The sequence below is a fragment of the Pelophylax lessonae genome (genome assembly GCF_965119305.1).
Source record: "Pelophylax lessonae genome assembly, chromosome: 2".
Taxonomy (NCBI): domain Eukaryota; kingdom Metazoa; phylum Chordata; class Amphibia; order Anura; family Ranidae; genus Pelophylax; species Pelophylax lessonae.
Genome location: NC_138769.1, coordinates 645,205,019 through 645,277,107, shown reverse-complemented (window position 1 = coordinate 645,277,107; position 72,089 = coordinate 645,205,019).

Genomic DNA, 72,089 nt, shown 5'->3' with positions numbered 1-72,089 from the left:
ACTTTTTTTGACTAATTATTAAGCATAAACACAGTCATGTTTGGACCATAGCCTGAACCCACCTTATCTATAAGAACAGGAAGCTTTACAGCACCCCACCAATCAAAACTGGAGCAGAATGGGCGAGATGTCAGTGTTTTGACATACACCACGGACTTGTGGTGGCTCTATGGGTAACCTGATGTAGATAGACTTGTGTCCATTTACATCAGGCTACCTCTGATCTGTCACATTTAGGTCTGGAAAAATAGAAAAGGATGTCCTTTTCCATTTTTTTTTTTTCTTGGACCTGAATGGCCACAGAGGTAGGCTGATCTAAATGGACACAAGTCAATTCATACCTGGATCCCTGTAGACCTACATGGAGCTTTCAATCAGGTCCGCATGAAAAACTGACAGGCGGACCTTATTGCAAAGCCTAGGTGAAAGGTTCTCAAAGGGAAGTGGTTTGGGGGGTGGTAAAAGTGCAGCTTGGCTGTGTGTTTTTACTGTCTCTCTCCTCCCCCCAAGACACGTGTAAAGTAGCATCTCACTGTCTGCTCATGGTTATCATCATTATGGGGATCTCAGCACAGCAGGTGCTCTATGGCTCTGTCAGTATCACATGGCTGCTGGGTGCTGACTTTGTTATGGCTGTACTGTGTTATAGTCTGTAACTGTCATGGTCTTACCTTCTTGCTGTTCTCCTTCGTTTGACATGTGCTGGTGGCCATCTTGGTTTCTGGGTTTCTTGTAGCCTCCCACCCTGCGGCTCCTCCTTCCCACTGGGAGGAGCTGGATGCCTAGCTCATATATATAGGAGGTCTGTGGCTTCAGTTCCTTGCTTGGTCCTCCTGTGTTCACATGCTTCTAAGACTGCTGCTGCTTCTGGTTCCTGATCCTGGCTTCGTCTGACTACCCTGCTGGTTCCTGATCCTGGCTTTGTCTGACTACCCTGCTGGTTCCTGATCCTAGCTTCGTCTGACTACCCTCCTGGTTCCTGACCTCTGGCTTCGCAAGGACTCTGCCTCGGTTTCGCCATCCGTTTGGACTTTTGCTTTACAACTTGATTTTCAATAAAGCCTTCTTATTTTCACTTATCTGTTGTTGTACATCTGGTTCATGGTTCCGTGACATTAGGACCAAGCCATGAATTCTGACGGTACAGGGCCATCCTCGCTACCCACGCTGGTTGCCAGACTTGATCAGCAGGATCACCTGTTGGGTCGGTTCGCCGTGGCGTTGCAAACCCTGCTTGAACGCACGGCTCATTTCGCTCCCGTTGCCGATGGGTCGGTTGTCGCTCCTGGGCCCGCTCCTACTGCCGCTCCGGTTGTTGCGCCAGAGTCTACCCCGACACCTGTTGTTGCGCCTGCGGTGTTTCGGGGTATGACCGGTTCTGCCCCCCTTCCACAGCGCTTTGGGGGAGAGCCAACTCAGTGCCGAGGTTTCCTTAACCAGGTGGGCATTTATTTCGAGTTGCTGCCACATGCCTTTCCTACTGAGAGATCAAAGGTGGGCTTCTTAATTTCGCTGCTCTCAGACAAGGCCTTGGCCTGGGCCAGCCCTTTATGGGAGAACAACAATCCGGTGGTTGCCGAGTTTTCCGGTTTTGTTGCTTCTCTTCGGAGGGTATTCGATGTGCCGGCTCGTGCTGCCTCTGCTGCGAAGCTCCTTATGTCCATCAGACAGGGTTCACGATCCGTAGCTGAATACGCCATTGAGTTTCGTACCCTGGCAGCAGAGGTGGGCTGAAATAATGAGGCTCTGGTCGCTGCTTTCTCTCATGGTCTCTCGGATGCCTTGAAGGATGAGGTTGCAGCTAAGGACCTACCAGTGGAGCTCGAGTCTCTTATTTCTTTCTTGATTTTGATTGACACCAGACTCAGGGAGAGACCTTCCTTTAAGGAGAGTCTGCGGAGGCCTCCTAACAGATTGGCGCCTACCTTTGCTGTCCCACCCGTGCCTCCCTCTCCTCCCACGCCTCCTGGGGATGACTTGGCTGGGGGTGAACCCATGCAGCTGGGCTTTGCTCGCCTGTCCGAGGGGGAGAGGGTACTCCGAAGACGCGAGGGTCGATGCATGTACTGTGGTCTCGGTGGGCATTTTCGGTTGGCATGTCCGAACCGTCCGGGAAACGCTCGCACCTGAGATCCTGTCGGGGGCAGATCTTGGGTGGAGTCTCCTCGTCCCCGGTTTCCCGTGTTGACAAACCACTGATCACTGTTGTCCTCTCCTGGGTCGGGGGCTCAGTGACGACCCAGGCGTTGGTGGACTCTGGTGCTGGTGGTTTGTTCATTGATAGTGTGTTCGCTGCCGCCAATTCCATTCCTCTGCAGGCCCGAGGTTCTCCACTGGCTCTTGAGGCGATAGACGGCAGACCCCTTCTGCCGCCACACGTGACTCATGAGACCCTTCCAGTGGGGATAGCCATTGGTGCCGTTCACAGAGAGTCGGTCTGCTTCCAGGTTATTTCGTCTCCACACTACTCGGTGGTCTTGGGATACCCCTGGCTCCAGAAGCATAATCCGACTTTCGATTGGAGATCGGCCGAGATCCTCTCGTGGTCACCGCAGTGTGGGGCTAGTTGCATCCATGGGCCTGTCAAGTTGCTGTGTACTTCCTCGGACTCTCTGTTGCCTCCTGAATACGAGGAGTACCGGGATGTATTCGATAAGGTGCGTGCGGTTGCCCTACCTCCGCACCGCCCATACGATTGTGCCATCGAGTTACAACCTGGTGCCGTTCCTCCTCGTGGCAAGGTCTATCCACTGTCGGTAGCGGAGAATGAGGCCATGGAGGAGTACGTGAAGGAGGCGCTTTCACGCGGACACATTCGCAAATCCTCGTCCCCAGCAGGGGCTGGATTTTTCTTTGTGAAAAAGAAGGGCGGTGAGTTGAGGCCTTGCATCGATTACAGGGGTCTCAATCGCATCACGATCAAGAACGCTTACCCGATACCCTTGATTTCCGAGCTGTTTGATCGCCTTAAAGGGGCCACGGTCTTTACCAAACTCGACCTGAGGGCGGCATATAACCTCGTAAGGATCAAGGCGGGCGATGAGTGGAAGACCGCGTTTAACACCAGGACCGGTCATTATGAATCCTTGGTTATGCCCTTTGGGTTGTGCAATGCGCCCGCAGTCTTTCAGGAATTCATTAACGATGTTTTCCGTGACCTGTTGCAGCAGTGTGTGGTGGTCTATTTGGATGACATCTTGGTATATTCTGAATCCATGGAGACCCACATTCTGGATGTCAGACGAGTGTTGCAACGGTTACGAGAGAACAAGCTGTTCGGTAAGCTTGAGAAATGCGAATTTCACCGATCCCAGGTAGCCTTCTTAGGTTACATCATTTCCGCTGAGGGGTTCTCCATGGATCCTGAGAAGGTTTCGGCTGTCTTACAGTGGCCCCAGCCCAGTGGTCTTCGCTCCCTGCAGCGCTTTTTGGGCTTCGCCAATTATTATCGGAAGTTCATCAGGGACTTTTCCATGCTAGCCAAGCCTCTCACGGATCTGACCAGGAAGGGCAGTAATTCCCAGGTCTGGCCGCTCGAGGCCATCCGAGCTTTTGAGGCTCTAAAGTCCGCCTTTGTGTCGGCTCCGATTCTGTCGCATTCCCAACCCTGGGTTGCCCTTTGTCCTCGAGGTGGACGCGTCTGAGACGGGAGTAGGCGCCCTTCTGTCTCAGCGTAGAACACCAGAGGGTCCTCTGCTTCCTTGTGGGTTTTACTCCCGGAAACTGTCTTCCGCGGAGTGCAACTATCAGATTGGTGACAGGGAGTTATTGGCCATCGTGCAGGCCCTTAAAGAATGGAGGCACTTGCTCGAGGGTTCGGTGGTTCCGGTCCTCATCCTGACGGACCACAAGAATCTGACCTACCTTTCTGAGGCCAAGAGATTGACACCACGTCAGGCCAGATGGGCTCTGTTCTTGTCACGTTTTAATTACGTGGTCTCCTACCTACCCGGTTCCAAGAACATCAGGGCGGATGCCTTATCACGGCAGTACTCCGACCTGTCCAGGGAGGAGTCGATTCCGACTTCGGTCATACCTCCGAATCAGATCCTGGCCGCCATTCGCACCAGCCTGACCTCTCCCCTGGGTGAGCAGATTTTGGCGGCTCAATCTGGTGCTCCCTCTGGGAGACCCAACGGCAGATGTTTTGTGCCTGAGGAGTTGCGCACTCGGTTGTTGCGAACCTACCATAACTCCAAGACCACGGGGCATCCTGGAAAGAATCAGCTGTCCTGGGCTGTTTCACGTCTGTTCTGGTGGCCTTCCCTACGTTCCGACATCGCCGCATATGTAGCGGCATGCTCCGTTTGTGCCCAGAGTAAGTCCCCTCGGCACCTTCTGTTGGGCCTTCTGCAACCCATAGCCACCGGGGAGCGCCCATGGTCACACCTGGGGATGGATTTCATTGTGGACCTCCCTGCATCCCGAGGCCATACGGTCATTCTCATGATTGTGGATCGATTTTCCAAAATGTGCCACTGTGTTCCTCTCAAGAAGTTACCCTCTGCACAGGAGTTGGCCACGATTTTTGCCAGGGAGGTCTTCCGGTTGCACGGTTTGCCCAAGGAGATTGTGTCGGATCGGGGGAGTCAGTTTGTGTCCAGGTTCTGGCGCGCCTTTTGCTCCCAGTTGGGGATTCATCTCTCCTTCTCCTCGGCCTACCACCCTCAGTCCAATGGGGCCGCAGAACGATCCAATCAGGCCTTGGAGCAATTCCTTCGTTGCTATGTCTCCGATCACCAAGACAATTGGGTTGACCTCCTGCCTTGGGCTGAGTTTGCCAGGAACACGGCGGTGAACTCTTCCTCTGGGACGTCTCCCTTCATGGCCAATTATGGGTTCCAACCTGCCGTGTTACCGGAGGTATTCTCTTCCCAGGATATTCCGGCTGTGGAGGATCACCTTTCCGTCCTACGTGCTTCTTGGGTACAGATCCAGAAGTCCCTTGAGGTCTCTGCGCAGCGCCAGAGACTCCAGGCTGATCGCAGACGAGCGCCTGCTCCTTCCTACCAGGCCGGAGACCGTGTATGGTTGTCCACCCGCAACCTCAACCTTCGAGTGCCCACTCCCAAGCTGGCGCCTCGCTTTGTTGGTCCCTTCCGAGTGCTTCGCAGGGTAAACCCGGTAGCCTATGCCCTTGCGCTTCCTCCTGGCATGCGGATCTCCAACGTGTTTCATGTCTCCCTGTTGAAGCCACTGGTGTGTAATCGTTTCACTTCCTCAGTTCCTCGGCCTCGTCCGGTCCAAGTGGGCAATCGTGAGGAGTATGAGGTGAGCAATATCCTGGACTCACGCCTGGTCCGCGGTCGGGTGCAGTTTTTGGTTCATTGGCGTGGTTATGGTCCAGAGGAGCGTTCCTGGGTTCCCTCCGCAGATGTCCATGCTCCTGCCTTGCTCCGAGCCTTCCACGCACGCTTCCCTCAGAAACCGTTCTTTACTCCGCGGAGGAGGGGCCCTTGAGGGGGAGGTACTGTCATGGTCTTACCTTCTTGCTGTTCTCCTTTGTTTGACATGTGCTGGCGGCCATCTTGGTTTCTGGGTTTCTTGTAGCCTCCCACCCTGCGGCTCCTCCTTCCCACTGGGAGGAGCTGGATGCCTAGCTCATATATATAGGAGGTCTGTGGCTTCAGTTCCTTGCTTGGTCCTCCTGTGTTCACATGCTTCTAAGACTGCTGCTGCTTCTGGTTCCTGATCCTGGCTTCGTCTGACTACCCTGCTGGTTCCTGATCCTGGCTTCGTCTGACTACCCTTCTGGTTCCTGATCCTGGCTTCGTCTGACTACCCTCCTGGTTCCTGACCTCTGGCTTCGCAAGGACTCTGCCTCGGTTTCGCCATCCGTTTGGACTTTTGCTTTACAACTTGATTTTCAATAAAGCCTTCTTATTTTCACTTATCTGTTGTTGTACGTCTGGTTCATGGTTCCGTGACAGTAACACACAGTACAGCCAAAAATTAAGACACCCAACAGCCATGTGACACTGACAGAGCCATAGAGCACCTGCTGTGCTGAGATCCACATAATGATGATAACCATGAGCAGACAAGGGGGAGTCTGGGGACTGCACCTTCAAGAATAGCCTGTGTGATACGTCAGTGCGTGACTGTGTGTGTGCAGATGATTGCTTGCCTGTGCACCGCCGCCGGGATTACTCCTGCTGTGCTGTCTCAGCCATCTCAGCAATCAGTGTCTCTCTCAGGCTGCAGCTGCCGGTTTACTTACTGAAGAGCGGGAGCTGCATTACAATGGAATCCATACGCCAGGGAAGACACATTATGAGCGGCCGGAACTTTAGTTTGAGCAGGTACACTGGCGCAGAGCAGCAGGCAGCATGCACCCGAAAATGGATAAAAAGTCCCTCTTCTTCTGTCACCTCCAGGGCCCCTCTGTTACTCTGATGGGGCCCTGGAATTTTATTATACACCCTCATATTCAAATGTATGCAAGTTGGTGAAGGTATATATTTTTTTTAACAGAAATGTATTACAAAGCTGCTTGGGCCCCCCTGCTGAGCTGATTGAGGCCAGGCCCGGTACAACAGGGCTGGCTGTACTGCCTTATCAGTGGCCCTGTGCAAGGCAGAAGTGCTAACACCACTGTGTTGCTTCATGCATGGAGCCTCCACCTCTGTGGTGTTAACCAGCCCGAAGTCCCTGAGGTGCAAAAAGTTAATCAATGCACATGTACCCTGGAAATCCTGAGTGCCATTGACCAACCTGTTTCTGTGATATGCCATCCGGGTTCAAGGCTGGGTATGTCTGATTACTGTCAGCATGCTCCTATAGGACCATCTCTAATTTGAATACTTTTTTGTTGGTAAAAGGCTGCAATTGGAGCTGGTGTGCAATTCACAAGGTTTCTTCTTGTCCTTCCCAGTGGAACACATATGGCAATTTTTGCAATGATGATTGAACCCTCCTACACCAAAAAAGTAAATTTCTTGGGTCATTTACCTATAGGTGTTGGAATTACATCAGTCAGGAATTCTGTTTCTTGATTTATTCTGTGACCTTTTTTGATTTTTTAGTGTGAGTGTAGAATAGTTGTGTTATCCTCTGAATTTTGGTAATGACATTTGGATTTGGATTAATGATGTTGGTACGCATATTACATTTTTGTTGTAAAAAAGCTTATCATTTGAAAATACTAAACAACACAAAAGATTGCTACTCATTTTAAATTTGCATCAGAAATGGTATTGTGTGTGGTTTGTGAAGACAGCTGTGCAAATTTCAATTAAGATTTATGTGAGATGGAGAGCAACAAGTGCATTATCTACCATTTACTTATCAGATGTCAAACAACAAAGTGTTTATATATGTTTATATACAGTATATGTAGAGAGCGAGAGAGAATAATATCTGTTGCAAAAAACATGAAAACATTACAGATTAGAGCCCGTTCACACTGGGACGACCTGTCAGGTGACCTGGTCGCCTGACAGGTCGCTGTAGGTCGCCTTCCATAGAGAAGCTGTGGACCCATTCTAATAGGAGCGACACAAGTCGCTCCGACTTAGAAAAAGGGTCCGGAGCTTCTTTGAGGCGACCCGGAGCGACCTGCATAGACTTCACAGGTCGCCCCGAGAAGTAGCGTCGCCCCAGTGTGAACGGGGGCTTACTCGCATTATTTAAAATAAAAAGAAATAAAAAGCAAAATAAAAATGCCAGGAAGGCCAATTGTCTTTAGGAATTCAACAATTCATACCAAAATTAAAATTTATGATTTTGTGTAAATAACAGTTGTACAATTTGAATCAATGGATAACACTTGCTTTTATATACCTTACGCCCATTTTTACAGCCGCGTACACATTTTTAACACTCCTGAATTCCCAAATTCACTATAACGGCTGCTTTAGACTCCCAAGGCGTAGGATTGTAACTATTTTTATGGTCTGGGCATGCGCACATGTGCTGCTTCATAGTCGTAGGCTGTGGGAGAATTTATCTCTTCTGGGACTTTCCTTGAAATTTCTTTTTAGACATCACTTTTTGAAAAAGTTTCAAAACAGATCATGTCTGCAGCACTGGCACCCGTAAGGACTGCCAGATTTCACTTTACAGGTCCCAATGAGTTACCAGCATACAATAATGACAGTTTCAAGTTCTTACCTTCTCGTTCCTTGGCTTGCTCCAATAATCAGCCCATGAGGTATTTGGTTATTGTTTTTGTTTTATTTTAAATGGGGATAGGAGAAGGCACTAGTGGGATACTCCAATATGAACTATAAACAATGCTTGAGGACTCCTATCTTACGATACAGCCAGGCTGTTGATTCATCCTGTCACTATGGATGAACTTGGATTAAGTCTCTTTCCTTAAGACGACTTGGTGAATTGACAATTATGTTCAGGACACTCAACCTAGCATCCTCTTTCTTCTCCACTGATGACACCCGTCCACTGACTGTCCAACACTTAGGGGTGGCCCCCCTCAGGTCAGGCCCATTGACACGAGTCCCTGTACTCACAATACTGTGGTCCCAGGGTCTCCAGTGTCTCCCCTCTAAGTCAGCTCTCCTGAACCTCTGGGTTCAGGTCCTTGTATCTATTCCTCAGGCCCTCAGGACGATCTCCTGTGACCGCATGGCACCTCTTCAGAGGAGGAGGCTCCGGGACTCTGCTCTCCAGCCAAAAACCCCGCAGCACATGTGCTCCTGGCTTTTATACAGTATCCCAGAATGCACAGAGGTGACCTGCCCTCTGCCAATCACCAGGACTGTATCAAAAGCCTATGCACCCCTTCGTCGGGTTTCCTCTCACTGTCCAACATGCCACCCTATTGGACCAGTGTGAAACACTCTCTAGACTTAATGAATCGCATACTGAGCGAAACGAGCAGACCTCACTAACAGATCCTGCTCTCTGTTAAGCATAAAGCAATATAGATTTACCTGCAGCTCCTCTGATAAGCAGACAGAGCTTAAAATCATACTCTCTCACTAGCACCTACCAAGGAGGATGCTACATGTCCAAACAATATACTACATCTTTAAGAACCATTTCAGCTATGCTATCATGCTCAAAACATTATTTCTATGTGCAATAGTGGTACTTTTAGCACGATTACTTATTGACTCACTCGCTGCCGCATATACCGATAGTGAACTCGCATTTGCGCGCTATACTGAATTCGGTTTAAGAATAAATCTACGGCGCTTCCGCCATAGAAACTAAAAGTACACATGAACGCCAGAGTGACGTTATAGTGAATTAGGCCCTTAGGCTCCTTTCACACACAAATAGTAGTCACTACCGCCTTGTGAAAAGCGCTCTGCAGTGAACAAAATGATCTTGGCGACCTTTTACCTATCATATGTGCCACATCCCTATAATGATACAGACAAAAATGTTCCCCTAGGGGTTGGGAATATATAGGCACTTAATAACACAATACTGGAATATTAAAAATATTAAAGAATATTTATACAAAAAAGAGGGAATTTTGTGATAATAAAAGGTTTTCACCAAATAAATATGCTGGAAAAACATTTGCATGGAAAATGCATGAATTTTGTCATAACAATACATACAGGTACAGATAATGCACATGAGCAACAGGATTACCCGACACGTTTCAAAGCCTGTATCACTTCTTTTTCAGGGGTATACTGTTGATACAATCTCTATGAATACAAATATAGCAGTAAGTAAAGATATAAAGACAACATGCCATAATTTCTAGTATCCTATTTCTAAAATACTTACATACTTTGTATTGGTAATGCATTCCACATTCACATATTTGGTAAAAACAAAGTCTCAGAACATTCGCCCATCGAGTCTGAATATTACACCGAAGATGTATCTGTGGTTATATTCAACTGTAGTTGTCTGAGAAAGAGAGATATATTTTGTGGCCAGATCCGGCATCAAGAGGCAACTGAGGCCACAAAGGTTGGACTCTGCAATAAGAGTAAGTATTCCTTTGTAGTTACCCTTCTATAATTATATATTTTCTATGTATTCAATCCAAAAATCCAAAAAAGAAAACTGTAGGACAGTGTCACAAGGACACTAGCTTCCCAGACTGGTACAGCACCAGTCGGCACTGTGTGGACTAGAAGCTCCTCCTAGGAGGTTTCCCAGCACTCAGCCAAGACATTGGGAAGCGTCAGTAGAACACAGTATACCACTGATAAAAAAAGGTACTTTTATTTTATAAAAAAAACTACTGACATGCTTAAAATACATCAATAGAACGGATAAAGTAAATTAAGTGGTCTGTGTTGACTTTGAGTATCACTTTAACTAAATTTAAAATGCACTTCGTGCTGGATTGTACTGGCAGTTCAGCTTTAGTGCCGGTTCACACTATGCAGTGCGGGCACCGCATCCGATTTTGAACAGGAATCGCACCGCATTCCTGTTCAAGTCACATGCGATTCTTCAGCAGTGCAATTTGAGCCATTGTTTTGTATGGCTCAAATCGCACCCAATCCGCACCAAAATAGTGCAGGACCCTTTTTTTTTTTTTGGCCAAACCATGATCGGATCTGTAAATTGAACTGTGCTTTTTGAACCGATTTTGGGGTGTCGTTAACTGAACATACGCAGCTACAGTGGTTCGTATGAACGGGGTGAGATTTGGATGCGGTTCAGAATTTGCACAGAATTCGCAGTGCACAAGTGTGTACCAGGTATATAGGGTGCAATGGCCTTTAAATGGCTTCAGGGTCAATGAAGCTTCTTTAATTTAAAAAATTACCCCATCCATTAGCCTCATTATTTTATGTTTTTTTTTATTAAACATTTAATTAAAATTGAAATTAAAAAACAAAAAAAAGTCAGTGAAAAAAGTAAAATTTGTAAACTAACAATTGTAAAGGTAAAATACAGAAACAAAGGAAAGAAACAAGAATACAAAGAACATGAAAAAAAAAACGGTACAAAGCAGCAGAACACACTGGCACCATATACATAAATATTATTAAAGAGGAAGTAAAGTCGAAAAAAAAAAACGAGAAAAAAAAAGCCCTGTAAAGAGAAAGGCATAATGAGCTACTTACCTTAAAACGAAGCCCCCGCCGTGCCGCCACCTCAGCGACAGGACGGCGACATGTCCGGCCGTCCTGCTTCCAGGTTCGCGTCCTCCGGCACTGAGCTCTGAAGGAACGGCACGGGTGGCTGTTCCCTCAGAGCGCCTGCGCCGATGACGTCATCGGCAGTTTGCACTGTAAATATCTCCTAAAAGGTGCAAGTTTGGGAGATATTTATAGCACCTATAGGTAAGCCTTAATATAGGCTTACCTATAGGTAAAAGTTATACAAGTGGGTTTACAACCTCTTTAAAGCTGGAGTTTAGGTACAGCAATTTTTCCAGCTTGGACCAGTGTAAGTATGTATATGCCATAGCTGTAGGATCCCTATGGAAGCTGGAAATCACTGTAATAGGCACCGCTACCACATGCATCTCCACTTGCTTCTGGGGTCATGCACCAAAATCAGCTGGCCTGCTGCTTACTAAACATAGGAGATTGGCCAATCAGGTGCCTTTCAGAGAACACTTTGCATTTTCTCAAGGTGAACATAGCGGAGAGGCAGAGTGGTGAAATCGAAATCTGCACTTGTCCAATCAGAGAACACTTTGCATTTTTTTCAATGTGAACAAGGTGGATAGGCAGAGCGATGAAATCTCAATCTGCCTTTGGCCAATCAGAAAACACTTTGCATTTTTTTCAATGTGAACAAGGTGGATAGGCAGAGCGATGAAATCTCAATCTGCCTTTGGCCAATCATAAAACACTTTGCATTCATTGAGAAAAATGCAAAATGTTCTCTGAATTGTGCCAATGCAGAGCAGTCAACCTCCTGTGTTCAGTAAACATCAGCACAGCTGCTCGACATAGGACCCGGAATTCAGCATTAGCCACTTGCCGACCATCCGCCGTAGTTTTACTGCGGCAGGTCGGCTCTATGATACAAAACGACATACCTGTACTTCGCTTCCTGTACTAGAAAGTGGGGGCATGTGCGCATGCCGCCAGAGGCGTGCACACGCACTGATTGGCCAGAGGGCACCTGCGATCACACCCCATAGAGACAGAACGGCGGTCTGCCTATGTAAACAAGGCAGACCACTGTTCATACAGAGAGGGATCCTGGGTCCTCCTATTTAGGAACACAGGTCTCTGTGTTCATCCAGTGTGTCCATCCCCCACACAGTTAGAAAGGTGTTAACCCCTTCCCTGCCAGTGTCATTATTACAGTAACAGTGCATATTTTTAGCCCTGATTACTGTAGTAATGTCACTGATCCCCTCAAAAGTGTCAGTTAGGTGTCAGATCTGTCCGCCACAATGTCGCAGTCCCCCTAAAAATCGCTGAATCTTTTCCCTAGTTTGTAGACGCGATAACTTTTGTGCAAACCAATCAAAATACACTTATTGGGGGGGGGGGGGGTTTACCAAAAACATGTGGCAGAATACATATTGGCCTAATTGATGAAAAAAATAGATTTTTAATTTTTTTTTATTGGGTGTGTTTTATAGCAGAAAGTAAAAAATATTGTTTTTTTTTTCAGAATTTTCGCTCTGTTTTTGTTTATAGCGCAAAAAATAAAAACTGCAGAGGTCATCAAACACCACTAAAAGAAAGCTCTATTTGTGGGTTAAAAGGACATCAATTTTATGTGGGTACAGCATTGCACGACCATGCAATTTTTGGGTAAACTAACGCAGTGCTGTATCGCAAGAAATGGCCTGGTCATTAACCACTTTACCCCCGGAACGATTTGCCCCTTTTCTGACCAGGCCCTATTTTGAGATTTGGCACTGCGTTAATTTAACGGACAATTGCGCAGTCATGCAAGCTGTACCAAAACAAAATTTACTTCCTTTTTTTCCCACAAAAAGAGCTTTCTTTTGGTGGTATTTAACCACTTCAATACAGGGCACTTCCCTCCCTTCCTTCCCAGGCCAATTTTCCCCTTTTAGCGCTGTTGCATTTTGAATGACAATTGCGTGGTCATGCAACACTGTACCTACACCAAATTTATGTCATTTCCCCCCCACAAATAGAGCTTTCTTTTGGTGGTATTTGATCATCTGTGGGTTTTTTCCTTTTTGCTAAACAAATAAAAAAATTCCGAAAAGTTTTTTTGTTTATGTTATACAATTTTGTAAATAAATAAGTTTTTTCCTGCACTGATGAGCACTGATGAGACTGCACTGACAGGCACTGATGAGGAGGCACTGATGGGGTGGCACTGATGGGGTGGCACTGATAGGCCGCACTGATAGGCGGCACTGATATGCGGCACTGATATGTGGCACTGATAGGTAGCACAGATATGCAGCATTGGTGGGCACTGATAGGCAGCACTGCTGGGCACTGATAGGTGGCATTGATGGACACTGATAGGTGGCACTGATGGGCACTGATAGGTGGCACTGACGGGCACTAATGGGCACTGATAGGCAGCACTGGTGGGCACTGATGGGCACTGACGGGTGGCACTGATGGGCACTAATGGGCACTGATAGGCGGCACTGGTGGGCAATAATGGGCACTGGTGGGCGACACTAAAGGATGGCAATGATGGGCACTTGTGGGCAGCACTGATAGGGAGGACACTGGCGGGCAGCACTGATGGGGAGGGCAATGGGGGGCTCCCTGAGCCCTGATTGCCATCCCTGGTGGCCATAGTGGGCATCCCTGGGGTCATGGTGGGCATCCCTGGGGTCATAGTGGACATCCCTGGTGGATCTAGTGGCACCCCCCCCCGAGGGTCTGCACTGGTAATCAATGATCTTATTACCAGTGCCGACCCCCCCCCCCCTGTCAGGGGAGCCGCCGATCGGCGCTCCTTTACTCGTGCCTGTCAGGCACGAACTAAGGAAAGCCGATCAACGGCTGTTCCTATTTACTATGTGACCAGCCGTGATTGGACACGGCTGATCACATGGTAAAGAGCCTCCGTCAGAGGCTCTTTACCGAGATCGGAGATGCAGAGTGTCAGACTGACACCTCGCATCACCGATCGCCGCTCTGCGCGCCCCCGGGGGGCGCCCAGAGCTGTGTTATCCTGCCGCCGTCATATGACGTCCGGTCAGGATAACACAACCACATTCCCGCCGTCATTCTGTTATAGGGCGGGCGGGAAGTGGTTAATCACCTGTGTGATTTTTATTTTTTGCGCTATAAACAAAAAATGCGACAAAAATCTAAGTTTTTTAACATTTTAGGCAAATTTGTTTTCTGCTTCATATTTTTGGTAAAAAAACCCCGCAATAAGCGTTTTTTGATTGGTTTGCGTAAAAGTTATTGCGTCTACTAACTACGGGAAAGATTTATGTCATTTTTATTGTTTTGTTTTTTTTTTCTACTAGTAATGGCGGTGTTCTGCGATTTTATTGTGGGACTGCAACATTGCGGTGGACAGATCAGACCCCTAACTAACACTTTTGACACTTTTGGGGGGACCAGTGACATTACTACAGTAATCAGTGCTAAAAATATGCACTGTTACTGTAATAATGACATTGGCAGGGAAGGGGTTAATACTGGGGGGTGATCAAGGGGTTAAATGTATGCCTAATGCTTACTGACATGTGTGTGGGGGGGTTCTGTGACAGGCACAGAGATCGCAGTTTCGGCATAGCTGAAACTGCTGATGTCTCCCTGCCTGTCAGTGAGAAGATCCCCCTGCTTTGTTTACATAAGCAGGCGGGTCTTCTCTCCATTTCCCAGATGATCGGGGGAGGAAGGCGGCAATTGCCGCCTCTCCTCCCCTGGCCTGACTCCCGCTGTCTCCAAACACAGCGGGAGCGTGCCTCCAGCGACGCGAGCGCCCCTGAAACCGCTTCCCCTCCAGTAATGTAGTACTACGTGACTGGACCCAGGGGGGCCGCACTGCCGCAGTAATATTACTGTGTGCGGTCTGCAAGCGGTTAAGGTGGTAAAACCTTCCGGTCCTTAAGTGGTTAAGCTATAATTGAAGCCAAAACGTGTTTACTTTTAAGGTAGTGTGGAGAGTATTGAGAACACCTGTCAGACTTGAGTGGAGCTGCATGGAGGATCCGATCAGATCCACCTAAAAAACTGACAGGCGGATCTGATCGGATCCTCCATGCAGCTCTATGGAGCAGCGGGTGTCAGCGGAGACACCTCCGCTGACACCCGCTGCCATCCGCATCTGATCCTGTGCTGAAATCTGGACGGATGGAAACCCTATTTTTCCATCCGTTCAGTAATCGGAGCGGAGCGGATCTGATGAGAGCGGACAAGCGGTCCGCTCTCCTCCGATCCCCCATAGAGGGCTCTGCAAGCGGAGAAGGAGCTGTCGTCCGCCCGGCTCAGCGGGGATCGCAGATCGATCCCCGCTGAGCAACACGGATCCGCCTGCGGAGGCGGACCGTGTGAAAGAGCCCTAAGGAGGAAATCTTCAAATGCGGACACTAGTTATGGTGACCCTGGTGACTACTAGGCATTTCCCTTGCTCTCATTTCTCTCAGGAAGTAAAAGGAAATCTCCCCTATGGGACACACATGACAAAAAAAAACCCTAACAGGGGTTATAACCCTCCCATTCTTTAAATAAAATGAAAACCTATTGCCTTTAATTGTCCTTTAATCTTTTTTTTTTTATTACTTTAGCTTAAAGTGGAGTTCCACCCTAAAATTATACTTACCTCCATTTTCTCGCTCCGGGTCACCTGAAAAACAAATGGATAATCGATAATACTTACCTTACTTCCTCTTCCTCCCCTCGGCGGCAACGGCGATTCGTCACTTCCTGGCTTTGCAATGATTCCTGGGAGCTGAACGTCATTGCTCCCAGGAATCAATGTGCCTGCACCAGCCCCGACGTCAGTTCCGGTGCTGGCGCCGTCATACCTTGCTAAATACTGTAGCTTCTGGGCATGCCCAGAAGCTGTGCAGGAATGACGCTGCGGCACCGGAAGTGACGGCGGGGCCGGTGCAGTGCATCGTGGGACCGATGAAGATGGAAGAGGACACAGAAGAGGATCGCGCTGGCTTCAAGCTGCCCACCCCTGAGATGGCAGCGCTGGAGAATACATTTTAAAGGTAAGTATTTCTTCTTTCAGGTAAGTGCATCCCGGGACAGATCAGAGGCTATCCATTGTGGAATGCACTAGCCCTGACTGTCCCGGGGGTATTTTTATTTAAAAAAACGTTCACTGGGTGGAACTCCGCTTTAATAACTCTTTACAGAACCTGGCTTGTAGCAGCCTTGAAAATTTGATTTATAGCAGCAAGTCTTCTCTTTACAACTATTGTTTTCCAATATTTTTATTTCTCTGTATTTTTCTCTCCTCTGTGTGCCTTTCCTTGACACTGCCATTTCTGTGATTCAGTTTTTTTATTTGTCATTTTCCCCAGTGTAGATTATTGTTCTCATACAATCACCCACATCCTTTCTCTGGCAGTAGCACCTTTGACATGTTCTCTTCTCTGCACTCTGATGGCACCTTGAAAACACAACAGATTTTTGTTATTGAAGAAGAAACATTGTGTGAGAAGAGCTGGCAGATGTGGAGGCTGTTTAATACATGTTTATAGTCCACTATATGTTGAAAAATGGAACAAATTCTATATATGCAGGGCTGTAGATAAGATCTAGATAATGTAAAGAAGATGTAGATAATATAAATTGTGCAGCAACATTAGATGTGCGCGGAAACCAGGAGGAAAAGTCTGGACACCTACTTAAAGTGGAGTTCCACCCTATTTTTATACTTACCTCCATCTTCTCGCTCCGGGTCACCTGAAAAACAAATGGATAATCGCATATTTTTTTTTTTTTTTACTTACCTCGTAGCGAAGAAAATATACTTACCTTACTTCCTTCTTCCTCCTTCCTCGGCCGCGGCCCGTCGTCACTTCCTGGCTCTGCAATGATTCCTGGGAGCTGGACGTCATAGCTCCCAGGAATCATTGCGCCTGCACCGGCCCCGACGTCAGTTCCGGGTCGCGCGCGTCATCCCCTTCTAAACAGCTTCTGGGCATGCCCAGAAGCTGTGGAGGGATGACGCGCGTGACCCGGAAGTGACGTCGGGGCCGGCGCAGAGCATCGTGGGACCAAAGAAGGCGGAAGAAGACGCCGAAGAGGACGCGCTGGCTTCAAGCTGCCCACATCTGAGATGGCAGCGCTGGACAAGACGTTTGCAAGGTAAGTATTTGTCCTAACAGGTAAGTGCAACCCGGGACAGATCAGAGGCTAGCCATTGTGGAATGCACTAGCCCTGACTGTCCCGGGGGTATTAAAAAAAAAAAAAAATCCAGGGTGGAACTCCGCTTTAAGTATTGCTGACCGGACATCTTGGCTCATTAGGAACTGGATCCTTTGTCAATCAGGCTGCAGCTGAGGAACTACAAATGCAGATGAGGAACTACAAATGAAGGAGGAACCTTGTGGAAACCCAACCAGGTGCACCACCTTTGCACCAGTTTGTTGCTTGCCCTCTATTCTCTGGCTTGCCTAAATAATGCTGGACACAGATGTGAACAGATTCCCCCATCCACACAAGAGAGGTGGATGGAGGAATCCTGACAGTTGTGCTATTGTCCTAAGTAATACAATAATAAATGATAAGGAAGGCTATGTTACACTTCAGATTTCTCACCATACATCTATGCATGTGAAATAAAAAAAAATTCAAATAATAGAAAAATAATTCAATTAATCTATGAATGAAAATAATGTTTAACTTAAGTTACTTCACGTTTTTTGGACTGTTTTTTTTTGGAATTTTTTAAATAACCAATTTTTATATCACGATTTGAGTGGAGCAGGGAGGATATTAGATTGTTCACCCACACTTATATAAATTAAAGTGTTTTGTTTATATTTTTTATATTGAGTTATCACCACAGATGTTTCACTTTTTGTTTTAGCATGCATGTATTTGTGATAGATGCATCGGAAGTTATAGTTTATGAATCACAATTGTGCATAGTTTTTTTTTTCCACTTAAAAATGTTTTTCATTCATAGAATAATTCAATTATTTTTCTATTATTTGTTTTTTTTATTTCACATGCATAGATGTATGGTGAGGAATCTAGAGTGTAACAAAGTCTTCCTTATTATTTTTTATTGTATTACCTATGGCATATGCTACAAGTTAAGGGGCTGCAGTTACAAGTTTAGCAGTTGATTTTAGCCATGATTGGCGCCATCCCAAGTCATATAGTATATTAGTTGTGCTATTGTATCTTGAAAGCTCCTCCACTGTTAGAATACAATGAACAGCGCTGAAGCAGATTGGCTTCATGTGCTGATCCAGTTCAAGAGAAGCCCATTGCCATAGATAAATCTAAATTAGTCCGGTCTCTGTTGAACTGGCCGAATTTCAGTCCATCTATGGCAAGCCTCAGTTATGCCCAGTAGGAAAACCATGTTAGTGATGGCTGTTAATGAGTGTCAGGGTTATATACTAGAAAATTGCTATTTTCTCATGCATAACCCTACTCTATTGGCATTTCTAATGAGCCCCCTATCCCTTGCACACAAGTGTCTGTTTGAGGTGACCACTAGCATTTAGGACTTGCTTACACAATGCGCGATGACCTGCATTTCTTCACATTCGATAAACGCAGGCCACTGCTAGGGCATATAGAAAACATTGTTGTAACCTGTCCACACCACCACACTAGTTTGATATGCAGTGTGGTGTGGTGCATTGGACGGCACCACGTGTGCAGTAGTATGTATGAAGTTTCACTACAGTGAGGGGAAAAAAGTATTTGATTCCCTGCTGATTTTTTACATTTGTCCACTGACAAAGAAACAATCAGTCTATAATTTTAATGGTAGGTTTATTTTACCAGTGAGAGACAGAATAACAACAAAAATATCCAGAAAAATGCATTTCAATAAAGTTATAAATTGATTTGTATTTAATGAGTGATCCCCTATCAATCAGCAAGATTTCTGGCTCCCAGGTGTCTTCTATACATGTAACGAGCTGAGATTAGGAGCACTCTTCTCACATGCTGTCCGTTTGTCCGTTTTTCATTTCATCTGTTTTTGCATTGGTAGTGAATGTAAAAAAAACTGATGACCACTGATGAAAAACTAATGAAAAATTGATGAGCACTGATGAAAAATGGATAAATACTTCATCCATTTTGATGTGACTGAATTGATGAAATGAACATCCACATGTGTGAAGGAGGCCTAAAGAGGATGCTCCTAATCTTAGCTTGTTACCTATATAAAAGATACCTGTCCACTGACCCAATCATTCATTCAGATTCCAATCTCTCCACCATGGCCAATACCAAAGAGCTGTCCAAGGATGCCGCACGACTATCTACGTTGGCGGTCAGCCCCTCACAGGCAAAGTGACGTAGGGCTACGTCACTAGCTTGTGAGGGTCTAGGGAGGGAGCGCGCGCCGCCGGAGGCGTGCTCCCGCTCCTGCATGGTCACGGACCCCCCCGCGCGTGTGACCGGCGGACCCGATGTCCGCCGGCCACTCTGCGATCGGCGGGGGAGAGGGAGAAAGTCAGGCAGCTTGTGTAAACAAGCTGCCTGTCATTCTCCCCTCTGTATGAGAGATGATCATATGGATCTACTATGTAGATCCGTTGATCACTCTGCATACAGTTGAAGCCACAGCCAATCACAGTTAGAATCATGCCCCTAGGGACACACACAGCCCCTCCCTCTCAAATAAAGTTAACCCCCTTCACTACCAGTGTATTTTTACAGTAACAGTGCATATGTATAGCACTGATTACTGTAGAAATGTCACTGGTAACCCCAAAAGTGTCAAAAATGTCAGTCAAGGGTCCGATCTGTCCGCCGCAATTTCGCAGTACCGCAAAAAAAATCGCAGATCGCCGCCATTACGCGTTAAAAAAAAAAACAACAAAAATGACAAAAATCTTTCCCTTTGTTAGTAAACGCAATAACTTTTGCGCAAACCAATCAAAATACGCTTTTTGCGATTTTTTTTACCAAACATAGGTAGCATAAAACAAATTGGCCGAAAATGTTAAAAAATTTTGATTTTTACATTTTTTTTGGGGGGAATTTCATATAAAAAAAAGGGAAAAATATTGCTATTTTTGCAAAATTTACGCTCTTTTTTTGTTTATAGCGCGTGATCAAAAAATCGCACAGGTGATCAAATACCGCCAAAAGAAAGCTCTGTTTGTGGGAAAAAAAGGACGCCAAATTCGTTTAGGTACAGCGTCGCACGACCGCGCAATTGTCCGTTAAAGTCACGCAGTGCCGAATCGCAAAATACCCCCTGGTCGTTTAGCAGCCAAATCCTCCGGGGCTTAAGTGGTTAAGCAGTATGTCGTCTAAAACAGGTTTCATCTTCCTGCAATATTATTTTTTCTTTAAAATGGTGAATTCAGAAAAAAAAATGTTTATATTTGTCACTGAATTGCCATTTTTGCGTAGAGTTCTTTAAACAATATGAAAAAATCCATCCAGTATATACCCCACAGTGCATGTGAACAGAAATGTATGCATCCATCCTTCAGAAATGATTACTCTTTTTATCAATCAAATCTGTGACTGCTATTAGCACTGGGTCCTTTCTACAGCAAGGTACAGCGTGTGAGAGATACAATTGGATGCCTAAGTTGAGCCTGACATTTCGTTGCTGTACAGACTGAAGCTCCTAACTTCATATGAATTATGTGCTTTTATATATATATATATATATATATATATATATATATATATGCTGTATTTAAATGTATTATATTATAGGGTAAATTTAAGTGGATTGGCTAGATGCTTGCACAATTTATACCAACATTGGTATTCTCATAGATTACAGTAGACTCTGCGATGTAAAGTCATTTTGATATTATTACTGCCGTGTTTGTTGTTTTTTTTCGAATTCTAATCTTTTCATTTTTGTAAATGTGTTCGCTACCCCACAGTGTTTGAAAGTGAAGAATACAAGAAATAAAATTGCTTTTTAATTTTCCCCTTAGTTTCAGGTTGAAAATCAGACTTGACAGTCAAAATAATAACATGGGTTAAACATCGGGTTATTTGTGGGTAACTTCACATTCGTAGGAAAAAAAATAGCAAATAAAACAAATAAATAAATAGCATACAATAGATACATATGCCATATTGTAATTGAATGGTATTATAAAAAAATGGTTTTAATATCAATATTATATAATAAATATATACTGGATATAATATATAATATTATTATAAATAAATGGTATTAACCACTTCAATAGAGGGCACTTTCACCCCCTTCTTGCCTAGGCCAATTTTCAGCTTTCAGCACTGTCACACTTTGAACAACAATTGCACGGTCATGCAATGCTGTAAACAATGGAAATTTTCATCATTGTTTTCACACAAATAAACATTTATTTTGGTGGTATTTAATCACCGCTAGGTTTTTTGTTTTTTTACAAAAAAAAAAAATAGACAGAAAATTTTGAGAAAAAAAACATTTTTTTTAGTTTCTGTCAGTAAATTTTGTAAATAAGTAATTTTTCTCCTTCACTGATGTGCACTGATGAGGCGGCACTGGTGGGCACTGATAGGCTGCACTGATGGGTACTGATGAGGTGGTGCTTATGGGCACTGATGAGGTGGCACTAAAGGGCACTAATTAGGTGGCACTGATGAGTAGGCAATAATTAGGTGGTACTGATGAGGAGACACCAATATGCCGCACTGATGGGCACTGATAGGTGGCACTGATATGCGGCACTGATGAGTACTGATTGAAGGCACTGATGGGCATTAAGAGGGGGCACTGATGAGCACTAATAGGCCACACTGGTGGGAAGCACTGATGGGCATTGATGGGCAACACAGGTGAGCAAGCACTGACTGGCATCACTAATGGGCACTGATTTGGGTCACTGATGGGCACTGACTGAGGTCACTGATGGGCACTGATAGGTGCCACTGATGGGCTTAGATTGGTGTTACTGATGGGCATTGATTGGTATCACTGATGTGCACTGTTTGGTGTCATTGATGAGCGACAAGTGGTTAATAGTATTATAAATTACCTTTCCTTTTCAATCTGCAGTGCTATATTCTTCTGTAAAATGCAACGCGATAAGGCAAAATGAAGGTGTTCCGTAAAGAGTTGGTGTACAGGACCCCAGAATCATCATTTTTTGCTTATGTGATTGGCTCACTGATTTTCCTATAAGTCTGCACTAAGATGCAAGTCAGATTATATGCATCCTCTGCAACAACAATTTAACTTTTGGTGAGATACTCTCCAAGGGTTAATCATTTCTAAAGGGATGCACACCCTTTCGTTTTCTTCAGTTGCACACTGCAAATTCATCAGCTGAAATATAATGAAAAAGTCACTCCATTTCAGATTCACTCTGCAGACAACAAACAGGCGAGAAGCAAATACTGTAGGTACAGTAGGTGACATGCACGCACCCAGCCATTCACATGATGTAAAAGAAAATTGTATTTATCAGACCATGCCACCTCCTTAAATTTCTCTGTGTCCCAGTTCTGATGTCCATTGTAGGCTCTTTTAACTGTGGAAAAGGGTCAGCATGGGCACCCTGACCGCTCTGCTACTACTCAGCCCCATACACAACAACAAACTGTGATGCCCATTGTTTCTGCTTTCAACACATCAACTTCATGGACAACGTGTTTACTTGCTGCCTATTAGATCCCAGCAACTTTTAGATGCCATAGTAATGACATAATCAATGTTATTCACTTAACATGTCAATGATCTTAATCTTAAGCTGCCTGGGACTACCCTCCTCATTGGCTGAGACAGCAGCACAGCGTGATTGGCTCCCGCTACTGTCAATCAAAAAGTTTCAGCCAATCAGGAGAGAGAGGGGGCGGGAATGGGTCACGACTCCATGCCTGAATGGACACAGGGAGCTGTGACTCGACTCAAGTTCCCCCGAAAGCAAGCCGCTTGCTGTGGGGGCACTCAACAGGAGGGATAGGCCAGGGTAGCCAAAAAGGGGCCTGAGAAGAGGAGGATCGGGGCTGCTCTGTGCAAAACCAACTGTATAGAGCAGGTAAGTATAACATGTTTGTTATTTAAAAAAAAAAAAGAGACTTTACAGATAGTGGCCACAATACCTCCTCTTCTCGAGTCCCACGCCAATGCCCATGGGTGCACGTGTGTTCACTCCCGAGCCCTGCTGCTGAGTCCATTTTCACATACAGCTGTACTCGGCCCCACCCTGGCTCCCTCATCACTGGCTTTGATTGACAGCACTGGAAGCCAATGTCTCCTGGTGCCCCAGCAAAGCCAGCAAGATCTGGAAGTGAGGGGAGAGAAGAGCGGCAGAAGGAGGTAAGTAAAAGAGGCAGGGGTGAAGGTGGATCCTGATTCCCAAACATTTTTTACCCTAATGCTAGGAATGCATTAAGATAAAACAATGTTTATGCTTTAGAACCACTTTCAGGCAAAGCTGCACAGTGAGACATGTTTAGTCTTCTTTGATTCCTCGTCCAGCACAGACTATAAGGATGTCTTCTTATGTGTTCTCTGGGGTTCAAGAAGTGATATGATAGGCCAAGTGATAGTGGCACTGTGACATGAGTCACTTTGGTTGGGGGGCTTGTGGAACCCAGATTGCTTTAGGTAGGTTTGGAGACTCCTTGTCCAGCTTCCCCAGCCCCTCTTATGTCTAAGTCACTCTGTGTCTATTAGGGGCACAGGGGGACCAAGAACCCCAGTTGGGTCTGCACTAGTAAGACTCACTGTACAACCACACTGGACTCAGCCTTTCATGTTACCCTGGATATCCTGGGTTCTATATGTGTGATTTGTGTTGAAAGAGTGAAGGGCCTCTTTCACTTGGGACAATAATATTTCTGGTCAATGTCCCTCAAGAGATATATAGAGATAGACAATTTGACTTCAATGGATTGCTAGAATAACGCAGGAGTGTCTCATGGACCCTTGCTAGATAGTGAGGTGGGGTGGGGTTTGTTATTGTTAAGTACCTGTATTGCATTGTTCTATTGTTTCTGTCTGCCTAAAGATCAACCTATTATGGGATGTATATGTGTATGTGGGTTGGCTGCAAAGGAACGGGGGGGGGGGGGGGGGGTTGTCCCACACTGTATATCTCTTTGTGCCTGTGTGTGAATAAACAGTTTAATTTTGGTTAACTCCAAAACTTGTACAGTCGAGTTCTTGGGGTAACTATAGCCAGATTCACGGATCTCGTGTTCCAGAGCTTAGGAAGTAGCTTCTTGGTGGAGATACCCAGTCGGGTGTCCGGAGTCCATCACATTGGTGGCAAGCAGTGGGATGCTTCCTGCAGTCTGGGACATCCAAACCTCCACTGCGATCAAAGATCGGGATAGCAGACTTTGGTCGAATCAACGGAGATACAGTATGGACCTGGCATCAGAGTTCGAGGGGGTGCTGCCGCTCGCCCTTTCAGTATACCCCAGGGCCGTATCTGTGGATCAATACCTGGAGCTCAGGCAGAATATTCGGGTGGAGCTCTGGATTGGAGCCCTCCAGCTTGCTGGTATATACCAGGGCAAGTGCTTTCCAACCCCAGGGCAACGGGCCAGTGACCAACTGGAGTTGCGGATGGCATTCCTGGGAGAGCGGCCCCAGGAGCAATGCGTATCTGAGTTGGACAGGCTGGTCCAGCAGGAGATAGAGCTGGACAATCAGTATCAGCTCTACAATGACACGCAGAGCAGAAATATTTAGGAGAAACATCAGAATGCTCTCCGGAGGGATATGACTTTGGTGGCCCTGGATTGCTGTGGGAGAGCGTTTGTGTTTGGTGATGAAGGGGAACCTACCCTTGAGGACCTGCGAGAATACAGAGAGGCTATGCTTGGTCTCACAGGGGTCTCAGAGCTTAAACCCGATGTAGAACACTTGCTAAGGAAAGAACAGCATCTGGAAAGGGCATACAGGAAACTGCTAGAACATGTTCAGCAGCATGCCTTAGAGTCGGCAGTGGAAACTCAGGAGATTGCCGTCCCCACCAGTAACATCCTCTGGATTCCACAGACAGGAGATGGTAAATCTCGATCCCCAGACACAACCAGAGACTGGGGATTTAATAGACTTTTCTGTTGAGGAGGAACAAACTGGTGAACCTCCAGCAGAAGAGCTGACTTCAGAGCATGGCTCTGTTGACCTCTGCCCACAACAATCAACTCCACAGGAGCTCCAGGGAGAGAATGCAATCGGCCCCTCACAATTGCAGCTTGAGCTGATATCGGTGGATGGGACTGCAGTATTCACTGACAGCAACCTAGCAGAAGAGCTTGCAACAGGACAGAGTACTGCTGGCCTCTGCCCCCAACTAACAGAAGATGGATTTCCTGTGGTAGTGGAAGGGACTTCGATTTCCACTAACACAACCCCAGAAAAAGGTCTGGCATTGGGACAGGAGGATGTCAGCCTTGTTGAACAAGCACTGGTGGATTTTCATCAAGAAAAAGTGGATGGGACTACGGTCTTGACCTGGATACCCCAGGGATGTTGGGCAGTCGGCCCAGATCCCCAACAGGATGATTGAGTGAGCCCAGCCACCCTGTCTTCTCTCCAGAGGCTAAATGGACTCCAGGGAGAAGGGCCAGTCCACGCTGCTCCCCAGCAGGGGTTGTGTTCTACAAGAGAGGCAGAGGTTGGCTGGGTGAGTAATGATCTGTTCCGGACAATTTGTTTGGGGTACTGTGTGGGTACAGACATTGGGGGACTTGAACTATGGGCTAACTTTGAAGTCAACCTGTTTGGGGTCTCCTTCTGTGTTAGTCTTCTGCCGAAAGGGGATATATGTGGCGTGAGTCACTTTGGTTGGGGGGGCTTGTGGAAACCAGATTGCTTTAGGGAGGTTTGAAGACTCCTTGTCCAGCTTCCCCAGCCCCTCTTATGTGTAAGTCACCCTGTGTCTATTAGGGGCACAGGGTGACCAAGAACCCCAGTTGGGTCTGCACTAGTCAGACTCGCTGTACAACCACACTGGACTCAGCCTTTCGTGTTACCCCGGTTATCCTGGGTTCTATATGTGTGGCTTGTGTTGAAAGAGTGAAGGGCCTCTTTCACTTGGGACAATAATATTTCTGGACAATGTCCCTCAAGAGATATATAGAGATAGACAATTTGACTTTTCAGATTGCTAGAATATTGCAGGAGTGTCCTATGGACCCTTGCTAGATAGTGAGGTAGGGCGGGGTTTGTTATTATTAAGTACCTGTATTCCATTGTTCTATTGTTTCTGTCTGCCTTAAGATCAACCTATTATGGGATGTATATGTGTATGTGGATTGGCTGCTAAGGGGGAGGGTGGGGTTGTCCCACAGTGTATATCTCTTTGTGCCTGTGTGTGAATAAACAGTTTGATTCTGGTTGACTCCAAAACTTGTACTGTCGAGTTATTGGGGTAACTATAGCCAGATTCCCGGATCTCATGTTCCAGAGCTTAGGAAGCAGCTTCATGGCGGAGATACCCAGTCTGGGTGTCCAGAGTCCATCACAGGCACAAAATGCATACACAATCTGCAATGTACAGCTCTATATGAAAGTATATGTCACTGTTTCACCTGGGATATGACTATGGCATTCCCTGAGAAAGGGTGATGTAGATGCCCCTCCCCAAAAAATCAGTTGACATCACAGCTGATTTGGACAAAAACTGTACTAATTAAATGAAAATTGTACGTTGTGTTCATGTACGATAAAAATTTTATAGCCTAAACATTCCGTTTTTGTCGTACAAAAATTTGTAATCGGCTGTCAAAAGCACTATGAAATTTGACTTCCGATTTTTCTTATCGGGTCTTAAGACTGACTTTAGGATTGTCTTTATCCTTGACTAGATCTAGATCACCTGACCTTCCTAAAGGAAGTCTGTACTTATTAGTGTTTGTTCAATTAAATATAAGTCTGACTAACAGGATGTAGCCTTGAGACAGAATGGAAGCTCCAAGTTCATATTTTAGTAATGAGCATTATAAGGACGCTGGTTCATTATACATTTAACGCAACAAAGAAGAAAAAATACAGATCTTAATATAACGGACTAATGGATTGTACTTGTCAGTTAGATATTATTCTGTCTCCAATATTTTATTTATTGCTCCCAAAAGCAGATAGGCTGTAAATTAACAAAAATGTAGCTGTGCGTTCAGGGTTTGAATTTTGGTTTTATTGCTTTTTTATATAAAATATATGCATTGATAATCATCTGATGAATACAGAACGACTTACCTGACACAGTGTAGTCTGCAGTAAACATCTGTAGGGATTGTTAGTCATTGATAATCTATTGCAGAATCCACAAGAAAACCATGATATAGTCTTGCATGCTGTTTATAATAAGGTTTTTTTACATCAGTATTTCTGTGTGAAAGTCAAGGCATAACAAAGAATAACGCATGTTTCCATATTTCATCACTTAAAGTATTACTAAAACCACAAAAGTGAAATCAGTGTGTATATGCAGTAAAGCATGTTTGTTATACTCCCTGTGGAACCTAAGGGGTTAATCCTCTGCATTGTGTAAAAAGGCTATTTGATTCTGTTTTTTCTGATCCTCCCCTTCTTCCACTGTGCCCAGTCCATCTCTTGATAAGGCAGAGCTCAGTTTACTGTGTATTGCTGAAGAGTTTTTTTTTTCCCTTGGGGGGTGCCTGTGATCAGCACAGGGCCAATCAGATAGAGGCTCAGGGATCATGCAGCCTCATAGGATAGCTAGAGCAGAATGAAAACTCCTCCTACAAGCTTCTACCAGAAACTGATAGAAGTCATAAGACTGCTATATACTGCTGATGAGAAAAGGTATTTAGCAGTTTATATTTACTAAATTAATTGCATTTCCATGTTCTGTGTACTGTGGGAAACCAGATAAAGTAAATGCAGGCTCCTAGGTTTAGTAACACTTTAAGTTCCAAAAAAAAAACAATACTTATTCTAAAGTGTACCTGTTACCATACTTAATGGAGGCAGCCAATATATGGTGTGATTTGACTACTCCAGTGGGAATTTTACATTGAACAACCATGTCGTAACCGCCACAGCCTCACTTGGCATTCGGTTGCAGCATGGTGCCTTTGACCTTATAGTGACTTTAGCTTCCAAAAAGAAAATTCTATTCAAGTATGTATTCTTTATTCAAAAAACATACCTTCTATTGCTCCCATCCTCTTCTAAATCTCCCCAAAATAGTTTTTTTTTCTGCTGTGATCTAACTACCTGTTAGAGGGTGGCTACTTTTATTCTCCATGGTCCTACTGCAGAAATGAATCCTTGCTCTCTCCCAAGATATACTAGAGATTAGGAACTATGGGCTATGGGATTTGTAGTGTGCATACAGCAGTGCAAATGAGCGGTGGTGACTCTAGAAACAATGTATAGGGTGGCACATAAGATACCACAGCCAAAACTTGGGGGGGCACTCATAATTTTCACCACTATATCATACCACTGAAAAAAACGAAATACGTTTTTACTGTTTATTTTTTTTTTTTTTTTTCAAAATTAATTTAGGTGTATTTTTTCCAAAAATATTGCGTTTGAAAGACGCAAATACAGTTTGACATAAAACCTTGCAACAACTGCCATTTTATTCTCTGGGGTCTCTGCTAAATATATATATATATAGTTTGCAAAAAAACACTGATTTTAACTTCTAAACAGCAAATGTCAGAAATACGCCTGGTCTTGAAGTGGTTGAGTAGGGACAAGTACCCTATCTACTAGGGACAAAACTACGACAGGGAGAGGGGGCCCTGAAAAGGAGGGAAAGCATAGGGGTTGCAACTTCTCTGGACATCTTCCCACTTGGGCATGAGACAGCAAGGCTGCATTCTGCCCCCCCTAACAGACGCTGTTAGTTCGGCTGAGACCCACTCTCTACACGCTGTTGGGACCTGTAAGTGTTTCCAGTTGGGCTGTCTTTCCACTGGGTTTATTGTAAACTGTCTTTGCATTACTTCAATACAAGTTCTCTCTATATCGCACTTGGACTGTGTGTGTTATTGCCACCACACCCCACCTACATGCCGAGTAAAAATAAAAAAGGCAAAGCATAAAAAACAATTGAAAAATTGCTGTCTTTGGAGTTGAGAAGTGCAGAATTTTCTGCACATTCATTAATGAACTAAAGGGTAGTAAGGGCAGTGACTGAAGTAAGTATAGGTAGTTTATGGTACCTGCTGCCAAGCTTCCAGTTTGCTTCACTTTAAAATGATGTGCAACGCCACTACACATTCCCTTGAAAACAAAATATTGGTTTATTGAGAAACACTCTTGAATCAAGCATTGGTTCTAATGCTTTGCACAGTGCTCTCAGTCTAGCATGCTTATATGAGGTGCAGTAGTGACATGATCTTATCTACAGTGTAAAGTTATTATAAAGAAAACATTTTTTTTAAATAACAAACATTTCTACACTTGCCTGCTCTGTTCAATGGAATTGCACAGAGCAGCCCGAACCTCCTCTTCTTCTCGGGTCCTTCACTGGCGCTTCTGGCTCCTCCTCTGTTTCCGGTGCCCCCATGGGAAGCCCCTTCCCATGAGGGCACTTGTGCATGCTCACTCCAGAGCCCTGCTGCTGCGTCCATTGACACAGACAGTGGGATTTGACCTTGCCACTTCTCTTTCTTCACTGGCTTTGATTGATAGCAGTGCCTGGGAGCCAGCAAAGCCAGTGAGACATGGAAGTGAGGGGAGAGAAGAGCTGCAGATGTGCACAGCACTGGATCAAATGAGAGCTCAGGTAAGTAAAAGGAGGGTAGGGGTTAGTGGCCAAAACAATGCCTAGACATTTTTTACCTTAATGCAAGAAGTGCATTAAAGGTAAACCATGTTTAGGCTTTAGAACCACTTTAGGTGTCCCAAGAACTTTTACATTCTGTTATGCCATTGTTGACAAAGCATCTATTGTCAATCTGTAGCCTGCCTCCATTTACCCTCTGCATAATCCACCAAATATGATGGATAGTCTCACCGAATAAAAAGAAAACACAGACATGTAAGAGGGTGAGCTAGTGCTCAGCTATGACAGCTCTACTTTGTATTTGCATAACACAACTCCTGGGTTTGAAGAATACCCGGGCACTCTCAAGAAAAATTGAGATAGCAGGCACATGGAATGGTCTGTTGTATGGCTTAAAAAGTAAGATTCACTGCCAGGTTCAATTTAACGGCTGTGTATATTCCAGAGAGGTCCATGACTTGGTTGCGTTGTCTGGCAGGGGTTCACTAGACTATATGATCAAATTTAGAAATCAGTGTTGTAGAATGCCTGACTCAGAGAAGCAGGACTAGCCCTGGCTGTGGGATTGTATGCTCCTTAGCTACACCATTATACTGTATTTGAATAAAAAAAGTTATGACATCCAGCAAATATTTAATTTGTTATGTCATGGAGTATAAAAGTTAATAGGGAAGAAATAAATTGAATGGCTATTTTTTGTACTCATTGTGCATATTTCTGATCTTCCCTAACAGATGCCACTTGCTGTCACGCCTTGTGATGTATCTGTGAAGACAGGATTTAGAAACATGCATCAGGAAGGAAAGGTGATGGAGGGCAGGAATAGCAAGTCTGGTTATATCTGAAGTCTTTTAATACGATAAGAAAGCAGTGTGACAATTTCATGTTTGGAGGTATAATATCACTTATCCTACTTAGCATGGTGTGCTGCTTAAATTAAATGCTAATATGTGATGATTTTGCTAGCGGGTGCTCCCATTTGTACATTCTCAGCCACCAGATAAATATGTCCTGACATTTTCTGGTGTGTCATTGTTTATAAAGACCTGAATGGAAATTTTACCTTTAATTTGTAAAAGGTACAGTCCCACTAATGAAGCAGTTACATGTAGTTTGACATTTTTAGACAACCTTTGCCAGAGATTTGGGTCTTTTTATTTTGTAGGGCCTCTCAGTACCACTTTAAAAATGTTATAGCGTTGCCAAAAAAAATACATTTTAGGGCTCATTGGCTCGTACAGCATGAAGTGCGATTTGTTTATCCATTCCAAGGCACATGAAACTACATGCAGGCATATTGGTTTAGTCATTGGAGACGGGAACAGGTGCATGGACCCAGACGCAGTCTGCATCCAGGTCCTTGGGTACCTGTCATATTCGGAGCTGCGGTTGAATACATGCACCTGATCCCTCTCCATTGACAAAAACAGGCTGCCTGTACGCAGCTCCACACAGCACAGAACAGAATAAAAAATGGCTCTTCACATTGTACGAGCCAATAAGCCCATTTGGATGTGCCCTAAGAGCAGAAAGTATAATGTAACATATTTTGAGTTATTGTTTGAGTGTTTACTTAAAACTTAGCTTCAGCTTGGTATATTGTTTTATATATGAATAGCTCTGCAGTACTGCAGCCAATGTAATACACTTCTCCGGCACTGTCCCCTGAAGTCTTACCTCTCTGGAAACCAATGCTGGTCCTCTCCTAAGCTAAATGATGCCCCATTTGTAGACGTGTAGCATTCAGGGGGAGCCAAAAAATGAAGAGGGTGGGGAAGCAATCTGGAGTTGGGCTTTTAAAGAGTTTTTGTGACTTTGATACTAAACAGGATAATAGATCTCTGGCTAACTTGTAAGCAGGTTGAAGTTACGGTAGTCAGACGCTGCCCCGGACGGAGAGTAAGAGTTAATTCTTTTCCTGGTTCTTTGGTTTTTGAAGTTTATTTTTGGGTCCAACCCACTGGTCCTGTGATATAAGTAAGGGACAGTGGTCTGGACCCTTGGGAGAGGGTGTGTGGATGGAGAAAAAGAGCCCTGAGCAGAGAGGCCCAGTGCCCATAAGAGAACCCCTGTAAGGGAAAAGATTGAGAGCTGAAGAGCAAAGGAATATCGCTTGCAACTGCCGTGATGTAGAAGGTCATCAAGACCTGGGGCCAGAGGCGTAACTAGAACCTTCAGGGCCCCGATGCAAGAAACCATGAAGGGCCCCCCAGACCCCTGGCCGGGGCCCTTCCCTTCAAGCCCGGGGCTCTTCCCACTAATCCTGGGGCTCTTTAATCTCATTGCATGGCCTTTTATTATGGTCCCGCATCAGGATCCTTTCACAAGTTCTGCAGTGGGCCCCCTTCCTGCAATCTTGGGGCCTCCCCACAGTGGTGAAATGCCAGGGCCCGGTCGCAAGTGTGACCTTTGAGATCCTAGAAGTTCACCCACTGGTTTGCTACTGGGCCCCCTGGAGCATGGGGCCCGGTAGCAATTGCAACCCCTGCAACCCCTGTAGTTACGCCCCTGCCTGGGGCGCGTCCCCAAAGATTCCAGCAGTGGGAAATGCCACTAGTGGATCCTATTCTTTGTATATGGACTCTACCTTTGCAGGTATGTTGGCACAGCACACAGCCCGATTTAGGAGTAGAGATGTAGGAAAAATCTTGTTCTTCAATTTTGGACTTTGAGATGTTCATTTTGCACTTGTCTAAGTAAAGCTTTGAAACGTTGTTCCTGCATGGACTGAAGTTACTCAAGGGGTGTAATGCAAATAACCAGCACACCTGGTCTGTAGTTTAAGTCACTAGACACACTTCAAGTGCAGGAGACAGAGAGAGAGAGAAAGAAAGAGTCAGACATAGAGACACACACACACTGCCAGCTATTACAATGATTCATGATTAACCATTGAAGTGATCGGCACGCAGGATAAACTCCTTACTGAGGGCATACCTTATTACCAACACGCTTGTTACCCCTGCAGGGGTGCCGACTTCTGGTGAGTGCGGGAGAAATTAAAGGGGGAGCACTGTTTCCTAACCTGGCACCCAACGCCTGGATCACCTCAAGAGTCACCCATCAATTTGATACTTCAATCACTTTATGAACTTTATGGACTTTTCTGCCCACTTTTTTACGATTTTTTATATATTTATATATATTTTTCGGCCAATTTTTTGGTATTTTTTGCATTTTTCACCTGTCCTTCTTGGTAGGACCTACTGCACTTGATCACTTTTTCTCCTGATATATCTATTCACCACCACTAATCAGTTTGCCCATTTTTTCAGTTTCACTGGTCCATTTCAGGACCTTTTTGCAATCGATCACTTTCTCTGAGATTTTCATATTTATTCACTATCAATTTATCCAATTTTTATTGGAATCACTTTACAATTTTATTTATCAACCTTTGTTGATACTCAAATATTTCTTTCACGCATACTCTGTTCCATTTTAAAGTGACCGATATATAGTCTTTCTGACACCTTTGTTGGTCACTCTTTGCTCACCAAGCACTTTATATTTAATTATTTATTCACCCACCATTTACATTATTGCACTTTATATTTATAGCATTTTATACATGGTTTGTTGTTTCTGTATATTGAAGTGGCATATACAGGATACCTTGCTGGATATGCAGGATGCCTTGACTGGCATTTAAAATGGTTATCTTAAACAAAATGTCTTTGAGTTAATTAATCTCATTTCACTTTGATTTCTTTACATGTGTCACTGAGCTTGCAAAAGCTAAGAATATATCAGATGACTGAAACAGTGGAAATTCCCTATATCTCAGAATATCAACTCTGTCTGGACAGCTTGACCGCAGAGCCAATAATAATAACTTCTAATAAAAGTCCCTTTGGAAACTTCTTCATAGCCATCACCGAAAATTCCCTGATGACAAGAGAATCACGATATAGATTAACCCAATGCTTACTATAATTAGTTGTTAACTTTGATTGGACAAAAGATGTTAATAACAACCCATTTCTTGTACGTCAGATTGTAATGACAAACCCATTTTGGAGTATATTTAAACTCCAGCACGCTGTAATAAATCAGGTCACTATGATTCAGCCATCTTGAGTCTTGTCTGATCTCATTATATATATAGCTATATATTGTCTGATTTGGTATCACTGACTAACAGGTAACAGGTATTTTGTACCTGAGGAAAAATTCCACAACAGTTTGGTGAGCTTGAGCCCAGGAGAGGTGACGTCATCTGCGGACGGAGTGGGACATCTGGACTGCATTGGATACACTGAAAATATCTGGCCAGGTAAGCCCATTGTCTGCTTACAATGTTTTTCAGTCCATCCAATGACGTCCAGGTAACTCTGTTTTATTTTTGACGTAATACCCTCTTAAAAGAACCTAAACCCTTAGTCGGTTTATATATTGTTGCCACTAACATTTGTTGCAAAAGGTGAGGTTGGGTCAACCCTCACCGCTGTGGGTGTCTTGGACACGCAGGAACGTGACCCCCAGTTGTGTTCTGGTAAAGCGGTCTCATTTCGGAGTGTCCATTTGAGACGTAGCAAGCATTGAATGTATATGACTGTTTAGCCTGACATTTCATATACATCTAAAGGTTTCTATCTCTATGTTATAGTATATATGTAAACATATGCATATGGTAATAGGCTGATTTTAAGTTATAGGTTACCTGCTTAGGGCCGAAGTCCAGGTCAGGGACTTGGAAGTTATAGGTTACCGGCTTAGGGCCGAAGTCCAGGTCAGGGACTTGGAAGTTATAGGTTACCGGCTTAAGGCCGAAGTCCAGGTCAGGGACTTGGAAGTTATAGGTTACCGGCTTAGGGCCGAAGTCCAGGTCAGGGACTTGGAAGTTATAGGTTACCGGCTTAGGGCCGAAGTCCAGGTCAGGGACTTGGAAAGTTATAAGCAGTTATTTTTTGGATAACAGTGAAATGGGAAACTGGGTTTCCGTAGATACCGACCAGGGGTCGATGAAAAAGGTCACAAGGACCACCGCTTTAGATTACATGCTTCGGAAGCATGGTGAGTGGGCTACACAGCCAATCAAAAAGTTCTGTAGTTGGACAGCTAATAATCCTAGTTGTAGGATAAGACAAGAAGGTACCTTTGATACTAGGATTTGGCAGGTTTTTTGTAAAATGTATGAAACAGATTTGGCAAGAACAAACTTAAGATCAGTTGCAGAAATATGGAAGCAGGAGAGTATGAAGTTGAATGAGTATTGATGTATTGTAAATGAGTTGGGTGTGTTGAATTGTTTCATGAGAAAACACAGCAAATCTTGTATTCATAAGAAGAAAGTAAGGATGAGCAGTGCCCTTTAAATTTCTTAAGTGAGAGATGTATGAAGCAGGCTGTGTCTTCGGTATAAAAAGAGGAAGTATTTCGCGAAGTTTGTAAGATTGACAGAAAAGATTGTTTCTTTATCTGATAAATGAACAGCATATGATATTTTTGAAGTTATTTTGTATTAAATTAAAACTAAGATGAAAAATAATATGTTACCCTTGTCATCAGGGAATCTTTGGTGAAAAATTTTGAAAATTGGCTGCTTGCCAAAGGGGTTCAAACGTAATTATTTTTGTTCCTATAATAGTTATAGAATTAATTTTTAGACATTAAGGGTTACCGCAATTAACGTGACCATTGAACCCTATTGGCACTGAGCCAAAAGTTTTTAAAATCGAATAACTTTTTATATAATTATGGTATTTAAGTGGTATTTTAGGGGCATCCTCCGTAACCAAAGGGGAACCTCTGATCAGATTTTTGAAATTTGGGACAAAGTTTTTAGAGGATATTTGTTTGAAAGATAAAAGTACATCACTTCCTGTCATTATGGGTGTATAAAAAGTGACCTACTACAAATAGTGAAAAGACAGGACATTAGAGCAAAGAATTGCAACCACCCCCTCTCCCCCAGAAGATAGACAGTAAATAAGGTATTCAGCTAACCTGTGTCCGCATGTCCCATCAGAAGCAGTCCCAAAGGTTTACTGAATAACAGTAGCAGGGGTGGGAGTGGTTTCCTGCCTGGCTTCAAAGGAAAAGGGAAGTCATTTAAAAAAAAAAAAAACACTAAGTTGTTAGTGATGCTGTGTTGAGTTAAAATTTCAGTGTTCAGTTTCAGATGAAGTGCCCATTAATCCAGTGTGTAGCATATGTCTCTTTAAATCAGGAAGAGATAGTCTGTCTGGGTGAACTGAAGGAGGGGTTACAGGTTTCTCCCGCCCTTTCTCTCCCAAAGGTGATAAAACCTTTTACTTAGTTGAATGGACACGCATCTGGGGTTCTCACACAAGAACACGGGGGCAAACAGAAGCCGCTAGCATATGTCTCTTGCCAGCTTGACCCAGTGATAAAAGGATCCTCAGCTGTGTGCGGGCTGCAGCCTGCAAGGAGCTGCTGTATAAAACAGGTGCAATGTATTTAAGCCAGTTTACTTCCAGTACAGGAGCAGGCACTAGAGGGGGAGGGAGAAAGGAAAAAAAAATGTTTGTTAAATACCCCCCATGACTGTTTTGAGCTGATGATGGCAGAATCTGAATCGTTGAGCCCTGCCAAAAAAGGCTCCTCTCTAAAGCCCTGATGAGACCCTTTTATGCATATGGATCATGTTTATACACAGGAGAGGGTAAGCTTGTAACTGAGTATGCAGTAGTAACAGCAATAAATAAATAAACAAAAGGAATGCAGAGGCATTAAATCTAAAGTTCGAAGCACAAGCAGTTGATGGTTTTGGCAAAGGCATGTGAATTTTAAAGAGTTAACATTTACATTGACATGATTTTGGTCATATTTTTGAAAGCTTGTAACTTTTTGACCTCAGCTGGTAAGCCAATAAAGCATGCAGATATAATAAAGACTGTTCTTAGTCTTCCAGTGTTCCACCAAGGTGACCATTTATTAAAAAACCCAAGGCACATGCAAGAGAAGACACAGAAGAAGCTGCAGGAAACGCAAGGGCCGACAGAGCAGCGAAGAAGGCTGCACTGGAACAGGTCCCTATACGAGTACTGACACTCGCAGGAAAGCAACCAACTCCTGTAAGTATGGCAATCTTGATATCATTGCAGAAAAAAGCCCCCTCACAGGAGCGTGAGAAGTGGCAGAAGAAAAGTGCAACACAGGATGTAACTGGTTGCTGGAGGATGGAGGAGCATTTCTGTCTGATCTCAGGCCCTATACCCGAGGGTGGCAGCGCAGCTCACGGATCGTGTCATATCTCAAAGACTCTAATGACCACCTTGGTAATGCAACACTGGTTAGCACCAGGTTTTCTTGGAGTAGCTGCAAAATATACTGCTTCTTGTCTTACCTGTGCTAGGTACAATGTTGGTAGAGCTGTAAGCACCCCATAAAAGCACCGCCTAAGTCAGACTATCCTTTCCAGGAATTCAAATAGATTACATTGATTTCCCACAGTCTGGTCCCTATGCACATGCTTTGGTTTGTATAAACATTTTTCAGGATGGCCTGAGGCCTGGCCAGTCTCTAGGGGTAAAGTACAAACCACAGGAAAAAGGCTTTTGTCCGAGGTAATGCGCAGGTATGGAATTCCAGAAACTATAGAAAGTGACAGGGGTACTCACTTTAAAGGAAAGGTTCTACAAGAAGTCCTATCCGCACTAAATATTGAGAAAGCCTTTCACACTCCATATCACTCACAGAGTAGCGGAAAGGTACAAAAGGTTGTATGGTAAAGAAAAAAAAAACCCAAGTTGAGTAAAATAATAGCAGAAACAGGTAGATTGTTTTACGTTATTTCCTTTGTCAGGAACACTCCCAAGAGAGGTGTGGGTACCTGAAGCAGGTCTCTATTTACCACAGAAATTGCAAGCCACACACTCAGATCTCACTAGATGTGTTGCAGCGCTTCAAAAGCATTTGACAAAAATGCATAATAGTGTGTTTTCATCCCTACCAGATCCAAATGAGGATACTAAAAGTCATAAAGTAAGGCTACTAAGAGTGTAATTGGTTACACCAACATCCCTCAAGGTAGAAGGGATACATGGATTCACGCCAGTCATTGCAAAAAGGTGGTACAATGATTTTCTTTTAATTTTTGATATGTATGGGAATGTTGGGTATAATGAAGGGGCAGGACGATAAAAGTGACAGGCAACATAAGGTCCATTAGAGGATCTAAATCAGACAGAGTTTTCAAAAATCCTATAGAAACATTACCAGTGCACGAAAGGACATGTTAATTCCCCCAAAAGTTGCAGGTTTCAAGAATCCTACAGTGTCATAGTGTTCTATGGAAATAAAACTGATGTGGGGAGGGTGGACTGTTCACAAGCACTGATAAACATATCCTGCCCACAGCTGACTGTGAACAGCCCATGAAATGAAACTTGCATGCATTACAGAAATGAAACGGTTAAACACAAAATATGAGCCATATTAAATGACAATATGGACATTTCTCACCTAGGAGAAGCCCTCAGGTTTCTGTTGTTCAGACAGCAACTGGGGTATTATGCAGAAAAGTTATTAATACCCATTTTCACCCCAGGGTGGTCACATTTGGGGTTGGGAATCTATTATGTCTGTGTCAATAAGGCCCATAGTTGACTTTCTCAGTGTGACACAGGAACAGGTACTATAGCCTCTTTACTTCCAATGGTGTCCGCCCATCCTAATGAACACAGTCCTTTGGAGGTTTTGCCTTAGCTCCTAAAATAATGAAAGTGATGTATTTATATTGATGTTTATGATAATTATGATCTCTAGTTATCTGTTGAATTAAAATAATTATGTGTTTGGTTGATAAGGTTACCAAGGCCAAGGAGACAACCTATGTCAACTCTATACGGAAATAAGAAGGGATTGATGATGCTGAGTATACTGTAATGAGACATCTGTCACCTCAACCCCCCATGTATGAAGTAATCTCTGCCTCAAAACCTTACCAAGACTCGGACACCCCCCACTGAGGTTTGCTCTCTGGGCCAGTGTCCCAAGCGTAAGGGGCTGCTCCCTTGGAGGAATCTGATAAGTGGATAGGTAGTTAGCGTGATCAATAAATTCACAAGAGGGGGAAGATGACGTGGCATATACAGGATACCTTGCTGGATATGCAGGATGCCTTGACTGGCATTTAAAATGGTTATCTTAAACAAAATGTCTTTGAGTTAATTAATCTCATTTCACTTTGATTTCTTTACATGTGTCACTGAGCTTGCAAAAGCTAAGAATATATCAGATGACTGAAACAGTGGAAATTCCCTATATCTCAGAATATCAACTCTGTCTGGACAGCTTGACCGCAGAGCCAATAATAATAACTTCTAATAAAAGTCCCTTTGGAAACTTCTTCATGACCATCACCGAAAATTCCCTGATGACAAGAGAATCACGATATAGATTAACCCAATGCTTACTATAATTAGTTGTTAACTTTGATTGGACAAAAGATGTTAATAACAACCCATTTCTTGTACGTCAGATTGTAATGACAAACCCATTTTGGAGTATATTTAAACTCCAGCACGCTGTAATAAATCAGGTCACTATGATTCAGCCATCTTGAGTCTTGTCTGATCTCATTATATATATAGCTATATATAGTCTGATTTGGTATCACTGACTAACAGGTAACAGGTATTTTGTACCTGAGGAAAAATTCCACAACAATATGATTGTACTGTATTTTATTGTGACATTAAGAACTCATTATACCATCATATTTTTAGGCAGTGCCAATTACCTTACCACCCTTACTATATACTCAATATTGACTGCACAGTCTATATTTTTGAGGTAGGCTGCAGCCAATCTATTCCTCCATAAGCGCGGAAACCTCCACCCTATATACTGTACATGGGGGAACAATGCTGCTTCAGCATTGGATACCTCCCAACTTTTGAACTTGACAAAGAGGGATGTAGCACACCCCATGTAGGAGCTGCAGTTTAAAGGGATCCCCCACTCCTGCGAAGCCAGGCACACCGAATCTTCACCAGCACTCCAGGGACAGAGAACAGTCCATAACTTTGTTTTATGTTTTATTAGGGAATTTCAATTTAGATAGTGATGAGAAGTTATGGGATGCCCACTTGACTTCAATAACTTCAGGGACAACTTCCTATATACAGTCTCTATATACAGTCTCCTCTTCTTCATCCACCTGCACACACTTGGTTCCTGCTGGCTCACTCCTTGAAGGGAGCTGACAGGGCCTAACTGTCAGCTCAGTAATAGCCCATTACGAGATCGCAGTGCATTAAGTGCTGGTGATTGGCCAAAGCATGCACCTGAGCTGCATCCATGTTTTTAATGAAAATATACTTACCTACCTTCCTCTTCCTCCCTCTGTGGACACGGCCCACAACGTCACTTCCTCCTTGCATTGACTCCTCGGAGATGAGCATCATCAATCCCAGGAATCAATGCGCCTGCACCGGAGTCACTCGTCACTTCCGGTGCAGGCACGTCATTCCCTGCTGAACAGCTTCTGGGCATGCACAGGGGCTATGTCTGTATACATGTTGCTAGATGTGTGTTTGTTTCTGTGTATGAGACTGTTTGCTACTTGGGTATTTATTTAGATAAATATGTGCAAGCATTACAAATATATACATATTTACACACACACACACATAAAGGGGAATTGCAGCACCAAGACAGGGCCTAGACTAGAGCAACCTTTCCTACATGTATAAAACATTATTTCTTGCTAGAAAACTACAAACATTAAATATTATAGCAGTTTATTAAAAATATATATATATATATATATATATATATATATATATATATATATATATATATATGCTTCAATTAATTTTATAGAAAAAAAAACAATGTAATACCCGTTTTTTTTTTTTTTTTTTCTTCTAAAATATAAAAGATAATGTTACACTGAGTAAATAGATACCAAACATGTCATGCTTTAAAATTGAATCTGCTCATGGAATAGTGCCAAACTACAGTACCTAAAGATCCCCAGAGGCGACGCTTTAAAAGCCTTTAGAGGTTACCAGTTTAGGGTTACACAGGAGCTCTGCAGCTAGAATTATTGCTCTCACTCAGACTTTCACAGCGATATGTCACATATGTGGTGCAATCGCTGTTTACATATAGTTTTGAGACCCTCACACACGTTTGCATTTGTGCGCAAGCATGTGCGGACAGGGATGCTTAAAATTTGTTTTGTTTTTTCATTTTATTATTATTATTATTTTTTTTTTAATAAAATCCTTTTTGCACTGTCTCTTTGGTTCTTTTTTTTTTAACTTTATTTCTTTGGCAACATGAAAGCATGGGTATGACCGGTCCTCTTTATGGAGAGATCTGGGATCTATTAGACCCCAGACCCCTCCTTCCGTCTCCATGCAGCCAATCAGACGCAGATCAGTCTGATCGGCTGCTTTCCTGGCTGGTGACGGGAAGGTAAACAAAAAAACAGAAGTTACTAAAATCTTTTCGCTTCCAGAATCTGACATCACACAGTGGGAGGAACAACATAATTTCGTCTCACTGTGTGTCCAGAGCCAGATGCTGCCGGTTCTTTCCTTAAAAGGTTCCCTGATCATTCAGGAGAGCGCAGTAAGGAGGGTGGCAGAAGGGGGGGGGGGGCCCCGCTGCCTGTAAAAGTAAATTGAGAGGCTCTTTGGTGCTCGGATTATTTTTTCTTGCTTTGGAATTGCCAGTACCAGTACATCCCTGAACAGGAATGATTTAAGGTGTTCTAGGGGCCTAAATGACACATCTAGATTCCTAGCTATCACATTTTTGGAGCCCCTGGAGAACTACGACAGTGGAAACAATTGGGGATACTGGCTCTGTTGACACTGGCACTGATATGACGGTGAACAGGACACTGGTATGGGGTATAGCAGTGTTTAGGGCACTGGTATGGCAATGATCAGAACACTGGTATAGGGTATGGTGGTGATCAGGACACTGGTATGGCAAAGATCAGGACGCTGGTATGGCAGTGATCAGGACACTGGTATAGGATATGGCGGTAATCAGGACACTGGTATTGTGTATGGCAGTGATCAGAACACTGGTAAGGTGTATGGCGGTGATCAAGGCACTGGTATGGTGTATGGCAATGATCAGGACACCGGTATGAGGTATGGTGGTGATCATAATGCGGGTATGGATTATTTTAGTGATCAGGACGCTAGTATGGTGAATGGTAGTGATCAGAACGTTGATATGGGGTATGGCGATAATCAGGACCCTTGTATGGGGTATGACAGTGATCAGGGTGCTAGTATGGTGTATTTAGTTTAGACTGATTGTCTCTGGCACAGGGTCGATTACCAAACCTTTGGCGCAATTTATTGACTCACATATGCAACCACTTGCCAAGGATTTACTGGCATATGTTCGAGATACCAGTGACTTCCTTGATAAATTACAAACTTTTTCCTCATTTCATGAGGATTGGAAGATGGCCACTATGGACATCACCTCTTTATACACCTGCATACTGAATACCGCTTGTCTACATGCTGTCAGACATTTCCTCTCTAGACTTGACAATCCTGAGCTACCAAGTGAATACATTGTTGATTGTCTGGAATTTGTTCTTGGCAACAACCATTTTAAGTTTGAAGGGAAAATGTACACACAGATCAGAGGGACTGCTATGGGCAGTTCAGCGGCTCCATCATTTGCAAATCTGTTCATGGGCTATCTGGAGGAACATTATGTCTACCCACCCACTCTGTTCACAAACTATGTCAAAGGGTGGATGAGGTATATCGACAATATTTTCCTGATCTGGACTGGCAGCAGTGATGTATTCTTTGAATTTGTTGACTTTCTTAGCTGAGTGTTTCCTGGGATAGTGTTCAACCCACAGATTTTGGGTCATCAGATCATCTTCCTTGATGTATTGATCACAAACACCCAAGGCATTGTTACCACCTCCCTCTACACTAAACCCACTGACAGGAATACACTACTTCACTATCAGAGTGCCCATCCTATGCATCTACGCAAAAACTTACCGATATCACAGTTTATGAGGGTGGTATGCATCTGTTCGGATGCTGATGATAGACCGCGACAGCTAGATATTATGTATAATAGGTTCTTTGAACGGGATACCCAGTCCAAGTGCTCGATCACGCCCTTACTAAAGTCATGTCAGAAAGACACAAGATCACTGACCTGATTGATCGCCCGCTATTTGTTCATACATTTAGCCGCGAGTCAAGTAGGATTGAACGGGCAGTAGTGGGTAATCTTAACATCTTACAGGCTGATGTATCTCTAACACCAGACTTAAAAGTGAAACCAATGATTGCCAATAAACACAGCAGAACTTTGTGGGAACATTTAGTACAGGCTGACCCTAGACATTAATATGTCCAAACACCCCCCCCCCCCCAGAATATCACACAGAAAAGGCTGTTACAAATGTTTCAACTGTAATATGTGCAATTCACTTATTTCACACACAACACAAGGGTAATCAATATCGGATATCGGATTACCTTAATTGCCACACGGATTTTTGTGTTTATATTCTAAAATGTCCATGTGCATTGACATATGTAGGTAAGACGAGGGGTGTGTTTAAGAAACGGTTCCAGAAACACAGAAGTGACATCAGGACCACATTGGCCAAGACAGAGAAAGGCAAACAAACCAATTTGAACAAGCCTGTATTGATAAACTTTGCCACTTCCAGACACCAAACCCACGAGTTACGTGGGATGGGGATTGAGCATGTTAAACAACCGGCCGTGGGAGGTGACCATAATCTATTGCTCCTCCGCCGTGAGGCATACTGGATCTACACTTTGGATACAGTATAACCCGGAGGCCTTAACACTAACTTGTCCCTCATATGTTTTCTTGGTGACAGATAGTCCCCTGATCTTCAGTTTGCAGGGTAATTTATACCCCCTGGGAGATCTTAATACAAAAGAGGTAGTTCAATCCGCAATACACATTTATTGAAAGGGTTACATAATATATATACAAATTACACACTAAACAGTATTTACAACACATTATTAGTATAAATCCCCTGGCTTATATGATATTTACAAATTACCCACAATAGCCATATTTACAATACAATGTATGTATAAGCATGGAGTTAGGTTACCTTTCCACTTCAGGCATGGTGCCTGCCGTGTGTTCAAACACAAAAGAGGACAAGCATGTATACATTTTAAGTGCAGGAGATATAGTCCATAGTTACCATTCCCATGAGAGTGTCATCCTAGTCTGCATGCAAGAGAACTTTTTATCCTTCCCACCTTCACTAATATAGATCTATAATGCCTTGCTTAGAGCCATTCTGAATGGTGTAGCAATCTTACCCTTCTCCTCCCTCTGGGCGTATCTTATTCAGGATTGGACAATTTCCCCATCCCCTATATTTAGCATAACCCAGCCTCTCGATAGCCTTCCTCTCTGGGGGGATTAATCATGCTAGGTCAGCTGCTGGGCAAATTGTCCATCCCTGAACAGACAGCCACCTTATCCAAAAGAGTAAGTCTTTGAAGAGATGACAAGGGAAGTGACACGGCCTATTAACACTATTGCCTTAGCCCCAGGATGTCTGGCTTTTCTATTCGCTCTCTTTCATGATGGCTATATACACCTTCCTGTCCATTTATGCTGCTACATGCCACACTCTTCTTTCTGTACATCCTAGCACACGCTCACCATGTGTGCGGCGTCTTCTGCCCGTTCCGCCTGCTTTGTGTGCCCTCGGCTCCCAGGGAGGACATTTGGGCCACATCCATTTCCCATGCCACATACTATCTGAGCTTATATGTAAGTTTGGGTATTTAGGGGCTTTGTTTCCCCTTCCCCTCCCCCTTTCATCTCTCAATTATCATCATTGTGCCATTTTTCTTATATGTTTTTTAGAGTTTGTCATGCATCTACTCCTGACATAGTGGCGATGGGCCACGAAACTCGTTGAGGTTACGATGTTTTGAACACATCATATATCCCACTACTATTTGAATTTTAAATATGTGTACTGTAAATATACTTTATGACTCTACCTATATTTGAAATCTCGCTTTGCGGATTTTTATGTATTTGGATTTGGGGATTATGTATCAGCTCTTGATATGGTGACCATGTAACAATTTTATGTGATGTTCTGATTATGTGTATCAATAAATGTACAAACTTTTCCGTGCCGGCTGTGTCACGTTTCTCACGCAAAGTCCCAACCTTCCTTTTTTATCTCAACAGATTAGGGATGAAGACGGCACTCCCACCGCGCGCCTCATCTAAAGTCCCCCCTCCCCCCCCTTTTTACTATGGTGGTGATAAGGATGCTGGTACGGCTTAATGTGGTGAACAGGATGCTGGTATGGGGTATGTTGGTGATCAGGGCGCTGGTGTGGCATATGGAGGTGATCAGGATGCTGGTATGAGGTATGGTGTTGATCAGGGCACTGGTATGGCGAATGTTGGTGATCAGGGCATTGATATGACATATTGTGGTGATCATGGCGCTGGTATGGCATATGGAGGTGATCAGGACACTGGTATGGTGTGTGCACTGGTGACACTGGACAGGTAACTGGGGCTGGCTGCACTGTTTATTGTTGGTATACTGGGGTCAGTGATCAGGGATACTGGGTCAGGCTGGCACTGCAGTCTGTGAGAGTACATGCAGCCTAACAGGCTGCTGTACACTCAGGCTGTTGCATTGGTTCTCTCTCCTCTCACAGCTGATCTGTCAGAGTTTACACCCAGTTCCCACTGAGTACTATGTGATTGCTATGATTGGACATAGCGATCAACTAGTACAAGACGACATGATCATGGAGGAAATTAACTAAATGTTAGTTGTGCAGAATCTACAGTGATTACCTATTATCAACAACTCAGTGTAGCCTGAGAAAAAAAAATGGCAGAACAATTTACTGTGGTATTAAACCCAAAAGCAAATATTACTTATATTGCTACTTTACAATTCTTAGATGTGATGGCTGCATTTGTTTTCTTTCGTTAGGCTTTCTTTCCTTTATTTTCATCTGGTAATTCTACCAGTAAGTCCATTGTTTTTCAGCAGAACATGCTCTCTTGCAATTGTAGCTGTTAGACGTTTCAGCTTTTATTTGTTCATGTAAAGCCTTTATCCCCTAAGAAAAAATAAACTGTTGCTGTAACTGCTTGTGTAACTGTAGTGTGAGCTGGAGGTTGGCTTCAGTTTGTTAGTGTATCACTATCTGCTAGTACATCTAACACTCCCTCCCGCCAGACTGACAATTCTGCTGTCCAAAGGTGCCCACTATATTTATTCATCCAGAGTGGGGGCATGTTAATACAGGAGGTGTGTTACTGGCCAGATCACCAAGTGAAAACAGAGATAAAAAGCCTAAAAAAATATTATTCCACCACAACATCTAAGGACAGGTAAGCTACAATATATTACATTTTGGTTCAGGGTTTAATACCACTTTAAAAAATATGACTGCTGAGTATGGTGTGACTGCTGTTGTATCCTATATCAATAGTTATATCAAGAATTTTAGGCTCAGCTTCCCTAATGCAATGAAATTATATCCTGCAATTTTATTAAACTGCAGAACCTCTTTAAATAAACAGACAGAGGCTGTCATACCCTTAACATTCACACATTATTGTGATGATTACATAAAACGTGTGATGCTTCACAGCTCTCAGCTGTAATACTCAGTGGCATTTTATAAAGCAACTGCGCACAATGTAAATCAGCTTTTGTCATAGCCTACAAAGAATTTGCCTTGCATGGCCTTGATTATATTTCCCTTATTTCAGTCTCTTAACAGAAATAATGTTGAACTAAAATAAAAGCTATTTTTCCTCATGAGAACTATGTTGCCCCACTACAACCAATCAGATTCAAGCTAACACTGAAAAATGTCAGAGGATAAAAAAATAGATTCCAATTAATTTATGTAGAGGTTTGCAGACAATTCTCATATGAAATATATTGGTACATACACACTGAAGTTAGCCTCTGGTTACTTTTTGTTTTAATTTAAACCATGTCCTCTCCCCTGGAAAGTCATTGCATGTTTTTTCATTTACTTTTTATTCTCTAATCTCTACCCTACTCTGTCTTCAATCCACCAGGACCGAGAGTAGGGAGTCCTGCATCACTTCTGCCAGATGCAAAGAGTCGGTAGGAATACATTCACGCAATGTCGTGGGACAGGTTAGAGTGGCCAGCCATGAATGGCAATAAGGAGGAAGGTTATCAGTGGTGATAATGCTGATACCTCTCCTCTTCAATGTGTGTGTAGTGACACAGTGGCTTTGGTGCTGACCATGGTGACCACAGTGCAATAAATTAAAGAAAGCCATAAAGTGTTGTCATCCTACTGGGGAAAGGATTGGACGGGCACATTGGCAGTAATATTAAGTATTTAGATATGTTATTTTAAATCAAATTTGGATTTTAAAAGTGCAGAAAGATTTCTTTATAGACAATGTTTAGAAATATTTTTTTTTAGAATTAAAGTGTCACTAAACCCACATCATTAAAAACTATCAATAAAGCAGGCTTGATGGCATAGGTGGTAGAATACCAAGCTTGTAGGGAAAAAAACTATCAATAAATGGTGTATTACATGCGGTTCATACTCAGTATTTCTGTATTCTGCAAAAAACCTGGTTGACCCTGCTGCTCTCTATCTCCACCTTCTGTCCGCAAATCAGCTAGGGATTTTGCAGAGCAATGTTGACAGCTCTGCACATGCTCAGCTTTCAGTGAGTTTTTATGCTGAACATTTCCTCTTTATCACATCTGAGCAGCCCATGTGACTATAGAGTCACACATGTGGGTGCATACACAGTGGTAAATAACAGCCTACTCTCTCCCTCCTCCCTAATGCCCACTAACCAGCTAAACACCAATGGGGCCGGATATTACACTTGTATTGATGGGGGCTTCACCTCCCTGTTATGCCCCTCCCCAGGCTGGAGGGGCATGACACAGCCTGTGGCTGTCAGAAATCTGAGCACACCATGTTATTGCCAAAAAATAAGAAAGATTTGATTTCAAATATACTTTATATTTACAGTATGATAGCCAATAATGAGGTATTCTACCCCTTCCAGAGTTAGATGAAATACAACAGTGTGCATGGTGCACCCAGTGTTATTATCAAATTAATATATCACAATAATGTAGAGCAACTCTGCCATACATAAATAAATAGAATAAAATTAACAATAGACTGGCTTTACAATTAGAACAGCAAATATTCTATGTATAATTAGCAATATAATGCCTAAACAGTAGGAAATGCCAATAGTCCATATGCAATGAAGCATTAAATGAAAGAGAATGTTGCCAGGAGGGACTCCCAATCACCACTGGATCCACTGTGCAAAAAAAAAAAACGTGGCAGTGTCTACCTCATAAAATCAGTCGCAGCCATCTGGTAGGTGTGCCCTACCAGATGGCTGCGGCTGGCGAAATAGCCTTCACACAGTTCTTGCTCTTCCCTCTCCTCCTCCAATATTTCTACTATGGAACCTATGGGGCCTGTTTCTTATGCCATAGTGCATGAAATAAGACAATCCCAGAGAAAGATCATTGCGCAACACATTTATTTAAAACTATTTTTTAAAATCCCAAAAAAGAAAAAAAACTACTCGCTTTTTGTGGGTGTCTGTAAGGGAACAGGTATAGCGAGACAGCTGTATTTCAATGCATTTTGCGGTGTTTGCGTCTTCAGGAAGTTTGACCCCGCCACCTCTGTTACCTGATTGGCTCACTCGCTGAGGTTGCTGCCAATAGCCAATCAGGAGTGCATGTCCCCAGAGAGGCAAGGCTCTTGTTGACATCGCTGGCTCGAGAGAGGACTCAGGTAAGCATTAGAGGGGGGCTGCTGCACACAGAAGGTGTTTTTTTATCTTCATGCAAGGAATGTATGAAGGGAAAAAACCTTGTGCCTTTACAGACACTTTATGTCCCAATTTTTTATCCTATACCCAAAGCTTCACTAAGGAAAATGCTAAATGTAGGCTCTTATATTACTTTTTACTTGGACAACCTTACAAAAAACTATTATCATGCAGGTCTTGTGTTTCTGCCATTTTACAGGAGCACTGCAGACTTCATATTTCAGTGTTTTCATCACAGCAATAATAGTTCAGCATAGCAGACATACAGAGAGGTATACCAAAGAATTCTAATTCAGATATTGCTTTGTACAAGTAACATACCTCCTGACTCCTGAGGCCCATTCTATATGGAGGATATGAATAAGGCTGGGTTCACACATATGCAAATTGGATGCGGGTTTCTCCGCATCCAATTCGCATGACGGGAGAGTCTGACCAGCTCTTAATGGAGATAAAAATGTGGACCTGATTCGCAGCTGAATCTGTGAACAGGGACGCATCGTACTACTTGCTGTTAACCGTGGCCGCAGCATGTGTGAACCCAGCCTCATGCAAATTTACCAGGATGCACAAAGAGCTAAACCTACCATGAAATATAACAAATGACCACGCCTAGGTGATAATTGCACTTTACCTGATACTGCTGCTACAGTATCTTATTGAGAATGTCTCAATCAGAAATATAGGCAAAAATATGGCGGCGCTGTGTGTAAGTACCCAAATAAATGACAAAAAAATGTATGGGGATTCCCCGCGCTATGAACCAGCTGTGAGGTTATTAATAGAAAACTGAGATAAATTAAAGTGGCTGCTGCCCTCACTAAAGACTACCACTGATAAGTGGTGTCCAAGTATGAAAAAGGTGCTAGTGTGCTAGTGAGAAATAATACAAAAGTACATAAGTGCATAAGTGCAAAAAAATGCAAACAATGAAAATTAACGTGCAAAATACATATGACCAATCCCTAATGCCTAGACTCTACAGATGTCTACAGGGGTTCCCCTTTTCCAAGGTTCTCTCCAACCGTGTACTAGGGAAGGTGATGGTGATATCAGTCCATTAGATGATGACTGTATGCCTTTGGCCAGATGTGTGCAATCAATCCAGTAGTGTACACTTGTGAGACCCACAGTCCCGTAACACAGCACCCGTTGTGCGATAGTGCGGTTGTGTCTTCCCCCTTTGGGGTGAACACTCACCAGAAATAAAGCCCCTTGATGGGGTGGTCAGCCTTAATGCAGTAGTGCTGCCCTGTAATGGCTACTCTCCCCTGCACTCAGACTCGGGTGTTTGATTTCCTCAGGGATATATAAACAAGGTACCCATGGTGTAGTATGTACAAAAAGTAATCCTTTATTAAATAAATTACCTCGCTTACATCAAAATAAAAGGGTACCAGCATTGTTCCGTCTATTGCCAACCACGTTTGGGACTCTTCCTGCGTTCCACAGACGAATTCGGAAGTGACGTGATGACGCTAGGCTCCGCCCTACGCATTTCGTCACACTGACGTCATCTGGAGCGGCGCCATACTGCCGTTCCTTCTGGATTTTATAGCGTGTTGTAGCTAGGCAACCAGCCTACACATACCGCCCACAGGAGAGGCATTCGGTGAGCTATCCCGGATCTCCCAATATTAAAACCTGATCTGAGGGCAAGACTTCATAGTTTCACAACTGAAACAAAAATAGTCATGCTAAATACTGACGGAAACTCCAACCTCTGGTTTACATGTTTTCTACATCCTAAATTATTATTGACAGTGTACAAACCATAAATAAAAACAAAATAAACATGACATAAATGTACAGAGGCACAAAACATCCCAAGCACGGATTAAACCTTATAACAATGTTTAAAAGCAGAAATGACAAATGTATCATATATATCACTTAGTTTTAGTTTTCTGATGGTGGTGTATTGGTATGAACGGGAAAAAACTGTTAAAATGAAAGTGTGGAAAGCTATTTGGATTAGAATAATTAAGGCTACATTCACACCTGAGCGTAGCGTTTTTTACCGCGATTTTTACCGCGATTTTTACCGCGATTTTACCGCGATTTTTACCGCGATTTTTGTGCAGGCGTTTTTAGATTGAATGGAGACCAATGGAAAACGCCTGTAATCTGCCCAAAAAGAAGCTCATGTACTTTTTTGAGCGTTGGGCGTTTTGCTTACAGCGTCAAAACGCTCAGATGTGAACAGGGGCCATTGAAATGAATAGGATTTGTCTTGTTGGGCGTTTTGAGAGCTGATCCTAGAGCAGAAAAACTCCCCAAAAACGCCCCAAAACGCCTACATGTGAACGGAGCCTAAGAGTAACAAATGGACAGTTTGTGTGGACTACACCCCCTGGTGGGAGTGTTTGTTACTCAGTATAAAAATAAATAAATAAATATGTGATATTTTAAAATAGGCTAAAACGTTATTAAATCCTATGGTGGATAGAGACCTAGGATAATCCTAGTGAAAACCGTATAGTGGTGTATATGATATAAATGCAGTCCGGCTGGGGGGAGTGGGCATGTATACAAATATGTGTATGTCCTAACCCCTGGCAGGTGAAAAAGGTTGGTACAAATATTCCTTATGTTGTCTCTTCTCCAGTGTGCTTTGATGGAGTCTATACCATAGAGCACTAAACCAGATGGGTCTCTTCCATGCTTCTCCCTGAAATGTCGAGGGAGGTAGGTTATTATCCCCTGTGCTGTGGACCCCTTAATTGTACACTCTTTAAACTCCCTATATTTGTCTTAAAACTATCCTTATTAACCTAATAACAATCCTCACCTGTTCACTCTCATTCATAAGCCCATGACAATAATTAAAAAAGGGTCTTCTTTCTTTTGTGCACAGCAATGGGTTCTATCTCTCTTTAAAAATCCCATATGAGGTTATTTTTGAGAATATAAAATAGTGTGATTCTGGACTTATAAATGACTTAATGCAACTGTGGGAGACTAAAGCCAGTCATACATTCATCGAAAATTCGGCCGTTTAAGCAGGAACCAGCTGAATTTTGTTCCATGTATGGAATAGCTGGTTTTACACACGTTGCTCTATTGATCCGTCTATGCCTGGGGGTAGGAATACTTGTCATGTATCACTTGAGACCTGTTAAAAAGGTAGGTATGCTAAAAAAATAAATAAAAATGAAAAGTTTTACCCCTTCCTCACTTTATACAAAACTAAAATTCTGTGTTGATAGACTGCAACCTGTATATAATTCGGTGAAAATGTGGAATAGCCTGTTTCCAGCAGATTCAGTAAAGTGCTTTAAAAATAAATTTCTTAAAGAGCAAAATTTACATAGCTACCTCAATGTATATTGTACGTAGTGCACAGCAGAATGTTGATCCAGGAAGTTAGCTTATTTGTTTTAGAGGTCAAGAAGGAATTTCTCCCTTATTGAAGGTAATTGGACCATGCTTTATAAAGGTTTTTTCTTCCTTTGTACCAACTAGGAGTTAAGGGTTCCAGTAAATAAACTTATTTTTTATATTGTTCACCATTTTATTTTTTTTCAGTTGAACACAATTGGCATGTCTTTTCTTAACCTAACTAGCTGGGTAACTATGTAACTAGAAAAGTCTTTTCAGTGCCACTCTCCCGTATACTTTCAATTTGTTACTGGGGCCTGAGTTTCTCTGAGTTCATGGCTAAACCCTGACAACTGCTATCGCACTGTCCAATAAGACTGCTTCATTGGCTAGTAAAGGCATTTTTTATTAGACAGGGGAATGTCAGCTGGTGGAGTTTAGACTTAGAGCAGAACTAAACCCATAAATTGACTCGTTTCCCAAAACAGGTACAATCAAGGCATGGTGTGAATGATATTTGTCACATGTACTTGTGCTGTCAAGCAAATTGTTAGGCCATTAAATAGCTGATGTCATAACTGTTCACAAGTACAGCATCATGGTGACTGCAGATCAAATGGGGGCTAGGGTGGCAGCTTTCTTCACTGCAAGGAATGGGAGGGTTTAGTTCTCCCTGGCTTCTTCCATGTGCCAGTCTTCAGCCATCTTGATTTGCTGTTGCGGGATTACCAGGCACTGCGCATATTCAGCTCAGTATACATTCTACAGAAGACTGCAAGTAAGCAGGTAGGTTTTCTTTTATTGTAGAAAAGACATGTCTCTTCTGCAATAAAGCACATGCCTGCTTGCAGTCTTTTTATTTTAGACTTTAGCCCTAAATGCCCCTAATGCAGGACATCATGGCTCCGTCCCCTGAAGGGACATCACTACGGCATCCTTCATTCATACTATACTGGCATAGAAAGCAGCGCTAAAATCATTACGTCAGCACTTCTTACTGTATCTGCATTGACAGCTTCATTTCAGCCTACAACTGGGTATGCTCCACCCATAGCCCCACCTGCAGGACCTAACTCATAAACTTGACTCCCTCCCTCAGGCCAGCATTCCTATCTTTTCCTCCTCACCTTGTAGGACCAAGCAGCACCCCTTATCTGGCTGCAATAAACTTGTGGCCGTCCACCTGTTGCTCCCCAGGCGCAGACCCCCTGTACAGACCCTTAAATAGGCTTCTTGCGTGGGTGTTATGGCTGGCATTGGGATTTATGCCCCACTAAATGGATGGCTGTTCCCATGGGTGATACCATGTCTGTGCAGCTATCTGGTATGTAATTCTGCCTGATGTTATTGCCTTTTTATTTGTCTCTGTGATGCATGCTGCATCTTACTTCAATTAGTGATGTTTCTTAGATTCAATGGATTCCCGTATGGCAGCTGGGATGCTTTTGAGCTCCAGCAGCCTGGGGTTCAATAAAGGCACCTGCTTGTGGGCTATTGAAGTGTACTCCACGTTTGTTAAAATTTGCAATGATGATATTTACAATTCCCTTGGGTGATCTGTGTACATTGTAGAATATTATTATTATAATCTGTTACAGAGTCATACCTTATTTGTTTCTGTTCTGAACAAAACTTTTTCATTGTCCTGCTTCTGGCATGACTGCGGTTTGATGAACAAATCACCTGGTGAAATGTCTGAGCTCTGGTCTAGGAAGCTGCAGTATTCCCTAGCAGTACTTACCACTTAGAGTGTTATTTCCAAGCAAACTAATTCCTATTGCATTTAATTTTTTTGTACTGCCTTTTTAGTCTGTGGGGCTGTAATTTGCAGTAGAATAACTTTTAAACATCTTGGTTATCTTAAATAACCAGATGACTTGAGTAGCATTACACATGTTACATTATTATTCTTAATGTGGAGTTCTTCTTTATACTTGGTCAGTATCCCTGCTTGTCAGGGATTGATTTTTACTGAAACAAGGCCTTGTGCATCAAGCAGTAAAACTGTGTGCTGTTACCTCCTTGTACAGTATTTCTTACTGCCTGTTTGGTGCAGAGCCATGAGTGTCACCTCATCCTAGTAGCCAGTCATTGCAAAGAAGGTAAGGGGCACCGTTCAGGTAAGAGTTTTTGTTTCAGGTGTATGGGAAGCAAACTAGGGAGCCAGTTCACAAATCTCTGGAGTGGCTCCAGTGTGAATTGCACAGGGTCCTGTGTGTCTTCTGGTCCATTTCAGATCTGAATTCATCCAAAAAATTCGGACTGAAATCAGGCCTGAAACAGTGAACAGGGTGACGCACTGGACCCCTGCTGCAAGTCGTTTCATGCAGTGTGAACCCAGCCTAAAGGAGTGTTTCCACTCACCCTGTGAAGGGGTTGCCTATTCTGGCATTGAGCAGTCTCCAAGCCTTTCCCAGAAAGCAATCCTCCTCAGACTTCCAAAGAGAAGATACAGATAAACATGACTGTGAGAATATTGCCTTTGTCAAGCAACCAAGGATAAAGATGACCACACCTAACAGGTTGTCACATTCATTAAGCCTGTGGTCAATACACTCTAAAGGAGTGTTTCCACTTACCCTGTGAAGCGGTTACCTATTCTGGCAATGAGCAGTCCCCAAGCCTTCCCAGGCAAATAATCCTCTTCAGACTCTTCCAAAGAGAAGATACAGATGAAAATGAATGTATGAATCTTGCCTAGTTCAAGCAGCCAAGGATAAAGATGACACCACCTAACAGGCTGTCACATTCATTAAACACGTGGTCAATACACTCTATAGGAGTTGTTTCCACTCACCCTGTGAAGGGACAGGATGCAGGAAATTGGCACATGTCTCCTACCTAGCTCGTATAAAGTTCGGGCTGTCCATTCTGCTCCGTTAAGTTGTGGTCCATGTGTTCACATGCTAAATGCATTGTCTATCAGGGAGCCCCTCTGCTGGTCTCTGGGGTGGCATATGAGGTCTAAATCACTCTCAATGGGGAAGCAGTGCAATATCATGGCTGGAGTGGACACTTGCCTTAATATTACAGAGATACTTGGCTTCCTTATGGATGAGGCACTGCACTGCTGCTTAATAGTCATTGAACAAGCTCAATGTTTATGCCTGCCTTGTGCTTCTTCAGAAAAACCAATGCCAACCCCAAATAAAGAGCAGCGCTACCAAAGAAGATAGGGGACAGTGCCCATCTGCTTTCTAGGCAAATAGCCTTTTTTCAGACTCTTCCACAGAGGGAGAAGTGGATGAACATGACTGTATGATTCCTGCTTTGTTCAAGCCGTCAGTGATGAAGATGAAGAGGACTAGAAGGTTGTCACAATTAATTTAGCATGTGGTCAAAACACTCTAAGTGATCCCCTTGTGCAAAAATTATCTATTTTGGCAATGTCCAGTTTTCCTTCCAACTGGTTTCAAGAGATTTCTCAGGCCAACCAACCTTTTTCAGACTCTTCCAAATAAGGAAGATGCAGATCAGGATGACTTGTATCCAGTTTGAGTCCTTCTTTGTAAGGCTGGTGAGATACCTAAAGACAGAAGGAAAGCAATGGGAGTATTTCAAGTGTCTCCAAAGACCGCTTTGCAATTTCCATATGGTGACTGAATTACGGCTCACGCTAGAAGAATGAAGCAGAAAGCATGTTTTCACAACAGATGTTAAAGTTATGCCCTTGTAAAGAGGAAGGTGCCAAGCGTTTGGAGTCACCCCTTTTGCTCGGTATGTCCCTTATGAGATTGGTCGGGTACATTACTTTACCATTAGAAGATTATGTGGCCTTCAAGGAAGTATTCATTCACTACATTTGTTCATAGAAGATGAGGCTTAAATTTATAGCAAGGTTCTGTAATTGTGGACAGCCCGACTTCTTGCCTTAAGATAAATGTCTGAGTTGGCAGCTGGCAAATAAAGAACAGGAATATCTGATTCCTACACAGTCCTTCTGTAATTAGAAGCCTAACTAATCATGGTTTGTAAGTATGCCCTTCTCTGCTGCTAGAGAACATACCAGTGGTAAGGTCCAGAATTGTCCTGGTGTTGCTCTCTTTTCCTGTCTGCTACTGCATGCCTGGTGACTATCGGGACCATGGTCTCTCCTGTCCTGGTGTTGAGTGGTTCAGTGGAGAAGATACACTTTCCAGGGGTTTCTCTTCAACAGTGGATATGCACCAAACTATTTACATCCCACAGACACCTACTACAAATCTTCTCAGTTGCCAGTCAGTGGCACAAGGTCAAGTTCTCCATTCAGAAGAAGAAGAGAAGCTCAAGTTAGAGGCCTGGATTTTGAGAGGCGAAGGTTTGTGGATTTAGGGTGCTCCTCGAGTATGGTAGATGCCCTCATGAGAGCATGGAAGAGCAGCATGAACAAGGTCTACAACAAAGTCTGGCAAAATTCCAAGAATATGCTACGTAAGAAGTTTTCTCCAGGGAAGCAAGAGTTTGTCATATCCTTGGTTTTCTTCAAAGAGGTCTCGACATCGGCCTGAGCGTAAGCACACTCAAAGGACACATCTCTTTCACGTAAGCTTTTAGTGGGACACAGTGGACATCTGATTCTACAATTCTTAGGGCCGTAGTAAAGCTAAAGCCTCCTAGAGCCCCCCACGTTTCTACATGGGACCTCACAAATAGTACTCAACTACCTGTCTACTGCAAAAATCCATGATGGAGTTGTTGCTATGGGAATTACCAACTTTCCCGATGGCAGTAGCCTCAGCTAGGAGGGTTTCTCAGTTGGCGGCTCTAGGGTATATAGAACCCTATAAGTCCTTCCTGGCGGACAGAGTTATTCTGCTCCTGATGCTGGATTCTATACCAAAAGTGGCCTCAAGATTCCATCTGAGCCAAGAAATTGTGTTGCCTACTTTTCATCTGGAAGATGGACAAAAAGTTAGGCCTTTGGATGTTGGGGAGACACTGAAGATGTATATCCATGCTACCCTCAACTTTCAGGGCACCAGATTGCCTGTTTGTGGTTCCCAGAGGTTCACCCAAGGGGGGCAGTGCTTTGAGCAGAGTAAACACTCATTGGATTGTCAAAGTGATCTCCCTCTCATATACGGATAGGGGGTTGGCCCTTTTGGAAGAAATTTTGGCGCGCTCTACAAGAAGCATCTCAAACTCCTGGGCAGCCGCTTGTAGCGACTCAATGAAGTCAATATGCAAGGCAGCAACGTGGACATATATACAAACCTTTATTTCTCATAATCGCATACAGGTAGATCTGTTAATATTGACAACTGTTAATTTTGACAAAACAGTTATCTCCTTAGCCAGTGGCCATAATTAACCCTGTTTTGTTTCCCCATTATCCCATCCTGGATAGCTAGTTAGTTCCCAGTGGTAGTCTGACATGGAGCTGTCAGAAATTTGAATATCAAATAATTACCACAATTTTCCTTTCCTGACGAGCTCCATGTCAGCACAGACTTCCACCCAGGTGCGGAAATCGAGTAATGGAACGCCGGCCTAAAGGGAGGGGAGTTACATTTTTAAATAAGGTCCTGCAGGTGGGGGTAAGGGTCGAGCATACTCAATGGTAGGCTGACATGGAGCTTTTCAGGAAAGGAAAATTGCAGTAAGTATTAGATATTCAATTTTCTGTTTCCATGTATTTGGTGTTTTTTCTACCCAAAAAAAAAATCCTCTTCTTAATTTATATTTAAAAGTGTCCCCTTCCCATGTGGACACACTCCCTTTTTTACATATTCCCCCTGTACCCCCAGAACCTATGGAGCCCCCCAGTTATTCCCTCTACATGTGCACTCCCACTTGGTACTGCAACTATACATGCAGAAATGCTAGAGGACACAAAACCACTGTCAGTCACTGCTGTGAATGAGGAGGAAAGGCCCAGCTTTTGGTTTGTGTGTCCCTTTAATACTGCCTGTGTGTGCACTAAATGGCACTTCATGGGCCTTGGCAGTGCAGGGATAACATATAGAAGTGTATCAGCGCAGCCTGGGGACTCTTTTAAAATGAAATGCAGCGGAGGAATTTGTTTTTTTAGCAGAAACAGCAAATACATGTTATCTTATCGTTGTCAGTTTTATGAAAAAACAAATAGGCTTTAATGTTATTTTAAGCTGGAATGTCCCTAGGTAAATTTAAAGCTGAACTCCAACTTTCTTTTACTAGAACTAAAGGGAATGATCAGTCCCAGCATAGATCATACCTCATGCCGCTCCTGCCAGCACCCCATCCAGTTCCATCTCCTCTCCCTTGACCTGCCCTGTAGTCATCTGGGATGGCGTAGACAGCAAGCGATGCCATGCCCAGGTGGAAGTGGTCATGGATTAGGCAGATTTGCATGCAGCGGCCGGACTTGGTTACCCCTCGAAAGCGATGCCTTGTTATAGAATCTGCATCCCGTGCTGACGTCAGACATCGGCGGGGTGGGGGGATATATAAGGGACTCACTGACACTGCACTTGTCTGCTGGAACAGCGCAAGATTTTTGCCTAGCTGCACAATGAATACAGATATTTGCCCAAATAGAATGTGTTAGAGGGAAGGGAGGCTATGTTGTGTTTATGGAATACCCAGGTTGGGAATGAAATATATATTTTTTTTTAATATAATTTCCCTTCCCTGTATAGACTGGCAGCTCTTGAAGGTTCAGTAAAGTCTGGGCATTCTGATTGATGTAGATTGAGGGACTGCTAAGGGTCAAATAAACAATGAAGCACTGCCTTTTGAACGCTATCCAATATTGGCTGCAGGCTCTCTTGGTCTCCGTTTTTGACGCATTTGTAAAAAAAACAGAGATACCATAGTGAGACAGCTTTTTGAGTACATTTGGTATAAGTAGTTGAGGGCCTTACTTTGACACGTTGCCGTTGTAAATGCAGGTTTAACCCTTAGTTTGTTGAGACCTTCAAAAGCTTTAGCCTGATCCAATGCCTGCGGGTACTTTCTCAGGCTGCAGCTCTGCACCTTTCTAGGGCCTCCCAGACAGCTAACACAGCTAAAAAAAAGTGCATCTACCCTGAACCAAAAAGTGCTGGTGGTGAGAAAGTATATTGCCCGCTTCAGACGATAAATGCCGGAAAATAATTTTTGCCAGTATTGTCCTATCAACATTGAGAAGACTAATGGCCACTAATTCTGAATTCTTGAAGAATCTTTACCCATTGACAGAAGAATCACTGCAGATTGTTGCATGGAGGGAGAGAGCAGACCCTCTCTCAGACGACCATTAAAAACCTCCATCAAATATGGGGCCAGAGTAACCTTAAAGTGCTTAAAAAACTCGGCTGTCAATCCGTCTGGCCCAGGAGACATCCTAATGACAAGCCTATCAATAGCTTTAACCACCTCATCTGCAGTGATGTCCTCTGTATAACTCACAAGAGAACTGCCATTTCCCAGTCTTGGAATAGAATCCAGGAAAACTTGACATGCCAGCCTAATCGAGGCCTCTACTACCCAGGAGGTCAACATAATGTGACGAGGCTGTTTTCAGGACTTGGACTTTGTCAAGGAACCTGTACTGTCAACCAGACCTACAACTAATTTAACTGCTCTACCTTGCTTGCAATTCTGGTAAAGGTTGGGCGAGTGATATTTCCCATAATCCCTTTGCAGAACCAAAGAGGCATGCACGTCATATTGACACTCCCTGAGCAAGAGTTTAACCTCAGAAATCCTCTCCAGATCTCCATTATTTGAGACAAGCCTATAAAGTTTCCTCCTCAGATGCGGGTAGGTGACATACTTATCAAGCTGTTTATTTCTTCCTATGGCCTTGAAAAACCCAATGATCCTTTGTTTTGTAAGCTCCCACCACTCTGATTTACTGCTGCAAAAGTCCATGATCAATACCTGTGCCTGAAAAAATCCTCAAAGGAAAATTCTCATCGTCCAGGAGTGCCAAATTCAGCTTTCAGGTACCCTCCCCCTAGGTGGTGTATCGGGGCTTTTCACAGTCATAGACAGAATACAGTGATCAGAAAACTCCACCATCTGACACACTGGTGCAGAGAAGGCAGAGGTCTGTAAATTATGTAACTTCCTTCATAGCTCTGATGGTGGGAGGGATGGAATACATCCTAATTAGCATTCAATCCCGCCCAGTCACACCTAGAGGACGAGTCCAAACCTCCCAAGTCCCACCTCACAGCATTATTCAAAAGGAAACCCCTTCATACACAGCCTGTTCTGAAAGCTAGCTGTGCTGCTACTGAGCAGGATTGAATGGATCATAATTAGAATTCAAGCCTGCCCAGTTAACTATGCTGACCAGTGTGAACAGGGAGAGTCCCACCCCTCAGATCCCGCCTTTCCAGAGCACTGCTCTCTGTGATCTGATTTATTTACATATGAAGAAAACACCTTCATAATAACCTCCCATAGCCCTTCCTCTGTAGTCTTGCAGTCCCTCTGCCAGCACTGTCAGCTTCTCCCTCCTCTGGGTGCTTCCTGTAGTAAGCTTAGTACTATGGTGGCCCCCATGCGTGCATGCTCCTGCTCACTGGAGTCGCACAAGCCTTTGGCTCCACTACACTCAGTTTCTCCTGTGAAAACAAGAAGTAAAAGGAGGGCTGCTGGAGCCAAAGACAGTGCTGGAATAGTGACATGGAGCCAGGTAAGTATTTGGGGAAAGTGGTGGGTATGACAGGTAGTTGGCCTTTTTTTACCTTAATGCAGAGAATGAATTAAGGTAAAAAATGTTTAGACCTTACTACTTGAAATTCCACTGAGCTTTAAACTGATGTGCTGAAGGATATATCCAGATAGAACTGAGCAGGAAGATGGCTGCCTGCATGGAGCATCTTCAAAGAAGTTGTCAGGACCTGTATCCCCTGCTGGTGGCACTGTGGTTGCCAGAGTGGAAGGTTACACTTCCTGTGTCATCTAGTGGGTGTCACATCTACAGCAAGAGTCCAAACCTCCCAAACCTCACAGCATTATTCAAAAGAAAAACCCTTTCATAAACAGCCTGTTCTGAAAGCTAGCTGTGCTGCTGCTGAGCAGGATTGAATGGATCATAATTAGAATTAAATCCTGCTCAGTTAAATATGCCGACCAGTGTGAACAGTGAAAGTTCCACCCCTCAGATCCCACTTTTCCAGAGCCCGGCTCTCTGTGTTCTGATTAATTTACATATTAGGAAAACACCTTCATAATTACCTCCCAAAGCCCTTCCTCTGTAGTCTAGCGGTAAACCATTATTCTTTGGCATGCTGCAAGACAGGAATGAAACATTTACATCTGCTTTGCAGACTAAAGAGTGATCTGCATTCGGACCCACACACATCAACTCCCAGAGCTGCTACAAGTTACTCCCATAGTCTAACCTGACACTACAGAGGCTCAAAGCATGATGGAACATGTAGTATTACGACTGGTAAAAGAAGGAAACAGGAAGTCAGATAACTTTGAAATTCAGCCAGGTGAAGGAGTGACATCACAGAGACAGAAACCCACTTTTTATAGCTAAATAAGGTAAGATACAGAAAAAATGACAGTGGGGTTGTGATTCATTTACATGCACAATGTATCTGTTGTTTTGGGGAGAAAAAGCTGGAGTTCTTCTAAAATGTTGGATGGCAGCTAGACTGTAACCAGCTTGAGTTTTACTAACATTTTCTGTGCTCATAAAGTTTCTCCTAAGCTAAGGACATTGATTATCTCTGCTCGCTGCTGTCTCCAGTCATTAGTGTGAGGAATATCGGTACATGAGTTATGAATATTTATCTACCCTAGCCATTTACTGAGGGTTTTGTCCAGTGGTATGGGCTGAGGGAAAGTGATGCATGTTTGAATCAAATCTTCCAGAGGATTATTTCTCTTCTGGGCCTTGCCAAGAGTTGTCTGTACAACAATATGGCACAGAAAGCTTGCCTCCCTCCTCTTTTGGAAGTCTCTTTGCCAGCGCTGTTAGCTTCTCCCTCCTCTGGGTGCCTCCTATAGTAAACCTAGTTCTATGGTGGTCCCCATGCGTGCATGCTTCTAAGCCAGACTTTGTGCACTCATAACCATGTCTCCACCCACAGGAGTTTGGCTCAGCGGCACAAGCCTTTGACTCCACTACACTCAGTTACTTCAGTGAAAGCAAGAAGTAAAAGGAGGGCTGCTGCAACCAGAAACAGCGCTGGAACAGTGACACGGAGTCAGGTAAGTGTTTGGGGAAAGTGGTTTGTATGACAGGTAGTTGGCCATTTTTTACCTTAATGCAGAAAATGTGTAGCACCCTCCTAGGTAGTTGCTAGAAGAGCGTATAGTTTCTGGGTCTTTCTGCTTACCAGGAAGATAGCGTGGTAAATTTAGAGTGCTCTCTGCCTACCAGGGAGCAGGATCTATTGATAGGGTCTGCTCATGGTGCTCAGTTGCAGCTTAGCTTGTCTGAATGTTTCACACTGGTCCAATAGGGAGGCATATTGGACAGTGGGAGGAAACTTGACAAGTGATGGCACAGGCATTGTTACAGCTCTGGCAATTGGCAGAGGAAAGTGCCTCGTTGAATGATACATGACTGTATAAATGCCAGGGGCACATGTGCTCTGGGTCTTTGGCTGGAGAGCGGGGTCTCCGAGGGAGGGGGCGGCTGCCCCTCCTCTGTAGAAGTTGCCATGCGGCCTTAGGTAGTCGACCTGAGGGCCTGAAATAGAGAAGCTGAACTCAAAGGTCCTGCAGAGCTGACTGGAAGAGAGACACCAGGAAGGATCTGATTCTGCTTATTGTGAGTACAGATCTGTGTCATGGGGCCTGTCCTGTGAGGGCCATCCCTTCAACTAGAAGAGTCAGTGGATGGTTGTCAGTCAAGGGGATGCTAGAGAGTTTCCTGAAGATAAAGTAGTTGCATTAAGTCTGCTGCTAGAGACAGTAAGAAGACTTAATCCTTCCATACAAGTGGCAGTATGGTAAAAGCAGTTTGTCTGCTTCCACAAGTAACCTGGTGAGGCCAAGTGGGAGTTGTCCTTATCTACTGTGAATAGTTCAGTTGGAGTATCCCACTATTCCCTTCTCCTTCCACAATAAATATAAAACCAAATCCGCTGGACTGTTTATTGAGTAACGAGCAAACGGGGGTAAGGAAGGATATGTGAAAAACCCCCTGCAACTGTCTGCAGGCAATCAGAGGGAGGCCTAAGAAGTCAACACACAGCAAGCCCTATGGGGACAGTGCTAAAAATGCATTAAGGTAAAAAATGTTTAGACTTTACTACTTTAAAGCTCAGTGGAATTTCAGCTGATGTGCTGAAGGATATATCCAGATGGAACTGAGCAGGAAGATGGCTGCCTGCATGGGGAATCTTCAAATAAGTTGTGAGGACCTGGATCACCTGCTGGTGGCACTGTGGATTCCAGAGCAGAAAGTTGTACTTCCTGTGTCTACCAGTGAGTGTCTCCCAGCAGCCGGCAGATCCCAGTAATCAGTCTCCACCTGATGGTGGCTGCTGTGTGGGTATTTAGTCCCTACTCTAAATTCCCTTCTTCCTTCAGTGTTTTGCCTGATAGTCAGATTATGCTTGTTAACTTACCCTGAGCCTAGATCCTGACCCTGCTCTGTATATGTACCTTGTATCCTGCTGCCATGTATCTGCTCCCCTTATTCCTTATTCCCAGTCCTCATTCCCCTTCCTGACTGTTTCTTGCACCTCCCAGTTTTACCCTGTTGATCCATGCTCACCTTTTGTCTGTATATATCGTATTATAGTTAGTCCGTTAGATTTTCAGTCACATAGGTTGCTAGTTGGGAATTTTGCCACTTGGTTTATTGTTCACTTATATCTTAATGTATTCTGTGTATTCTGTTTGTTAGATGTGTTTTGTTTAACTGTTAATAAACTTACTTTATTATACACAGTCTGTTTCCATTTTCCTGAGTGCAACTACACAAATCTGGTCATCCCTGCTGCTGGATGATTGTAGTCGGTATCCCTGACAGAAGCGTCTATGGAAAAAATGGGTAGAAGCTATCAAATCAAAACACCTATGGCTGCTTACAAAGGAGCAAGGGTCTAAATTGTATTTAGACAAAGAGAAAGATCCATAGAAACCTAAGAAAGAGCAGTGACTTCTCTCACAGAATCATTGGAATTTACTTGGCTACTCGTAAATGGCCAACAATGACTACTACTAGAAAACCTAAACTATCAAATTTTTGGGGATATTGTGCATCCCTAACCCCTTTCCCCACAGGTTATTCAGCTATAGATTTTAATAGATATAAAAAAAAAAGGCTAAAAGTGATTGGTGTTGGACTTTTCTTTCACCAAATCAAGTCAAGGACTGATAGTGAAATGCTAGCTGGCCATACTACTTTGGGGGTCATCATACACCACCCTGAAAGGAAGAATGCTACATTTTTGGTACCAAGTGGGGCTTTACTAGATTTATGCTGCAGTAGCACCATGCCAGTAGTGTGAATGGAACCATTCAAGAATGTTTACAACGGTTTCATGAAAGCGCACCTGATCGCCCTAGCATGTGGTAAGTTGGCTGCCCACAACACAGCCTGTTACACTTCTTTGGAGGTTATTCTGAACCACGTTTAGAGGAGGAGTGCTACATTGATATTGCAAATTTCGCTTTCTTTATCTGAACAGGACATTATTAGACATGTGCAATATATTTAGTTACAAATTCGTTTTTGTGACAAAACTCGGCATTCGGATGCTCCCGAATCAAAGACTCTTTGATGAATGCATACAAAAGCAAATTTTCAGAACAAAAATCAGAAAGAACGAAAACGATTCAACCTAAGAGTTTAATGAATCGATTACATTCAGATGATTTAGTTTTTCGTATTTTTGTTCTTTCTGACTATCAGTTATCGCTGAATATAAAGACATAATGAATGCAATTGTATTTCTTTTAGATTTATGCAGATTCATTTGATTTCCAGATGGGCAGTGTTAGTGATGTCATGTATTATCTATGACCAATGAGCTTATTCCTTATTCCTATCTCTCTGCAGCAGTCTGCAGTGCAGTGCAGTGCAGTGCAGTGCCAGTGGTCTTGTGAGTTGTGGAGTGAGAGAGAAATTATTAATTTCTAATTAAGCTTACTATTATTTCTTCCTAGTAGTAAAAACAGATTTCCTGCAGTTCTATTTTTATTTCCTTTTGTGAGACAGTGTGGATTTTATTATCTTGCTGTGTGTCTGCACCTCAGATTTTATTTTTATAATTTAAAAAAAGATTATTTTTTTCCTGCAGTTGCCTTCGGTGAGACAGGGTGGGTTTTATTATTTTGCTGTCTATCTGCACTCCAGAATGTATTTTTGTTGTTTTTAGCCATCTACTAGATAAAGCTATTGGTAGATCTTTGTTTTCATGTTAAGCCCCGGCCAATTCTAAGGACCGGGCGGTAATACTCCTCTACCCCTTTCTTTTCTTGCAAAAATGTATTTATTTATTTTAATATTTGTTACAAAAAAACTTAAATAACTTATTAGTACTATTTAAAAATAGTTGAAATCCTCTCTGCTCCTAAACTCCCACAAAGAATAGTAGGGAGTGGTGCATGCTGGTCATGATACCTGATTGGCTGCACTGCAGTAAAGTGAATATAACTGTGTAAAATGAATTATGTGATTCTAATTTATTAGTATACACAGTTTCCAAGTCTAATACATTTACTAATTGTTAAATTGTCAGTTTTGTTCCTTAAATTCATGTGCTAGTAGGTAGCTGAGGCCTACTAAATTTATCCCAGCACCGCACGCCGAGTCTGACTCAGAAATAATGAATATTTCCATATCAACTAATAACTCCAAAATAACGAATGACCGAACGGGAAAAATCCGAACTAACGAAGGTTACGAATACAACCAATGTCCGAATGAACTAATATTTCGTGTCTGAATATGAATGCATCCGAAGTTATAAATGATCCAAAGTAACGGATGCCGATCGAAATAAATGATCCGTTAACCGGAAAAAAAATTAATAAAACAAAAATTAAATAAAAGTAATTTTTCGGCAGTGCATATGTCTAGATATTATAAAGTTGCACACTTGCTGTTCACAGCAGAAAACAAATGACACTCATGCAAAGCATCTGTCAAACATCACAAAAGAAATTGTAATTTAGCACGGTTGTTTTTAGATTTATGTCACATAAAAGGTCAACTACATTTTGTTCAATGTTGTTTTTACATAATACAAATGGATCAAACCCACTATCTGCTGTATCATATAAGGTGAATAAGGGTCCTTTCACACGGACTGTCCTCTCAGCATACTCCGCTTTGATGATCCCCGCTGAGCAGGTAGATGGCAGGTCCATCTCCGCTTACTTTGCAGAGCGGAGATGAACAGAGTCCTGCCCTCCCCTATGGGGAAATTGGGTGAAAATAGAACAACTGTACATTTTCACCTGATCTTATCTGATCCAATACTCCAGACTGATGGAAAATAGGGTCACCATCTGTCTGGATTTGGCAGACAGGATCGGACCGGATAATGGCAGGTGTCAGCGGACATGTCTCCGCTGACATCCGCTGCTTCATAGGGGTGAATGGAGGGTCCGATCAGGTCCGCCTGAAAAACTGACAGGCAGACCTGATCGGAAAGCCTGAATGAAAGGACCCTTACAAACTTCTAAAGCTAACTTCTTAGCCATTTGGAATGTTATCTGCAAAACACTTTCAGCAGGTTCTACACTCCACTTTAACTACCAATGAATCTGGGTCTTGAGCTTGGCATCACTTGTATGGGAGGCAGTTAAGATATTCCAATACTTACCAGGATGTAAGAGGTAAATGGCTTTTAGGGAAATCTCATGGCAGTTCTGAGCCATTAATACTTGTTTAGTTTGTGATTTGGTTTCTACTTCTGTTTTCTGCTCCAGTTCAGTCCAAGTTAGTTCACTCCTAGTTAGACCCTCCCTGTTTCTTCCATGTTTTCTCCATTAGTGTTATGCTGGCCATTCACTATACGAAAAATCGCTCGGGACTTATTTTCAAATAACGAACAACAATTTTGCCATCATGTAATGAACAAATTTTGATCCATAACTTGTTCAATGGACATAAATTAATCAGTTTTTCATCTGTTTTGCCACATATGCCTAGTGCAAACAGTTTGGGCAAGAAACACCTTAACCTTTCAATTTATTGTTCGTTCAGCAGAATTTTCCAACCTTTTCCTTAGATTTTTCGACTTTGAAAACTTAAAACAGATTTTCTATATGTGCCCATTAATTGGACAAAAAATCAGCTAGTGTAGGGCCAGCATTAATACTTGACAGAGACAGGGCTTGGGAAAGTCAATGGTGGGGATTTACTAAAACTGGAGAGTTCAAAACCTGTTGCAGTTGTGCATGGTAACCAAAAATTGTCAAAACGTAATAGAACAGCTGAAGTTAGAAGCTGATTGGCTACAATGCACCCGATTCTACACTCTCCAGTTTTAGTAAATCTCCCCCATTGCCTTCTTACACTTTGAAGACTAGAAAAACACCCTCTGTAGGGCAATTATCTGAAGTAAAAGTGCACTGAATTCAATTCTGTTTCATTTGCCTGTATTAAAGTGGAGTTCCACCCGATTTTGTGTTTATTAAAAGTCAGCAGCTACAAAAAGTGTAGCTGCTAACTTTTAATAAACACACACTCACTTGTTCCATGATCCAGCAATGTGGCCAGCGGGAGCCTTGGTTCTCGCACTCTTCTTCCCGCAGGGCCGGCATCTTTAGTGTGGACACCCGGCTGTGACTGCTTGCAGCTTCACAGCCGGAAGCGCACTGCACATGCGCGAGTCGCGCTGCACATTCTGAGTGGACGAGCAATCTTCTGGGACCTGTGATGTATCCCAGAAGATTGCAGGGAGGGAGGGGGAGAACTTCCGCTTGAACCACCTAGAAGATGGAGGGGATACCTGTCATATCTAGGTACCTGCTCCCCCCCCCCCCCCACAAAAAAAAAAAAAAAATGACATGCCAAATGTGGCATGTCAGGGGGTCAGGAGGCCTTAAAGCGGAAGTTCCATTTTTCTATGGAACTCAGCTTTAAATCAACCCCAAGGAGTCTATGTGTAGAAAGGCCTCCATGATTAATGGAAGCTCTGTGTTTCTCTCTCTCTCTCTTTCTATGCATATATCGGTATAGCTTATGCAGAACTTCACGCCAAAAGGGAAGTTGCTTGATATCCTTCTCCCCTTTCTCTACCATAGTTTTTTTTTTTTTTTGGGGAGCAGGTACCTAGTTTTGATTGATACCTGCTCCCAATTCCACGTGGATCATCTAGGCAATCCAAGCGGAAGTTTGGCATCTCTCTATTTGCCCACAGCCTTCTGGGACACATCACAGATCCCAGAAGGTTGCAGGACCATTCACAAAGTGCGGCATGATTTGTGCATTTTCACAGCTGGCTTCCTTTTGTAAACATGGCGGCACCGGGGACACAAAGAATGGCGAAGGACTGGCCCAGGTGAGGACAACATTGGATCAATGGACAGGTAAGTGTCCTTTTAATAACTGTTTGCGCAGCCCTTTACAGCACTGATTTCTAGGGTAAAGATCCTCTTTAAAGCAAAGCTCCACACATGTCTACTAGGCGCAAGGTAATTCAGATCTGCATTCATAAATATATAGTGAAATGCTTTTTTTCTGAATATAAGAAGTGCCTGAATTTGACCTGGTATCACCCCCTGTACAGCAGACCTCAGAAGAGAAAGGAAAAGAGAGTACAAAATGCCAGTCCGCTGTTTTTCAGTGCTAGGGTCATGTTGATATGAGGAGAGAGCAGATTCTCCTGCTTTTGCTTTCACTGTCCAGTCACGAAGTTGTAGCAGAGAGGAGACGGTAAGTAAAAGTGAAATTGCAACAGAGAAAATGAGGTATCCTGCCCTCCCAAACAGGGCTGGGGGCAGAGCTCTGTAAATCTCAGGACTGGATGGATAGAGATACAAATCCTTTGGCAGGTAAAATTGGACATATACAGTATCTCACAAAAGTAAGTACACCCCTCACATTTTTGTAAATATTTCATTATATCTTTTCATGTGACAACACTGAAGAAATTACACTTTGCTACAATGTAAAGTAGTGAGTGTACAGCTTGTATAACAGTGTAAATTTGCTGTCCCCTCAAAATAACTCAACACACAGCCATTAATGTCTAAACCACTGGCAACAAAAGTGAGTATACCCCTAAGTGAAAATGACCAAATTGGGCCCAATTAGCAATTTTCCCTCCCCGGTGTCATGTGACTCGTTTGTGTTACAAGATCTCAGGTGTGAATGGGGAGCAGGTGTGTTAAATTTGATGTTATCACTCTTAAGCTCTCATTTTGGTCACTGGAAGTTCAACATGGCACCTCATGACAAAGAACTCTCTGAGGATCTGAAAAAAAGAATTGTTGCTCTACATAAAGATTGCCTAGGCTATAAGAAGATTGCCAAGATCCTGAAACTGAGCTGCAGCACGTTGGCCAAGACCATACAGCGGTTTAACGGAACAGGTTCCACCCACAAAAGGCCTTCGCCATGGTCGATCAAAGAAGTTAAGCGCATGTGCTCAGCGTCCTATCCAGAGGTTGTCTTTGGGAAATAGACATATGAGTTCTGCCAGCATTGCTGTAGAAGTTGAAGGGGTGGAGGGTCAGCCTGTCAGTGCTCAGACCATATGCCGCACACTGCATCAAATTGGTCTGCATGGCCAGAAGGAAGCCTCTTCTAAAGATGATGCACAAGAAAGCCCACAAACAGTTTGCTGAAGACAAGCAGACTAAGGACATGGATTACTGGAACCATGTCCTGTGGTCTGATGAGACCAAGGTAAACTCATTTGGTGTCAAGCATGTGTGGCGGCAACCAGATAAGGAGTACAAAGACAAGTGTGTCTTGCCTACAGTCAAGCATGGTGGTGGGAGTGCAATGGTCTGTAGCTGCATGAGTGCTGCTGCCACTGAGGAGCTACAGTTCATTGAGGGAACCATGAATGCCAACATGTACTGTGACAGAGCATGATCTCCTCCCTTTGGAGACTGGGCTGCAGGGCAGTATTCCAACATGATAAAGACCCCAAACACACCTCCAAGATGACCACTGCCTTGCTAAAGAAGCTGAGGGTAAAGGAGATGGAATGGCCATGCATGTCTCCAGACCTGAACCCTATTTAGCATCTGTGGGGCATCCTCAAATAGAAGGTGGGGGAGTGCAAGGTCTATAACATCCACCACATCCGTGATGTCATCATGGAGGAGTGGAAGAGGACTCCAGTGGCAACCTGTGAAGCTCTGGTGAACTCCATGCCCAAGAGGGTTAAGGCAGTGCTGGAAAATAATGGTGGCCACACAAAATATTGACACTTTGTGCCCAATTTGGACATTTTCACTTAGGCTTGTACTCACTTTTGTTGCCGGCGGTTTAGACATTAATAGCTGTGTGTTGAGGTATTTTGAGGGGACAGCAAATTTACATTGTTATACAAGCTGTACACTCACTACTTTTCTTCAGTGTTGTCACATGAAAAAATATAATAAAATATTTACAAAAATGTGAGGGGTGTACTCACTTTTGTGAGATACTGTATATGTATTTCATTTGTGTGTTTAGTTGTTATAAGGCGTTCAGCTTTAATATTCACCCAGGGAACATAAAGCCTTGATATAAAACCATGCTATGAAATATACTGTGCTCAAACTTCCTTATCAGAGGGACAATGTTGCAGTGGTAGTCGCAGAGGATTTTACAACTTGAAGGCAGCTATTGATATCACATTCTCTCCACTCAAAGACAGCAGCTATACTTTGAAGCTGGTCAGTAGAAACTTGAAAGAGGTTTGTGCAGACACAGTTCCACTACAGTCACTTTTCTTATGTAATAAGGCTGGGGACATAATTATTAAGTAATATTGATCCCAGGAGTGACAAAATTGAAAGTAAGCTGGGGATTTAAAAATAAAAAACACATGCACCGGTGTACTTATGTATGCCTTAAGAAGTGGCTTTAATGAAATAGGTTCTAAAATAATTTTTCAACTCATTTAGTGTTATTATCGTAACTCTGTTGTCATTCTAAGAAGAAAGTTGAAAACTCTGGTCATGGTGGGTTGCAGCAGGGCAAGAGTTTAGGGTGGGCATCACCAGTGTAGTGGTATACGCTATTATTCCAGTAAGCTAACAGAGGGTAAAGCCCTGACATTGAATTTTCTTTGGAAAGTGTTATTGCTAACTTTGTTTTCTAAAGAAATGAACAGCGCTCGGGCTATTCTGTTTTGTGTTAAAACACCTCAAAGTGCAATATAAGAAATCAAAGCAACATGCAAATTTTAAAGTGCTCAAATATACATACATATACATATAAATTGATTCATTGAAACACATGTGCAAACAATACATGTGCAAAAAAAAAAATGTCATTATTAAGCTGTGCTCATGAAAATTAATATACATACTGTTAACACAATTTTCCACAATGTCCATATTCAGAATGACAACATAAGCATTCACTTCTTGTAATCAAAAGCCATATCCAATATTTTGACACTACACACATGCTTCTCCTCTCCCCTCAAAGTGTTCACTCACTGAATATTTTTTTTGGCCTCCTATAATTAAAAAAGTAGGTCATCCACGCTTTATAATAGAACAAGTCTCTCCAGGATCCTCTTTCACTCGCCACAGGAAACCTGAATATCTGCCCCCCCACTGGGCTTTCAAGGCACATCGATTGTTCAGGCATTGTAGGAAACAAAAGCCAGAAATATAATATCATCGTGGAACTCTTTATTGAAATATATGCCCATAAAAACACCAAAACCAGCACTGATTAAACCAGCCAGCAGAATGTAAATGTGGTAGCCCCATTCTCTTCCTGGAGCTAGCGTACGCCCCAAATGGCGGTGGTGACATCAGACTGGAAATCCACCCCCTACACATTCATTATTTGCCAGATGTCCTCCGGAAGTGGAAAATTCTGATAAAATTTGGATGACGGGAGAAATAAAATGTGGATAAACAAAGAGGAAACTAAAAATTGCAATGAAACAGTGTATATTAGTTTTTATATTTAATCCTTTTAATTGTTTCATTGCAAATTTTATTTCCCCCTTTGTTTATCCACATTTTTTGTTCCCTCTTTGTTTATCCAAATTTTATCTTAATTTTAATTGCAATTTATTTTATTGTTTTTTTTTCCATTTATTTTAATTAATGCATCCATAACAGCAGGCATATGCAGAGTTGGTTTGTTTAAATATTTCCCAGTTTACAGTATAGGTAATGGGAACACACGCAGCATTCATTCTCTAACAATCTCCAGTCAAGTTAACAAATACTACATAGACTTATTTATGGGCAAAATTAGGG